This window comes from Heliconius melpomene, unplaced genomic scaffold, assembly GCF_056956725.1.
Source record: "Heliconius melpomene rosina isolate 202511_hmr_F unplaced genomic scaffold, ASM5695672v1 ptg000056l, whole genome shotgun sequence".
Taxonomy (NCBI): domain Eukaryota; kingdom Metazoa; phylum Arthropoda; class Insecta; order Lepidoptera; family Nymphalidae; genus Heliconius; species Heliconius melpomene.
In genome coordinates this window covers 194,327-266,415 of record NW_028181879.1, presented here as the reverse complement: position 1 = coordinate 266,415, position 72,089 = coordinate 194,327, and the positions used below count along the sequence as shown (strand labels likewise).

At 45.4% G+C, this 72,089-nt stretch overlaps 2 protein-coding genes across 2 annotated transcripts; one reads left to right on the top strand and one right to left on the bottom strand.

Moving 5' to 3' along the window:
* Positions 1–34,576: 34,576 nt before the first annotated feature.
* LOC146526387 (uncharacterized) lies at positions 34,577–36,427 on the bottom strand. Its single transcript, XM_085207187.1, has one exon. The coding sequence runs from the start codon at positions 36,425–36,427 to the stop codon at positions 34,577–34,579; it is 1,851 nt and encodes a 616-aa protein (XP_085063313.1).
* A 21,081-nt stretch (positions 36,428–57,508) lies between these two features.
* On the top strand, positions 57,509–59,022 carry LOC146526386 (uncharacterized). The gene is made up of 2 exons (XM_085207199.1): positions 57,509–58,228; positions 58,316–59,022. Exons 1-2 carry the CDS (start codon positions 57,573–57,575, stop codon positions 58,596–58,598), a joined length of 939 nt encoding a protein of 312 aa, XP_085063325.1. The 5' UTR covers positions 57,509–57,572; the 3' UTR covers positions 58,599–59,022.
* Positions 59,023–72,089: the final 13,067 nt, after the last annotated feature.

Genomic DNA, 72,089 nt, shown 5'->3' with positions numbered 1-72,089 from the left:
TGAATACTTCAGATCGTGATGTGATATCTCGTGTGCTTACATAACCTCTGCACACGTTGAAAAATATTTCCTTAAATTCTTGAAATCCTTTGATTTAATTGATTTTCGTTAATCCCAGACGGTGTCCTCAACATCCAGCTCGACATGGACCATGGATAAATAGGATTCAGAAGGATGGAAAAATAATTCACTCGCAAGGGTGATCAAAGGGCTGCGCAGCCTTTTAATAACAGATTCACAAGAGAATGACAAACATAAACGTCAATAGTGACAGATTATTAACAACTTACAAATAAAATGTTCCTACTTAAAATATGTTAATTATAATGTATAATAAAGTTAATTATTTAAATTAAGAAAAATAAAACTATTATTTTAAAACTATTATTTTGGTCTTGAACAATTATCAATTATTATAAATTCTGCAATATTAATAAAAATAGGTTCTGTTCCTTTTCATTTTTGATTTCCTAATATTATAGAAGGATTATCATGATTTAATAGATTTATTTTAATAACATGACAAAAAAATTCACCAATAATTTTATTATCTTATAATATTAATTTTATTTTTTTAATTTTTGAATTAAGGATTAGACGGAGAAGAGGACAAGGGATGAGGAAGAGAGGTAAATTTCAGGAAACTATTGAGCAAGTAGGGTAGGGGCCTGCCCGGAGGAATGAGGTCCGCTAAATCAGATAGCTTGGACCATAGAGGGTGGGATGACAGCTGTAACATTTTACCAACAAACCGATCAGACAGGAATTGGCGACGGATAGGATAAGGAGGATCAACACACTCAACCTGCAGTGCGTTGGTGGGAGAAGACTTCATTGCACCTATAATAATTCGTAGGCATTTGTATTGGATCCTATTGAGTTTTTCAGTAGCAACTTTGTTAAAGGGGTCTAAAACAAATAATCCGTAGTCAATGTGACTACGGATAATGGCATTGTACAGTAGTTTGAGAGTATAAGGGTGTGCACGCCACCACACACCAGACACAGCTCTTAAAGCGTTGATGCCGTTTTCACATTTTTTACTGACATGTTCAGCATGGGCAATTCCGTTCAGTCTTTTATCGAGAATCATGCCTAAGAATTTAACATTTTCTGCTAATTGGATAGTATTATCCCAATACCCACTAAAACCTCACGGTGCTCCTCCTCGACCGCCACTGGCCGCGAGACACGGGGACGTGAGTCTTCCGCGAAACGCGGCGGCGGGAGCCTGCAAGGCACGTCGCGGAGTCAAGGGTGTGTGGGCACCCTCGACGGCCTACTCGGAGTAGCGCGCGGGAGCAACCTGTGCGTGCCTACTCGGGCCAGGTTGGTAGGCGGTCAGCTTCCCCAAGCTGACCGCCCTCTAGCACATTAGGGCGGAAGGCGGCGATCGTGTGCCGCCCTCCGGCGACCCGGTCTCTTACGGCGGATGGCGACTTCGGCAAAAGCCTCCCTCGCCCGTTCCGCCGACTCCTTCACGAGCACCACTGCCTCGCAGAAGGATGAGACCGCATCCCACGACGTCTCGCTGCCGGCCATAGCCTTGACCACGGCCGGCAGGGAAAGGTCGTCCCCTATGACGTCGCGCAAAGCGCGACGTTGAGACGCCCAGGCTGAGCACACCTCCAACGTGTGCTGGGCCGTCTCATCGAGGCAGTCGTCGCAGTGGTGGCAGCGAGCGTCGGGCTCCCTCCCGGCGATCCGACACAAGTAACCCCCGAAGCAGCCATGCCCCGTGAGCACCTGTGTCATGCGGAAGGTTAGGACGCCGTGACGCCGCGCTAACCACTGGCGGAACACTGGACGAACAGCCTCGATCGTCCTCAGGCCGGCAGTTGGTGTTGCCAGCCGAGTTTCCCACAACTCCATTGCGGCTACCCGCACCTCCTCAGTGCGTGCCTGGCTTGCCGGTTCCCCGGACACTAGGCCTATTATTTCTTCATTTGGTTCATATATTTCATTATTTTCCATAATTTTAATTATTATTATTATTTGAGAATCAATAATTAATCAACGAATAATCCTATTTTCATTAAATATACCATCCTCTATTGAATGATATCAAAATTTACCTCCTTCTGAACATTCTTATAATGAATAATAATCCTTTTTTAACCGACTTCTGTAAGAAAAGGAGGTTATCAATTCGACTGTATTTTTTTTTTTTTTTATGTTTGTTACCTCATAACTTTTAACTGGGTGGACCGATTTTAATATTTTTTTTTTTTATTTAAAAGGTATAGCTTCCCGAATGGTTCCATTTTTTTTTTGTCCATGTCTGACAATGGTATCCATGAGAAAATCACATAAGTCTTAAATTTGCATTATGCATGTGCGCGACTAATAGCCGAATAACTCAATGTCGCGCCAACCGATTTTGATGATTCTTTTTTTATTTGAAAGGATACACTTCAAGGATAATTTGGTGAAAGTTTGGTTAGGTTTCGATTATGGAATCCGGAGAAAATTGAGAAAGTTTGTTTTTGTTGGTCAAAAATTAATTATACTGTAATAGTTACAAGCAAAAACTTTTTAAATTGATGTCAGAAGTGAGATTCCTGATCGTTGCATTTCTTTTCAACCAATCTCAAAAAAGAGGATGTTCTCATTTTCAACCAACTTCAAAAAAGGGAGATTCCGAATTCACCCGAATACTTTTTATGTTTGTTCTTGTCAATATACCAAAATGTAACTTTGCACAAAAATAATAGCTAATTAAATGAAGTTTTACATAGAACAATCATAACCACTCGTTGACAACCACTACCACCACCATCACCACTCACACCACATTCCTCAAATAATACCTATCAATTGAATAATTTCATTATTATTTTTTATTTCTATTTTTATTAGTTTAATAATTATAAATTATTTTATTTTAAATTATAAAAATAATTTTAATTTTAAAAAAAATAAGAAAAATAATTTCAAAAAATTTTTTTGAAAATGATAAATAATCTTTTTTCAATTTTTGATCCTTCAACAAATTTATTTAATTTCTCATTTAATTGAATTAGAACATTTATTGGATTATTATTTATTCCTTTATCTTTCTGATTTTTTCCTAATCGTCATTATTTATTATGAAATTTTATTTCTAATAAACTTCATAATGAATTTAAAACTTTATTAGGACCAAATAGAATTAATGGATCAACTTTTATTTTTATTTCATTATTCTTTTTTATTTTATTTAATATTTTTTTAGGTTTATTCCCATATATTTTTACTAGAACAAGTCATTTTAATATATCCCTTTCATTATCTTTAACATTATGATTAAGATTTATAATGATTAAATAATACACAACATATATTTATTCATATAATTCCTCAGAGAACACCAACTATTTTAATACCTTTTATAGTACTAATTGAAACTATTAGTAATATTATTCGACCTAGAACTTTAGCAGTTCGATTAACAGCTAATATAATTGCAGGTCATTTACTTTTAACTTTATTAAGTAAGGTAAATGTACGGGAGTTCGGCAGTTTAAGGCTCTCATAACTTTAAACTATTGTAAATACATTATTAAAGGTTATATGAATTTGCAAATTTTAGTGTGATCAAAGTGGGTCTTTTGGCAGTAATTTAATGTGTGAATTATGCGGTTTAACTTAACCTTAATTTTTATATTAATTTATTTGTGGACCTCTAATTTGAACCCTACTTCGTGATAAAATTTAGCTCTGTTTCTAACTTCGTGAGTTTGTGTCCCCTATTTCGGGTCACAAGTTTTTACCTCGCGAGTGAGGTTTTATAATAAAAAAAATTAACACCTTTATTGGTTTGGATTGTAAAGAATTTGTAAATAAAAAAAAATAGGTAGATCAGCTTAACGACATTAAAACTTTCATAAAAAAAATCAAATCAAATTAAATCATCTTCACGCTGTATCCCGCACACAGCAGGATAGGCCTAGGTAGGTAGGTAGGTAGATAGATAGGTAGGTAGATAGGTAGGTAGGTAGATAGGTAAGGACCTAGTGTTTTTAAAACACTCCGTTCCCCACTCCGGAGTCACAGCATGTTAAGTGGCACAACTCAACGCCGTGCTTTGCCTGAAATATAAATTTAAATAAATATTTTCTATTTTCTATACTATTCCTATTTTCATCTCCTGGAGTGGGGATCGAACCCACAACCAGTCGGTTTTACAGTCACACTTTGTACTCCTGCGCCACGAGTAGCCCCAACTTTTATAATTTACAAATTATATAAGCTCAGTTTTAAAAAAACTACATTTTTGAACGTTTATATATTTTTTTTATAAAAAATATATAAAAAAACTCAAAATTCAAGTTAAATTTTTTGAAGCTAGGTATGCCAGTTTATAGAACTATATATTTTCGCAACCAGTTTGTACGGCGTTTTGTGTTTAGTAGGTATATATTATATTCCTGAAAAATTCTTGAAAAAATAAAAAGATCTTTATTTAGACTTATAACAAGACTAAGATAAACACTATTAATAAAGACAAAGAAGTCAATGTGCTGATTTTACGTAGATTTATTTGTCACGAAGTTAGAGAAAATAATGAAATGTAGGGGATCTTATTTCGTGTTACTGATTTTAGTAACTTCCGCAGTTCTGTTTATTCAGTATTTTTTACATTATGTAAAGTAATCATTAACAACCACGTATATTCGATAAAATACACAAAAATAAATTATAAAGGTTGATTAAAAAATAAAATTACATTGGCAGTACCTATACGAATTTAGCTTAAAATTACCAATTCAGGTTACCTTTAAAATAGTAATATAGAAATTTAAGTGGACAAAACATATACCGAATTTCGATCACGAGAAACTTTAATAAATACAGTAACTGATTTTAAGCTTTAAATTTAAATTATCTTAGTTATAACATAAATATAAATTTATTAAAAAGTATCTAAGATTTCCCTAATTCGGTAGTAACACGAAATAGCGGACACTTGATAAATAAAATGTCTGCTATTTCGTGAATCGATTTATTGCAATTTTAAAAGAATTTTATGCTTCCATCTATTTTTTTTTTTCAATAAAATGTTTAATTATAGAATACAAAAAAGCATATATTCAATGTTTTATTCGAATAACTTACCTTTGTCTTTCTACAACCTTAAGAAATTCTTACCCTAGTCTTACGGTCGCAAGCATCGCAGACACGTTACAATGCAGTTTGTAGCCAACTCTGCGTTTAAAATGTCGCTATACGCTCAATTTTATCATTAAAATATTGTTACTTAGTTTTTAGACAGTTGAAAGTATAAAGATTATATACCAATATATAGTTTCCGTAAATAATATTTAAATTGCTTATTATTTTTGCCAGAAGCAAAACTCACGAAACCACGTACTATCACGAAGTTACCGTCACTTACCTTAATACAGGTATTAAAATACTTAATTATTTATTAATTATTTTAATTATTGTTCAAATTTTATTATTAATTCTTGAATCTGCCGTAGCAATTATTCAATCTTATGTAATTTCTATTTTAAGAACTCTTTATTCTAGAGAAGTAAATTAATGTCTAATCATAATCATCCCTATCACTTAGTTGACTATAGACCTTGACCCTTAACAGGAGCTATTGGAGTAATAACCTTAGTAACTGGTTTAGTAAAATGATTTCATAATTTTAATATAAACTTATTATTTATTGGATATATTATCGTATTATTAACTATATTTCAATGATGACGAGATATTTGTCGAGAAAGAACATTCCAAGGAAAACATACTATTATAGTATCAAAAGGTTTACGGTGAGGAATAATTTTATTTATTATTTCTGAAATCTTTTTTTTCAAATAATTTGTTCTATTAATGGAGAAGCTCTATTTTGGTAATTTAAATTAGATCAGGTTGCCATTTCTAAAAAAAGGATATTCCTTTATAAATGGGGTTTAAATCCATTACATATAATCTGCCATATTAGAAATTTCTTAAAATAGGAAGTTCATTATAAGAATGTTCAGAAGGAGGTAAATTTTGATATCATTCAATAGAGGATGGTATATTTAATGAAAATAGGATTATTCGTTGATTAATTATTGATTCTCAAATAATAATAATAATTAAAATTATGGAAAATAATGAAATATATGAACCAAATGAAGAAATAATAGGCCTAGTGTCCGGGGAACCGGCAAGCCAGGCACGCACTGAGGAGGTGCGGGTAGCCGCAATGGAGTTGTGGGAAACTCGGCTGGCAACACCAACTGCCGGCCTGAGGACGATCGAGGCTGTTCGTCCAGTGTTCCGCCAGTGGTTAGCGCGGCGTCACGGCGTCCTAACCTTCCGCATGACACAGGTGCTCTCGGGGCATGGCTGCTTCGGGGGTTACTTGTGTCGGATCGCCGGGAGGGAGCCCGACGCTCGCTGCCACCACTGCGACGACTGCCTCGATGAGACGGCCCAGCACACGTTGGAGGTGTGCTCAGCCTGGGCGTCTCAACGTCGCGCTTTGCGCGACGTCATAGGGGACGACCTTTCCCTGCCGGCCGTGGTCAAGGCTATGGCCGGCAGCGAGACGTCGTGGGATGCGGTCTCATCCTTCTGCGAGGCAGTGGTGCTCGAGAAGGAGTCGGCGGAACGGGCGAGGGAAGCTTTTGCCGAAGTCGCCATCCGCCGTAAGAGACCGGGTCGCCGGAGGGCGGCACACGATCGCCGCCTTCCGCCCTAATGTGCTAGAGGGCGGTCAGCTTGGGGAAGCTGACCGCCTACCAACCTGGCCCGAGTAGGCACGCACAGGTTGCTCCCGCGCGCTACTCCGAGCAGGCCGTCGAGGGTGCCCACACACCCTTGACTCCGCGACGTGCCTAGCAGGCTCCCGCCGCCGCGTTTCGTGGACGATTCTAGTCCCCGCGTCTCGCGGTCAGTGGCGGTCGAGGAGGAGCACCGTGAGGTTTTAGTGGGTATTGGGATTGGCCTTAGCCGGTCCATGAGTCCCACATAACGCGCTCGAGTCCCCACTCGGGCCGGTATCCGTAAAAGGATTTCCTCACGTTAAAAAAAAAAAAAAAATGTCAGGTTAGGTTGGGGTGCTTGGTCGGATGACCTCCTCGTGTGTTCACCCGCTGTTGGCCCTTTCTCGAATGCTTGTCGTTCGGGGGGGACGAACAGTGTTGCGGACAGGTGCACCCTGGGCGGCGAGTAATTGGTGCCTACAGGATTTGTCCTTGGGTAATGATTGCTCGCTGGCTAATAATCCGGCGTGGTTCTTCGCGTGTCCTCTGTCATGCAGAGGTCACAGTGTGAGGAACCGGAGGGCGTGCGTGGTGTGTACTCACCCTACCGCCACGCAGGTGCAGTGATGTGCCAGCGCCGAAAATATCGGAACTCCACTCTTGGTTGCGGTCATGTCTCGTAATCAGGAATGGAACTGAGGGCCTTGCCTTTACCGGCCGGGCTGCGAGGAAGAAAACCTCTATAAAAAATTACCCCAACCCAAGCGGCGAAGCAGCACGAGGGGTTCATGGCTGATGGGGAGATCAGTCGCTACTGCTGGTCCCGCCAGGGTACCGGCCGACACCCTGGCGTAATAGGCTTATCCGAGTACAGGGGGCACTGCTCGGATGGACCGTTTTTCCCCCACACTCGTGGGAACAAAATGGAAAATGTTAACTTAAAAACCCAAAATGATGACGTAGGGAGGCCCGAGGAGGGCGGTGATCTGTTGTTGCCCGAGATGGGCGGAGTAGTAGTTGTGCCCGAGAAAGGCGTAGGGAGTACTTTGCTCGAAAGGGGCAAAAGTCCGGCACTTGTGCCAATAGGAGGGGGGTTGAAGGATGCGCGAGTCGTGTTAGAGCGTCTGGACCATGAGGAGGTTGCCTCTATTATAAGAGGTAGGTCCAGGTCGTCACTTTCGTCGCGAGGCCGTTTCTGGGCGGCTTCCGAGTCAGACGCCGATAGCGTGATGTCTGTTGGGTCGAACGGCTCCAATGCTATCGAGGGGGCTAAAGCGCAGTTCCGAAAGGACAGAAAGAGGCGCCATCACAGGAAGAGTAACTCTGAATCCTCGGATGCGGATGGGGAGACAGAGACAAGCCGAAAGCGAAGGTTGCTTCGGCCAGAGGGAATCGTGGTCGTACCAAATATTCCTGATGAGAATATAGGGCTAGCTGCTGGAAAGAAGGCGCTAAACGATGCCAAGCGCGAGGAGCGCCGGCTGAGGGCGGAGGAGGAAGTTGCTGAAATCTCCGCGGCGATACAAACTAGAGCAAGTTCTAGGCTCTCGGATGTGCCCCTGGAACTTTGCGGTGAGGAGCACATGGTCTCCGACTTGCGTAGCCAAGTATCTGATAGCTTGGCTATAATCAACAGAGTCGCCTGCAAGTCGGGGAATCTGAAGGCCACATTTACTAGGGCCCTTAAAGACGCTGCCGGAGTTATCTCTTCTGCCGTTAATACTCTGGCAAAGAGGACGGCATCAGAGGAAGTGGATATCCTCAAGGCAACAAACTCGCGACTGCAGTCGGAGTTGGTGGAGTTGCGGAAGGAGTTTGCCCTTTTGAGAGCGGAGTTGGAGCGGTCTAGAGCATCGGACTTGCGACCCACTCCCACGGAGTCTATTGCTGTGGAGGACATAGTGGGCACTATGGTCTCCACCAGGCTGGAAGCCTTTAAAGATCGGCTACCACCGGAGAGAAATCTGCGACCTCCGCTAGCGGCGGACAAGCGCAAGGTGGATAGCCCAAAGCAGGCGCAAGTGGACCCTGTCGCATCCACTTTGATGGCGCCGGCTAATCCGGCACCAAAGGAGCAAAGGTCTAAAAAGGCCAAGAAGAAGAAAGGCCCGGTGAAGACCGCATCTACTGAGCCTCGACCTCTGCCACCCGCTCCGGCTGATATGTCTGAGGGCTGGACTGTAGTAGCCCGGAAGGGGGCCAAGAAGAGAAAGCCAGCTCCTAAGCCGAAAGCGCAAAAGGCTAAAGCGCAAAAGGAGCCAAAGTTGCGTCGTCCTAGATCGCAAGTTGTGACGATTAAGTTGCAGCCAGCCGTCGCACTATGGGACGCTTTCTATAAAAGCGTGCCAAAAATGGTCGAAACAAAAGTCATAATTTCAAAGTTCTGTCGATTGTTCTATATACTAGAATAGACTATCTTATCAATACAACAAGATTTTTATTTTTGATAGCAGTTTAAAGTATCCAAAATGACCTTCAAACAATACACTTCGATATTTCCCTATTTTCTATACTGCATATAGCGATATTTAAGCGTTAGTTTCTTAATAAATTTCTATAGTAACTATATTTATGTTATACATTTTTATAAAGCTCATTGTTTTTTCTTTAGGAAAATATAATTAGTGTATAATAAACACCTATATTTAAAAAGATATCTTAAAATTTTTAGAAGTGTTATATTTTAACATTTTCATATTTTCAATTGGAGTTTTCATTGTTGCCGCTGGCTGCCGCTGCCGAGAAAACTATATTTATGTATACAAGAACTATTCAAGAATTAGGGGAAAGAATAAAATTTTGCGCATATTTGCGCCATTTTGATTTAGAGCAAAAAAACCAAAATGTAGCAAATTGTCAATTTTTGATATTTCATGAATACTGCTTTTATTTTAAATAATTGACGTCCTATTTAGTTCTTTTTTGTTCTATAAGTAGAAAAAATCTATCAGAATGTTTATTTTAACATTGTTTATTAATATGTCTATTTTTGAAAGAGCACATTTGTTTTAAAATATAACATTTTTTGTGGTCATTCCAACTACGAACATGACAAAATTATCATTTTTTATGTGAATAAACAATATTATGTGAATACAAAATGTGGTTTTGCACAAAACACTTTTCTGGACAAGTATAAAAAGACCAATTATAACTAGTTGCTTTCATTAGAGTAAGCGGACTTTTTGGCATTGTTTCTAATACTGTTAACTTATTAAAAGATATACATATATTTTGTGCAACATGAGTGAATTCGTTTGCAGTAGACGTATGCACTTTTATAATGCACTTATGCACTTTTATAATTGAAGGGAGAAATACTTCTGAAATAGAAAACTTTTTAAAGGAGAACTTCAATTTGTCGTCATCAGACGTACAAACTATAATGAACAACATTCAAAAAATTTTTTAATATAATTCTTCACACTATGTCATCAGGACTTGCCATAAATGTCGAAAAATTCGAACAATATACACTTAATACAGCGCAATTGTATGTTAACAAATGTAACAAGTATTACATGCCTCCTTCGGTGCATAAAATTCTTACACATGGAGCTCAAATTATACAGTACTATGCAATTCTTCCTATTGGACAACTTTCTGAAGACGCTTAGGAAGCAAGAAATAAGGATTACAAAAGTATCTAACGAACTGTTTGACGAAGATGAAGAACTTCTGCAAATCACAGAATAAATTCCTTGTTTACGTCACTATTTTTATAAAAAATATTTTTATATTACATATGATACATCAATTTTTTGTTTAACAGCCTAGATTCAATATACTTAAGTTACTTTTAATGATTTAAAAATAATAATAATTTTTAAACATCTTAATAAGCCCTTATTTATGACAATTTCTAACTTTGAAATTTTTTTATTAAATAACTCATGACTTTTATTAATATCTATTTTATGTCATTGATAGCAAATATATTCAAGTATATATATGCAAAATTTCAACACTTTGCGATAAAAACTGAATGAGTTACGGATTTATGACACGAAGCGGGTCATTCCGCCCCACTGTGCGTCGCCGACAAGATGTCGTATAGCGATGTCCTTACCCGGGTCAAGGAAAGTATAAAGTTGGAAGACCTGGGTATAGAGGACCTGAGATTCCGTGTTGCGTCTACTGGCGCTAGAATGCTAGGCGCTAGAATGCCTGGCGCCAACACTGCTGAGAACGTGCGCAACGTTGTTTCCATTGCCACGAAGTGGGCCACATGGCTGCGAAGTGCAGTAGCCAGGTGGACCGCAGCAAACAGTGTTTCCAGTGTGGCCAGACCGGGCATCAGCAGAGATCGTGTTCGGCAGAGCCTCATTGTCCGGTGTGTGAGGCGGCGCAAAGGCCCGCTAATCACATGTTGGGGAATGCTGCCTGTGGAAAGGCTAGCACCAATAACGGTGGAAAGCGCAGACGAGTGCCGGCAACATCGGCCAGGTCTAATATCCCAGCTGGGCCTGAGGAGGTGCAACACATGGAAGACCAATAATGGCTCTCCGTGTGTTGCATGCGAACATTAACCACTGTGCTAGGGCCCAGGACTTATTGGTCCAAAGCCTGGCGCAGTGGTCTATCCAGGTGGCGGTTGTTTCGGAGCCCTACAGCGTTCCCGACAGAGACAACTGGGTAGCCGACAACACCGGGGTGGTGACTATTATCACCCAGGTCGCCGCGGGCTCCCCGCCTTTCTCACGTGTAGAGAGAGGTGTGGGATGCGTCGCCGCACTTGTCGGCAACCGAGTTGTCGTAGGGGTCTACTTTTCCCCCAATCGAACTCTCGCGGAGTTTGAAGAGTTCCTTATACGATTGGGGGAAATGGTAGAGCGATTTCGTCCGGCGGAGATGTTGGTGGCCGGCGATCTCAACGCGAAGTCCAGCGTGTGGGGCTTCGCAACGACGGATGTGCGTGGTGTGACGCTGTCGGAGTGGGTTGTTGCCACCGGTTTGTCTGTGCTCAACCGAGCGACCAAGAACACGTGTGTGCGAAGGCTGGGCGGATCCGTCGTGGACGTTTCGGTCGCGAGTGCTGGATGATGTGGAGACTCTCTCGGATCACCTCTACATCTTGTACGAGATCTCCATACATCCTGCGGTGCCACCAGCCCCCAGTCCAAACTCGCGAGAGTACGGACCGCGGTGGCAACTGGGTCGTCTCGACAGGGAGTTGTTGGAGGAGGCTGCGATAGTGGGGCGCTGACGCGTATCTGTGACGCGTCAATGCCCCGTTCCGGGCGCCGCCCTCAACGGCGGCAAGTGTACTGGTGGTCGTGGGAGATCGCGCAACTGCGTAACACCTGCGTTGCGGCGAGACGCCAGTACAGCCACTATCGCAGACGGGTACAGAAGGTGCAGGAGGAGGAAGACCGACTGTACCGCGTCTATGTCGAGGCGAGAACGCAGCTGCAGGAGGAGATCGGTCGTGTGAAAGGCGAGTCGCACGACCGGTTGATCGCGGGGATAGACTTAGACCCGTACGGCACACCTTACCGAATGGTGCTCGGTATGTTACGGGCTTGGGCACCACCACTGACGCAGACACTCCAACCGGACGTACTCCGAGGGGTTCTGTCGTCGCTATTCCCGCAGCGGGCCAGTTTTGCACCACCCAGTATGGCCCGCCCTGCAGCGCGTGAGGAGGAAGAGGAGGACGACGAGGACAGCGTCACACCACCGGTGGAGGAGGAGGAGCTCGAAGAAGCTGTACGCCGATCTCGGCTCAAGAGCACCGCCCCGGGCTTGGATGGCATTCCCGGCCGGGCGCTAACTCTGGCCCTCAACACCTTAGGGCCCAGAGTGCGAGGACTATTCACTGCCTGTCTGGCTCAAGCCATAATTCCACAGCGGTGGAAGACAGGCAGGTTAGTCCTCATCAAGAAGGAGGGTCGCCCGGCGGATTCAGCCTCCGCCTACAGGCCCATCGTGCTCTTGAGCGAGATCGCCAAGCTCCTTGAGCGTGTTGTAGCCAGGAGGCTACAACACCATTTGGAGGGGACAGGTCCGGACCTCTCGGACCACCAGTATGGCTTCCGTAGGGGGCGATCGACGGTGGATGCCATGCTGGAGGTAAAGTCCTATGCGCAGGATGCGGTGGCCCGAGGCAATAGAGTCTTGGCGGTGTCTTTAGACATCGCCAACGCCTTCAACTCCCTGCCATGGCCCTGCATAAAGGAGGCACTGTTATACTATCGTGTGCCTCCATACCTGCGCCGCGTCATCGGGGCTTACCTGTCCGGTAGGTCTGTGACCTTTCCAGCTCCTGGAGGAGGTTGGAAGGAGTTCGTTGTGTCGGCCGGTGCTCCACAAGGATCGGTGCTGGGTCCGATCCTCTGGAACATCGGATACGACTGGGTGCTGCGGGGCGGCACCCTGAGGGGGATAAAGGTCCTCTGTTACGCCGATGACACGCTGGTCTTGGCGCAGCAGTGGACCTATCGAGAGGCGACAGTCCTCGCGACTGCTGGAGTTGCGGAGGTAGTCGGCCGCATAAAGCGGCTGGGCTTGGAAGTCTCCCTCAACAAGTCCGAGGCAATCTACTTCCATGCTCCTCGAAAGGGCCCACCGGCAGATGCCCACATCGTCGTCGGTGGCGTCAAAATTGACGTTGCCCGGAGCATGAAGTACCTCGGACTTGTTCTGGATGGTCGGTGGAGTTTTCGGGGCCGCTTTACATCTTTGGCCCCGAAACTGTTGAAGACAGCGGCGGCACTGGCGCGCCTTTTGCCCAATGTGGATGGGCCGAGCGCCTCTAGCCGTCGGCTGTACACCGGAGTGGTCCGATCCGACCGGCACAACATCACTCTGCTGCGACGTGCGCAGAGGGTGATGGCCATCCGGGCGATACGGGGGTACCGGACCATCTCCGGTGAAGTGGCGTGCGTGCTGGCTGGAGTCATACCGTGGGACCTGGATGCTCTTTCTCTGGCGTCGGTCTATTGCCGGCGTCGAGGCCTAGCGTCCGGGGAACCGGCAAGCCAAGCACGCACTGAGGAGGCGCGGGTAGCCGCGGTTGAAATGTGGGAAACTCGGCTGGCAAATCCATCTGCCGGCCTGAGGAAGATCGAGGCTGTTCGTCCAGTGTTCCGCCAGTGGTTAGCGCGGCGTCACGGCGTCCTAACCTTCCGCACGACACAGGTGCTCACGGGGCATGGCTGCTTCGGGGGTTACCTGTGTCGGATCGCCGGGAGGGAGCCCGACGCTCGCTGCCACCACTGCGACGACTGCCTCGACGAGACGGCCCAGCACACGTTGGAGGTGTGCTCAGCCTGGGCGTCTCAACGTCGCGCTTTGCGCGACGTCATAGGGGACGACCTTTCCCTGCCGGCCGTGGTCAAGGCTATGGCCGGCAGCGAGACGTCGTGGGATGCGGTCTCATCCTTCTGCGAGGCAGTGGTGCTCGAGAAGGAGTGGGCGGAACGGACGAGGGAGGCTTTTGCCGAAGTCGCCATCCGCCGTAAGAGACCGGGTCGCCGGAGGGCGGCACACGATCGCCGCCTTCCGCCCTAATATGCCAGAGGGCGGTCAGCTTGGGGAAGCTGGCCGCCTACCAACCTGGCCCGAGTAGGCGCGCGCAGGTTGCTCCCGCGCGCTACTCCGAGCAGGCCGTCGAGGGTGCCCACACACCCTTGACTTCGCGACGTGCCTAGCAGGCTCCCGCCGCCGCGTTTCGTGGACGATTATAGTCCCCGCGTCTCGCGGCCAGTGGTGGTTGAGGAGGAGCATCGTGAATTTTTTAGTGGGTATTGGGATTGGCCTTCAGCCGGTCCACGAGTCCCACATAACCCGCTCGAGTCCCCACTCGGGCCGGTATCCGTCAAAAGGCCTTGGTGAAAGTTCCTTTAACCCTTTGTATGATCGTGTGACATTACTGTAACAAACCGATCAACTCCTTATAAAATCTCAAATTGATGTTTTATTTACTTTTAATTCAATATGTCTTATCCGTTACGAACCTATCATTACATTTTAGTATAATATTTGACAACTAAATGTTGTTACAAGTAGTGAAATAAAATCGAACTTCAGTTGCCGCCGATTTGGAACACACGTTAACAACCAAATATTTAAAAATTAAAAAAAAATACAAAAACATGTCTAAATACAAAAGATTTTTGTGAATAAACAGGTAAGTATATATTGATTTCTATATTACATTTGTGTATCATAATATTTGATAATTGATGGTAAAATTTTAAATTTTCTGTATGTACCATTTCTGTCACATTGTGTTATTATGTTCATATAGTGCAGTATATTGATCTTTTGTCTTTTCGACAGGATGGCTTCCCGAAATCTCATAGATGACAAAATTACGGAGATTCTCTTCAACTATGAGGATAGTGAAGATGGCTTCGAAGATGATGATAGAATTGTAGATCCAGATTTCGTTTCGAATCTAGAAATCTCATTTGAAGAAACTCTGGAGTTGGATATCGACAATATTATTGAAAATATAGAGTACGATGCTATTGTTTCCCAGCAACTAGCCATTATTACAACACCTTCGCAGCCAGAAAATTCTTCACGTCGTCAAAATAGAGAAAAACTGAATATTACATGGAGAAAGAGGAACTTAAACTAAATGAGCAACTACTCCAATTTACGGGCGCTGATGTTGCTTCCGTAAGAATTTTTAGAGCTTAATACTCTTTTTCAGTTCTAAAACGAACTATTTCCTTAATCTCTATAAGTTCTATAGCCAAGATTACTAATAAAACACATCTTTATATTGTTCAGAAAGATCTAAATATTTCTTTTCGTGCCACGGAGACGGTTATTCAACAAGACATTGGGCTGCTGTATATAATGTCGTTAGTACATCTTCCTAGAGTTTCGAAGCGCTGACCAGGATTGACTCTTCAAGATTAGACCTGTCGTTGAAATACTGAATAATACAAGTCAAAAAGTGCCTTTAGAGAAATATTAGAACGGTACGTCGTCGCATATATCGCATACCTAATTGCAAACTGCCCGCTGACAATGACATCTCAAAAAAAGATCATGGGTATTCTGTAGAATATGTTGGCAGCATCAGCGTTGCCTGGAAAGATAACAAAGTAGTCACGCGTTCATTAACCTTCATGGATGAACTGCCGAAGACCCAAGTTTCCAGATACGATAAAATGAAAAAAAAGAAATGTGAGACCATTGTGAGACCAAGCAAAAATTAAGAATGCCCAAGATTTCTGATGTTCTGATGTTCTGGAGTTCACAACAGTTTGTGAAACATATGGCGTAGCATTATGTTATTATGCGTAGAAAAAGCGCGGCGCTGAGTTCTGCCACTCAACACGCAATGCCTCTCTCAATTCGGCAGAAAGTCATCGCATTTGGCGGAAGATATTGGGGAACGGAATGACTTAACACTAGGTTCTCTCTGCCTACCCTTCTCTGTACAGGATACAGCATGAAGCTGGTTTTATTTTGTTACAATAAGCAAAATAACTGTTTTAAAACTTTTCACAAATCTTATTTTTATTATGCCTTCATAAGACAGTGTGACATATCTGTAACACTCCCTTTATTTTAATTTCCTAGGTATATAAATCAAATTTCGCAAAAATTAAAAAATATGGGTTTTTTTATTTATTAAAACACATCTGAAAAACATCATTTAAGTAAAAAAAACGTCATTGACATACAAAGGGTTAAGGTTGCCCGATCTGCTGGCAACCTTCCTTATCACCGCTACGCTGTCCACCACCTGATCCGTCCGCTAGCCCTGGCCAGTACGGCCGCAGCGCTGTCAGACACCTCCTGTTCTGACCTCAGCGGCTACTCCTTCCTTTCTGCCTCACCGAGACCTTTCCGTCTCCTCATGGCAACCACTTTTGGCGCCGGTCTATCTGGCTCTTCTTCACCAGAAGACCCCGACCCCGAAGGTGCGGGCGGTAAGTGGCGAAAACCGATTTTTTCAGTTTTCCCCGCTCGGATTCAGTTGAAACTGGTGTCGATCGTTCGGGCTCCGAGGGGCCTTCAAGGTGGTATACAACCCGCGGGAATGCGTGGGAAGGTGCCGGCGGTAAGTGACGACAGAGTTAGTGTTATGCATTGGTATGGAAGGGGCGAGTCGAAGCGTGGCCGACGGACATCGACTCACTTTGTGTTTGGCAGTCAGCCGGTGCAGACGACACTGAAACTGTCCCGCGTTCCGTGTTGTGTATCTACCTACTGGGATAGCGGTAGCTGCTTTCTTGTGTATTGATTACGGTGTTGTAATTAATTCGTAATATCACAAATTGTGTTTACTCATGCCAACATTATCCACTAAAGCACACAGTAGACCGGGCACTCAAAACTATGTGCGAGGGAAATCCACCCAACTCCGACGTATATATATATATAATAATAAATTTAATTAATGTATATATATATTAATATTAATTATTAAATTTTTAATATTTTTCTTTCTCTTATTTTTATAATATTCATATTAAAAATTAAAATATATAATAAACGATTAATAATTATTTAAAAAATTATATTATAAATATAATATTAATTAAATAATAATTAATTAATTAAAAAAAATAATAATAATAATAATACTTTATTGCATTGAAAAAATATATATATATATATATATAAAATTTACACAGAAAAAAAAAAATAGAAAAGAAAAGAAAAGGAAGGATACATAGGTACTTAAATTAACATGTGCAATGGCGGCCTTATCACTGCAAGTGATCTCTTACAGGCAACCATTAAAAGTGCAGGACTTATGCAAGAAATTATCGTAAGGCGCAAAAAGTATTACTTAACAAATAAAAAAAAGCTAAAATAAGCTTTTGGGTTCATACCCCAAATATAAAGGAAATCCCTTTTTTTTAAAAATAAAGTGCCTGATAAAAGGATTATTCTGATAGGATAAATAAAAAAGTAAAAAAAAAATTTTTAGTTAAACGGTTTTATATTGCAGATAAATGTACTAAAAGCTAAAAAATGATTTCATAGAAATTATGATTACTAAAATTTAATCGTGGGGCACGTCCAATATCTACAATTGAAAGACATAGCGTGAGTCTTCACCCACCTAGTGGTAAGTAGCAAGTGTCCCCACGATTTTATTTTAGTAATCATAATTTCTATGAAATTATTTTTTAGCTTTTAGTACATTTATCTGCAATATAAAACCGTTTAACTAAAAAATTTTTTTTTACTTTTTTATTTTTAAGTTTTTAGTTTTTATTTCTCATGCTATTCAATTCGTTGAAATGAGGCTCGATGTCTCATTATTGCAAGGTTAATGGAGAATGTTACGAACGACCCCCCCAGAGGTCCAATAGAGGGACAAGGCTATGTACAACAAGATGTGCCTGAATCTTGAGGGGAAAACGCTAACGACATATCATTTTTATCCACCTAGTGCCATACAGTTCTCGGCGCGCTTTTACCTTTTACCTTGGGTGGTACCCCTAGCGACGTATCATTTTTAGGCACCCTATAGCCACAGTCCTCGACAGGATACCAGATCTTGACTTAGGTGGGAGATTCATATTGTAATTATGTATAGTATACTGTATTATACTTACCAAGCCCTTTATTTTGATACCCATATTGATGGGATTGAAAACTACATTATCCGCCATTTTGTAGCAGTGGCCATCTTTGATTTTGATTTTGTATAGTGCACTGAATTCTACTTGACAAGCCCTTTCATTTGATACCCATATTGATGGGATCGAAAAAACTAACTTGTCCGCCATCTTGTAGCGGCGGCCATCTTGGATTTTGATTTTGTATAGTCCACTGAATTCTGCTTGACAAGCCCTTTCATTTGATACCCGTATTGATAGGATTGAAAAAAACTAACTTGTCCGCCATCTTATAGTGGCGGCCATCTTGGATTTTGATTTTGTATAGTCCACTGAATTCTACTTGACAAGCCCTTTCATTTGATATCCATATTGATGGGATTGAAAAAAACTAAGTTGTCCGCCATCTTGTAGCGGCGGCCATCTTGGATTCACAATAATATTGAATATGGATAATTGTATTGTCACCAGAATCAAAGGCGTATACCAAATTTCAGATTAATCGGTTAACGGGAAGAGGGTTAAATTTCAATTACTAAATTTGACCCAAACAAACAAACAAACGGGGTGAGCTAAATAAAACCGTTTAATAATGTAATTTTTTACCTTTATTATATTTTATAGAATTAAACTATATCTAATAATTTCAAAAATTATTGTGCATTTTACACTAAAATATAATTCTTTTATCATGAATTTAAATTCATCTTTAGAATATTTTATTCTGATTTTTTATTTTATTAATTAATAATTCCAATAAAATATTTTTCTTATTTATTTTATTTTTCAGAACTATAATTTCTATTTCATCAAATTCATGATTAGGATGCTGAATTGGCTTAGAAATTAATTTACTTAGATTTATCCCCTTAATCTCTTCCCCCAATAATCTATTAAATTCAGAAGCTTCCTTAAAATATTTTTTAACTCAATCTATTGCATCAATTATTTTTTTATTTTCTATCCTATTGAATTTATTTCTTATAAAAATATTTATTAATGATTTATTATCAATTATTATAAATTCTGCAATATTAATAAAAATAGGTTCTGTTCCTTTTCATTTTTGATTTCCTAATATTATAGAAGGATTATCATGATTTAATAGATTTATTTTAATAATATGACAAAAAAATTCACCAATAATTTTATTATCTTATAATATAAATTTTATTTTTTTAATTTTTAAATTAAGGATTAGACGGAGAAGAGCACAAGGGATGAGGAAGAGAGGTAAATTTCAGGAAACTATTGAGCAAGTAGTGTAGGGGCCTGCCCGGAGGAATGAGGTCCGCTAAATCAGATAGCTTGGACCATAGAGGGTGGGATGACAGCTGTAACATTTTACCAACAAACCGATCAGACAGGAATTGGCGACGGATAGGATAAGGAGGATCAACACACTCAACCTGCAGTGCGTTGGTGGGAGAAGACTTCATTGCACCTATAATAATTCGTAGGCATTTGTATTGGATCCTATTGAGTTTTTCAGTAGCAACTTTGTTAAAGGGGTCTAAAACAAATAATCCGTAGTCAATGTGACTACGGATAATGGCATTGTACAGTAGTTTGAGAGTATAAGAGTGTGCACGCCACCACACACCAGACACAGCTCTTAAAGCGTTGATGCCGTTTTCACATTTTTTACTGACATGTTCAGCATGGGCAATTCCGTTCAGTCTTTTATCGAGAATCATGCCTAAGAATTTAACATTTTCTGCTAATTGGATAGTATTATCCCAATACCCACTAAAACCTCACGGTGCTCCTCCTCGACCGCCACTGGCCGCGAGACACGGGGACGTGAGTCTTCCGCGAAACGCGGCGGCGGGAGCCTGCAAGGCACGTCGCGGAGTCAAGGGTGTGTGGGCACCCTCGACGGCCTGCTCGGAGTAGCGCGCGGGAGCAACCTGTGCGTGCCTACTCGGGCCAGGTTGGTAGGCGGTCAGCTTCCCCAAGCTGACCGCCCTCTAGCACATTAGGGCGGAAGGCGGCGATCGTGTGTCGCCCTTCGGCGACCCGGTCTCTTACGGCGGATGGCGACTTCGGCAAAAGCCTCCCTCGCCCGTTCCGCCGACTCCTTCTCGAGCACCACTGCCTCGCAGAAGGATGAGACCGCATCCCACGACGTCTCGCTGCCGGCCATAGCCTTGACCACGGCCGGCAGGGAAAGGTCGTCCCCTATGACGTCGCGCAAAGCGCGACGTTGAGACGCCCAGGCTGAGCACACCTCCAACGTGTGCTGGGCCGTCTCATCGAGACAGTCGTCGCAGCGGTGGCAGCGAGCGTCGGGCTCCCTCCCGGCGATCCGACGCAAGTAACCCCCGAAGCAGCCATGCCCCGTGAGCACCTGTGTCATGCGGAAGGTTAGGACGCCGTGACGCCGCGCTAACCACTGGCGGAACACTGGACGAACAGCCTCGATCGTCCTCAGGCCGGCAGTTGGTGTTGCCAGCCGAGTTTCCCACAACTCCATTGCGGCTACCCGCACCTCCTCAGTGCGTGCCTGGCTTGCCGGTTCCCCGGACACTAGGCCTATTATTTCTTCATTTGGTTCATATATTTCATTATTTTCCATAATTTTAATTATTATTATTATTTGAGAATCAATAATTAATCAACGAATAATCCTATTTTCATTAAATATACCATCCTCTATTGAATGATATCAAAATTTACCTCCTTCTGAACATTCTTATAATGAATAATAATCCTTTTTTAACCGACTTCTGTAAGAAAAGGAGGTTATCAATTCGACTGTATTTTTTTTTTTTTTTATGTTTGTTACCTCATAACTTTTAACTGGGTGAACCAATTTTAATATTTTTTTTTTATTTAAAAGGTATAGCTTCCCGAATGGTCATATTTTTTTTTTGTCCATGTCTGACAATGGTATCCATGAGAAAATCACATAAGTCTTAAATTTGCATTATGCATGTGCGCGACTAATAGCCGAATAACTCAATGTCGCGCCAACCGATTTTGATGATTCTTTTTTTATTTGAAAGGATACACTTCAAGGATAATTTGGTGAAAGTTTGGTTAGGTTTCGATTATGGAATCCGGAGAAAATTGAGAAAGTTTGTTTTTGTTGGTCAAAAATTAATTATACTGTAATAGTTACAAGCAAAAACTTTTTAAATTGATGTCAGAAGTGAGATTCCTGATCGTTGCATTTCTTTTCAACCAATCTCAAAAAAGAGGATGTTCTCATTTTCAACCAACTTCAAAAAAGGGAGATTCCGAATTCACCCGAATACTTTTTATGTTTGTTCTTGTCAATATACCAAAATGTAACTTTGCACAAAAATAATAGCTAATTAAATGAAGTTTTACATAGAACAATCATAACCACTCGTTGACAACCACTACCACCACCATCACCACTCACACCACATTCCTCAAATAATACCTATCAATTGAATAATTTCATTATTATTTTTTATTTCTATTTTTATTAGTTTAATAATTATAAATTATTTTATTTTAAATTATAAAAATAATTTTAATTTAAAAAAAAATAAGAAAAATAATTTCAAAAAATTTTTTTGAAAATGATAAATAATCTTTTTTCAATTTTTGATCCTTCAACAAATTTATTTAATTTCTCATTTAATTGAATTAGAACATTTATTGGATTATTATTTATTCCTTTATCTTTCTGATTTTTTCCTAATCGTCATTATTTATTATGAAATTTTATTTCTAATAAACTTCATAATGAATTTAAAACTTTATTAGGACCAAATAGAATTAATGGATCAACTTTTATTTTTATTTCATTATTCTTTTTTATTTTATTTAATATTTTTTTAGGTTTATTCCCATATATTTTTACTAGAACAAGTCATCTTAATGTATCCCTTTCATTATCTTTAACATTATGATTAAGATTTATAATTTATGGATGATTAAATAATACACAACATATATTTATTCATATAATTCCTCAGGGAACACCAACTATTTTAATACCTTTTATAGTACTAATTGAAACTATTAGTAATATTATTCGACCTGGAACTTTAGCAGTTCGATTAACAGCTAATATAATTGCAGGTCATTTACTTTTAACTTTATTAAGTAATACAGGTATTAAAATACTTAATTATTTATTAATTATTTTAATTATTGTTCAAATTTTATTATTAATTCTTGAATCTGCCGTAGCAATTATTCAATCTTATGTAATTTCTATTTTAGGAACTCTTTATTCTAGAGAAGTAAATTAATGTCTAATCATAATCATCCCTATCACTTAGTTGACTATAGACCTTGACCCTTAACAGGAGCTATTGGAGTAATAACCTTAGTAACTGGTTTAGTAAAATAATTTCATAATTTTAATATAAACTTATTATTTATTGGATATATTATCGTATTATTAAACGGTTTTATTTAGCTCACCCCGTTTGTTTGTTTGTTTGGGTCAAATTTAGTAATTGAAATTTAACCCTCTTCCCGTTAACCGATTAATCTGAAATTTGGTATACGCCTTTGATTCTGGTGACAATATAATTATCCATATACAATATTATTGTGAATCCAAGATGGCCGCCGCTACAAGATGGCGGACAACTTAGTTTTTTTCAATCCCATCAATATGGATATCAAATGAAAGGGCTTGTCAAGTAGAATTCAGTGGACTATACAAAATCAAAATCCAAGATGGCCGCCACTATAAGATGGCGGACAAGTTAGTTTTTTTCAATCCTATCAATACGGGTATCAAATGAAAGGGCTTGTCAAGCAGAATTCAGTGGACTATACAAAATCAAAATCCAAGATGGCCGCCGCTACAAGATGGCGGACAAGTTAGTTTTTTCGATCCCATCAATATGGGTATCAAATGAAAGGGCTTGTCAAGTAGAATTCAGTGCACTATACAAAATCAAAATCAAAGATGGCCACTGCTACAAAATGGCGGATAATGTAGTTTTCAATCCCATCAATATGGGTATCAAAATAAAGGGCTTGGTAAGTATAATACAGTATACTATACACAATTACAATATGAATCTCCCACCTAAGTCAAGATCTGGTATCCTGTCGAGGACTGTGGCTATGGGGTGCCTAAAAATGATACGTCGCTAGGGGTACCACCCAAGGTAAAAGGTAAAAGCGCGCCGAGAACTGTATGGCACTAGGTGGATAAAAATGATATGTCGTTAGCGTTTTCCCCTCAAGATTCAGGCACATCTTGTTGTACATAGCCTTGTCCCTCTATTGGACCTCTGGGGGGGTCGTTCGTAACATTCTCCATTAACCTTGCAATAATGAGACATCGAGCCTCATTTCAACGAATTGAATAGCATGAGAAATAAAAACTAAAAACTTAAAAATAAAAAAGTAAAAAAAAAATTTTTAGTTAAACGGTTTTATATTGCAGATAAATGTACTAAAAGCTAAAAAATAATTTCATAGAAATTATGATTACTAAAATAAAATCGTGGGGACACTTGCTACTTACCACTAGGTGGGTGAAGTCTCACGCTATGTCTTTCAATTGTAGATATTGGACGTGCCCCAGGATTAAATTTTAGTAATCATAATTTCTATGAAATTATTTTTTAGCTTTTAGTACATTTATCTGCAATATAAAACCGTTTAACTAAAAATTTTTTTTTTACTTTTTTATTAACTATATTTCAATGATGACGAGATATTTGTCGAGAAAGAACATTCCAAGGAAAACATACTATTATAGTATCAAAAGGTTTACGGTGAGGAATAATTTTATTTATTATTTCTGAAATCTTTTTTTTCAAATAATTTGTTCTATTAATGGAGAAGCTCTATTTTGGTAATTTAAATTAGATCAGGTTGCCATTTCTAAAAAAAGGATATTCCTTTATAAATGGGGTTTAAATCCATTCAATATAATCTGCCATATTAGAAATTTCTTAAAATAGGAAGTTCATTATAAGAATGTTCAGAAGGAGGTAAATTTTGATATCATTCAATAGAGGATGGTATATTTAATGAAAATAGGATTATTCGTTGATTAATTATTGATTCTCAAATAATAATAATAATTAAAATTATGGAAAATAATGAAATATATGAACCAAATGAAGAAATAATAGGCCTAGTGTCCGGGGAACCGGCAAGCCAGGCACGCACTGAGGAGGTGCGGGTAGCCGCAATGGAGTTGTGGGAAACTCGGCTGGCAACACCAACTGCCGGCCTGAGGACGATCGAGGCTGTTCGTCCAGTGTTCCGCCAGTGGTTAGCGCGGCGTCACGGCGTCCTAACCTTCCGCATGACACAGGTGCTCTCGGGGCATGGCTGCTTCGGGGGTTACTTGTGTCGGATCGCCGGGAGGGAGCCCGACGCTCGCTGCCACCACTGCGACGACTGCCTCGATGAGACGGCCCAGCACACGTTGGAGGTGTGCTCAGCCTGGTCGTCCCCTATGACGTCGCGCAAAGCGCGACGTCATAGGGGACGACCTTTCCCTGCCGGCCGTGGTCAAGGCTATGGCCGGCAGCGAGACGTCGTGGGATGCGGTCTCATCCTTCTGCGAGGCAGTGGTGCTCGAGAAGGAGTCGGCGGAACGGGCGAGGGAGGCTTTTGCCGAAGTCGCCATCCGCCGTAAGAGACCGGGTCGCCGGAGGGCGGCACACGATCGCCGCTTTCCGCCCTAATGTGCTAGAGGGCGGTCAGCTTGGGGAAGCTGACCGCCTACCAACCTGGCCCGAGTAGGCACGCACAGGTTGCTCCCGCGCGCTACTCCGAGCAGGCCGTCGAGGGTGCCCACACACCCTTGACTCCGCGACGTGCCTTGCAGGCTCCCGCCGCCGCGTCTCGCGGCCAGTGGCGGTCGAGGAGGAGCACCGTGAGGTTTTAGTGGGTATTGGGATAATACTATCCAATTAGCAGAAAATGTTAAATTCTGAGGCATGATTCTCGATAAAAGACTGAACGGAATTGCCCATGCTGAACATGTCAGTAAAAAATGTGAAAACGGCATCAACGCTTTAAGAGCTGTGTCTGGTGTGTGGTGGCGTGCACACCCTTATACTCTCAAACTACTGTACAATGCCATTATCCGTAGTCACATTGACTACGGATTATTTGTTTTAGACCCCTTTAACAAAGTTGCTACTGAAAAACTCAATAGGATCCAATACAAATGCCTACGAATTATTATAGGTGCAATGAAGTCTTCTCCCACCAACGCACTGCAGGTTGAGTGTGTTGATCCTCCTTATCCTATCCGTTGCCAATTCCTGTCTGATCGGTTTGTTGGTAAAATGTTACAGCTGTCATCCCACCCCCTATGGTCCAAGCTATCTGATTTAGCGGACCTCATTCCTCCGGGCAGGACCCTACCCTACTTGCTCAATAGAAATTTTTTGTCATGTTATTAAAATAAATCTATTAAATCATGATAATCCTTCTATAATATTAGGAAATCAAAAATGAAAAGGAACAGAACCTATTTTTATTAATATTGCAGAATTTATAATAATTGATAATAAATATAACGCGGGCAATGCGCCACAAACTGGGAAAAGTGTTATGGGAAATAGAAAAATTTTAAATATGGGTAATGACTGGAACTAAGACTTCCAAGGGCAAAATAATCATTTTGCGGTTGATGCCATCATAACCAGAAGCATCAGATTTGATGGCTAGGATACTGTTTCTTACCTGGGATGAGGTTATAGAAGCAAAGTTAAAAGGAACGATTGTGGGAGACGGCAAGGAGTTGATATAATTCAATGTATTTGCTTTAATTGTGTTGTCCATAGATGTTATCGAGGCAAAGTGTTTATTCAAGGCATCAACGTCTAGATTGCAATTCAAATCCTTACGTTGCCGGCCAATGCCTAGCCATTCCAGAAATTTCCACAACTTACGTGGGCTTAAGTTTTTCATTCATTCATTTTATTTATTATTTCTGAAATCTTTTTCTTCATTTCTTTTTTCTGAGCATTTTTTCATAGTTTTATGATATAAAATTATCTGGGTAATCAGAATAACGACGGGGTATACCAGCTAATCCTAAAAAATGTTGAGGAAAAAATGTTAAATTAACACCAATAAATATGGAAATAAATTGAATTTTTAATAAATAAGGATTTAATAATAATCCAGTAAATTTTTTTTTTTTTTTATTTATTTCTATCAAATATCCATACAACTATATATTTACATTGATGAAGGCACTACAAAAAACCACGAAGGTTTGTCTCGAGTACCAAAACTCGTCTAAATTATAGATTTAAATAATATTTTTTTAATAATTGATTTAAGCTCCTCTCAGTAATTATACTTCTTATTCTAGGGTCTAAATTATTTATTAAGTTAGGAACCATGTATGCCCGGGTGCGCTGTCCGTATTTGTTACTAGCTGATAGTGAAACTAATCTGTTTTGTGTGATATTACGTGTTGCAATTTTATGAGAGATTTTATTTTGAAACTGCAAGTCGAAATAATTTTCTTTTAATATTGTAAAATTAATTTTATCATAAAGGGGAATAACTTGGCAGTATTTAAAGAGAAGGTTTTCATCAGTTGCCGCTTGCAATTTAATTTTTAAAGGGACGATGTTCTTCAATATTCTAACCTGCAGCCGGTATATGTAACTCAAGTATGTTTTGTCCGTTCTGCCGTAACTACTAAGTCCATATGACATAATTGAGTCAGCTAATGCGTTATAAAGCATCATCTTAGTCTTATACGTTAATCTATTCTTGACAATAAAAATATTTGCCAAAAATGATCTTAGCTTATCACATACATAATTAATATGCTTATGCCAGTTGAAGTTGTGATCAATAGTTAATCCTAAATATTTATGGGATAGTGCTACTTCAATTGAAGGACAGCCACAGTGGCTACTGGGGTTGTGCAAGCAGCAGTGAGTGTGAGCTATAAGACTACAATTCATATCGCTACCTGCTTTGAGGTTTGGAGAATGAATATGTATCAATTTAGTTTTTTGCGGATTTAATACTAAATGACTATCATGACACCATTTGTTTAACATATCGAAATCTTCCTGTAATAATGTTATTCCTTCATTCACGTCTTTAGCAGCTACAAGCAAACAAGTATCGTCAGCATATTGATAAGTTATACAATTGTTAAAAAAATTACTCATATTATTTATATAAGCTATAAAGTGTAAAGGCCCCAATACAGAGCCTTGAGCCGTGCCCTCCGAGACTTTTATGCTAGTGCTGAAACTGTCGCCTATTTTTACGCAATAATTCCTATCTCTAAGGTAATTTTCACACCATTTAAACAATGGACTCCGTATTCCGGTGTTTTCTAATCTTCGTGCAAGTATTTTGTGATTTAATGTGTCAAAAGCACGGGAAAAGTCAATAAACAGCGCCAAAACATGTAGTTTCTGATCCAACCACGTATTTACTTGGTCCGTAAATGTTGACAATAACATTGTCGTATTTTTACCTGGTCGAAAACCATACTGTGTATTGTTCAGTATATCATTTTTTCCGTAAAAAGAATGAATTTGATTACTTATAAATTTTTCAGTAATTTTATTTAACACAGAAGTTACCGAGATCGGTCTATAATTGCTGACATCATCTTGTTTTCCTTTTTTATAGACAGGTCTCACACAACCAGCTTTTAATTCATCCGGGTAGGTGCCCATTTCAACGCTAGTATTAATAAGTTTGGCCAAAGGTTTACAGATTTTTTTCATCAATGCTTTAACTTCAAACCCTCTTATACTATCAATACCTGGGGCTTTATTAGCATTTAAATTTTTAATTAATTTTAACACGTCATTTTCAGATGCTTTTTTAAATTTTATGCTACAAATGGATGAATAATTATTATCTATTGTACTATCTAGTAATTTTAATTTACAATTTGGGATAATTTTTTTAACGGCATCTGAAAAACCTACTGCGAAGATTTGCGCAATCTTTTTCGGTGACAAATTAGTACAATTAAATGCCGACAACACTACTTCGTCAATTGACTTGCATATTCTGCCCGAGATTTTATTTAGTATATTCCACAGTTTTTTAGTATTCCCATAATTCATATTTATTTTGTTTTTATAATATAAATTTCTATAGTATTCAATAACTTTATGAACTTTATTCCTCGTCTTATTATATTGTAGTCTTAGGTAAGCATTATACGGATTACGTCTCCACCTGTTAAATAACTTATCTCTTTTTTTAGACAGATTAATAATGTTTTTATTAATCCAGGGTGCAACGCGTAAGTTATTTTTAGTTTTACAAATAGTTTTTCTAGCTTTCGAGTATGCGGATTGAAATAAATCTTTAATATATGTATATATTTCCAGTGGTGTGCCTAAATCATCAACGCGCTCCCAGTTTGCATTACATAGTTCCTTTCTTAATATTACAGAGTCGTAAACATTCATTTGTTTGTTAAATTGACAATTATTAACCGGTGATTCATAGACGTTGCAAAGTGCAACGACGGTAAGCCTATGGTCCGCTAGTACAGTGTCGACTGCAGCGGTGAACGGACTGATCCCGCGCGACCTTACAAATATGTGATCTATACACGATTTCGTAATTGTTTCTAATCTCTTTTCAATACGCGTATATTCTGTAATACCACAAAACAGTCCGTTCTCCGCCATCAGATCAAGATAATTATCTCTTATACTTGATGATATTTTTAAGTCAAGGTTCATATCCCCTGCTATTACAATATTTAATGACGTAGGTACATTTTTTAAAAGTAGTGAAAGTTCAGATACAAAAAGTTGCTTATTATATGAGGGAGGTCTATAAATAGCACATATTGTGACAGCTTGGTTACAAGGAGTTTTAATCGTGCCTACTAGTGACTCGAACAAATATGTATTATAGTTATAAACTGTGAACTTTAAATAATCTTTTATATAAGTAATTATACCGCCACCTTTTTTATTTTTGCGTAATTTTGTGTACATTTTATATCCCGGAATGTTAAATAAATTACTAGTTTCATCTGACACTCCTACCTCCGTTAAAATTATAATATCAATAGGATATAATGTTACGTCTAGAATTTGTAATAATTTTGAATAATTTTTAACTATTGATCGAATATTTATATGTATACATAAAAGATTTATATGACTGCTAGGTATTTTTTTAATAAAGCTATTGCAATTTATACAATTATTTAGTTTTATTATTCCTGATGAGTTATTTGTGTTATCCATCTTATTAATATTTATTATGAGAAAAAGCAAAATTTACACAAGGAAAAATTATTTTTCAATTTTTGAAATTGCTTCAATATCTAGTAAACATCTTATAATATGGACTTTACTCACTTTTGTTTTCCTTGCATAAATTTTGCCATTCCTGCACCATACGAATTCAAAATTATTACTCAGCTGTTTTTTACTGTTATATAATAACATTTTATTATAGGGCGTTAGTGCTTCACGAATAAATATCGGAGTGTTTGTAAGTTCACGCGGCGCACTTTGCACAATGTCACCGAGTGTAGACCGTGTCTGCTTATTTGCCGCTAACCATTGATCCCTGATGTGCTGGTTCTTCATTTCCACCATAAGCGATCCGGGTCGTTCTTTATGCGGTTGCACGACACGTGTGCATTTAACGTCACCGTCGTCCATTTTTAAATTTACAGCAATGGATTTTATGACTTCTTTGGATTTTTGTAGTGCAGATTCTGGTAATCCCGATATTTCCAAGGAACTCCCGAGGGACTTTTGTTCTATTTCATGTAGTTTGAATTCCGCGGACGCAACGCGGAGTTCAAGATGTTTGTTACTGTTTTGAAGTTCAATATTTTTATTCTCTAGCATTTTTATTTTGTTTTCATGTTTTTTAAAAGACTCCTCGATACTTGAAATTTGATCACTTAGAAAATTAAGCGAAACTTCAAATTCTTTTTTTAATGTTTCAAACTCATTTTTTATTATTCTTTTCATTTCTGCGGAAATTTCGCGAATCAATTTCGATCCAGCTTTGTTACTGGACACAAGTTCCTCTTCTTCTTCATCATCGGAATCATCGCCTTGTATTGAGATAGATGATCTATGCGAGGCATTACACAAGCATTCTTCACAGCTCCATTCCAGTCCGGGGGCGTTACGAAGAGTTGCTAATTGCTTTGCAGAGAGTTTAGCACAAGTAGTAGTACCATGAACACACTTCTCACAACGGCTACATGTTATACCGAGTCTTTTTTTCGTAATATTTTTGTTACACGTATTACACTTTGATATTGGCATCTTGAGGGTAGTTAGCGCACAAATAGGGGCAACGTGTGTATAGTTCGGAACTAGAAAGATAACTAGAGAATATCAATGAACAAAACCCCCTAAAATAGCAAATACAGCTTCTATCACATCACTGCACCTGCGTGGCGGTAGGGTGAGTACACACCACGCCCTCCGGTTCCTCACACTGTGACCTCTGCATGACAGAGAACACACACGACAGTGAGACACACACGAGACAAAAATTATTGTGCATTTTACACTAAAATATAATTTTTTTATCATGAATTTAAATTCATCTTTAGAATATTTTATTCTTATTTTTTATTTTATTAATTAATAATTCCAATAAAATATTTTTCTTATTTATTTTATTTTTCAGAACTATAATTTCTATTTCATCAAATTCATGATTAGGATGCTGAATTGGCTTAGAAATTAATTTACTTAGATTTATCCCCTTAATCTCTTCCCCCAATAATCTATTAAATTCAGAAGCTTCCTTAAAATATTTTTTAACTCAATCTATTGCATCAATTAATTTTTTATTTTCTATCCTATTGAATTTATTTCTTATAAAAATATTTATTAATGATTTATTATCAATTATTATAAATTCTGCAATATTAATAAAAATAGGTTCTGTTCCTTTTCATTTTTGATTTCCTAATATTATAGAAGGATTATCATGATTTAATAGATTTATTTTAATAACATGACAAAAAATTTCACCAATAATTTTATTATCTTATAATATAAATTTTATTTTTTTAATTTTTGAATTAAGGATTAGACGGAGAAGAGGACAAGGGATGAGGAAGAGAGGTAAATTTCAGGAAACTATTGAGCAAGTAGGGTAGGGGCCTGCCCGGAGGAATGAGGTCCGCTAAATCAGATAGCTTGGACCATAGAGGGTGGGATGACAGCTGTAACATTTTACCAACAAACCGATCAGACAGGAATTGGCGACGGACGTCGCGGAGTCAAGGGTGTGTGGGCATCCTCGACGGCCTGCTCGGAGTAGCGCGCGGGAGCAACCTGTGCGTGCCTACTCGGGCCAGGTTGGTAGGCGGTCAGCTTCCCCAAGCTGACCGCCCTCTAGCACATTAGGGCGGAAGGCGGCGATCGTGTGCCGCCCTCCGGCGACCCGGTCTCTTACGGCGGATGGCGACTTCGGCAAAAGCCTCCCTCGCCCGTTCCGCCGACTCCTTCTCGAGCACCACTGCCTCGCAGAAGGATGAGACCGCATCCCACGACGTCTCGCTGCCGGCCATAGCCTTGACCACGGCCGGCAGGGAAAGGTCGTCCCCTATGACGTCGCGCAAAGCGCGACGTTGAGACGCCCAGGCTGAGCACACCTCCAACGTGTGCTGGGCCGTCTCATCGAGGCAGTCGTCGCAGTGGTGGCAGCGAGCGTCGGGCTCCCTCCCGGCGATCCGACACAAGTAACCCCCGAAGCAGCCATGCCCCGTGAGCACCTGTGTCATGCGAAAGGTTAGGACGCCGTGACGCCGCGCTAACCACTGGCGGAACACTGGACGAACAGCCTCGATCTTCCTCAGGCCGGCAGATGGATTTGCCAGCCGAGTTTCCCACATTTCAACCGCGGCTACCCGCGCCTCCTCAGTGCGTGCTTGGCTTGCCGGTTCCCCGGACGCTAGGCCTCGACGCCAGAGAAAGAGCATCCAGGTCCCACGGCATGACTCCAGCCAGCACGCACGCCACTTCACCGGAGATGGTCCGGTACCCCCGTATCGCCCGGATGGCCATCACCCTCTGCGCACGTCGCAGCAGAGTGATGTTGTGCCGGTCGGATCGGACCACTACGGTGTACAGCCGACGGCTAGAGGCGCTCGGCCCATCCACATTGGGGAAAAGGCGCGCCAGTGCCGCCGCTGTCTTCAACAGTTTCGGGGCCAAAGATGTAAAGCGGCCCCGAAAACTCCACCGACCATCCAGAACAAGTCCGAGGTACTTCATGCTCCGGGCAACGTCAATTTTGACGCCACCGACGACGATGTGGGCATCTGCCGGTGGGCCCTTTCGAGGAGCATGGAAGTAGATTGCCTCGGACTTGTTGAGGGAGACTTCCAAGCCCAGCCGCTTTATGCGGCCGACTACCTCCGCAACTCCAGCAGTCGCGAGGACCGCCGCCTCTCGATAGGTCCACTGCTGCGCCAAGACCAGCGTGTCATCGGCGTAACAGAGGATCTTTATCCCCCTCAGGGTGCCGCCCCGCAGCACCCAGTCGTATCCGATGTTCCAGAGGATCGGACCTAGCACCGATCCTTGTGGAACACCGGCCGACACAACGAACTCCTTCCAACCTCCTCCAGGAGCTGGAAAGGTCACAGACCTACCGGACAGGTAAGCCCCAATGACGCGGCGCAGGTATGGAGGCACACGATAGTATAACAGTGCCTCCTTTATGCAGGGCCATGGCAGGGAGTTGAAGGCGTTGGCGATGTCTAAAGACACCGCCAAGACTCCATTGCCTCGGGCCACCGCATCCTGCGCATAGGACTTTACCTCCAGTATGGCATCCGCCGTCGATCGCCCCCTACGGAAGCCATACTGGTGGTCCGAGAGGTCCGGACCTGTCCCCTCCAAATGGTGTTGTAGCCTCCTGGCTACAACACGCTCAAGGAGCTTGGCGATCTCGCTCAAGAGCACGATGGGCCTGTAGGCGGAGGCTGAATCCGCCGGGCGACCCTCCTTCTTGATGAGGACTAACCTGCCTGTCTTCCACCGCTGTGGAATTATGGCTTGAGCCAGACAGGCAGTGAATAGTCCTCGCACTCTGGGCCCTAAGGTGTTGAGGGCCAGAGTTAGCGCCCGGCCGGGAATGCCATCCAAGCCCGGGGCGGTGCTCTTGAGCCGAGATCGGCGTACAGCTTCTTCGAGCTCCTCCTCCTCCACCGGTGGTGTGACGCTGTCCTCGTCGTCCTCCTCTTCCTCCTCACGCGCTGCAGGGCGGGCCATACTGGGTGGTGCAAAACTGGCCCGCTGCGGGAATAGCGACGACAGAACCCCTCGGAGTACGTCCGGTTGGAGTGTCTGCGTCAGTGGTGGTGCCCAAGCCCGTAACCTACCGAGCACCATTCGGTAAGGTGTGCCGTACGGGTCTAAGTCTATCCCCGCGATCAACCGGTCGTGCGACTCGCCTTTCACACGACCGATCTCCTCCTGCAGCTGCGTTCTCGCCTCGACATAGACGCGGTACAGTCGGTCTTCCTCCTCCTGCACCTTCTGTACCCGTCTGCGATAGTGGCTGTACTGGCGTCTCGCCGCAACGCAGGTGTTACGCAGTTGCGCGATCTCCCACGACCACCAGTACACTTGCCGCCGTTGAGGGCGGCGCCCGGAACGGGGCATTGACGCGTCACAGATACGCGTCAGCGCCCCACTATCGCGGCCTCCTCCAACAACTCCCTGTCGAGACGACCCAGTTGCCACCGCGGTCCGTACTCTCGTGAGTTTGGACTGGGGGCTGGTGGCACCGCAGGATGTATGGAGATCTCGTACAAGATGTAGAGGTGATCCGAGAGAGTCTCCACATTATCCAGCACTCGCCAGCCCCGAACACGACATGCTAGGGCCGGGCTCGCGACCGAAACGTCCACGACGGATCCGCCCAGCCTTCGCACACACGTGTTCTTGGTCGCTCGGTTGAGCACAGACAAACCGGTGGCAACAACCCACTCCGACAGCGTCACACCACGCACATCCGTCGTTGCGAAGCCCCACACGCTGGACTTCGCGTTGAGATCGCCGGCCACCAACATCTCCGCCGGACGAAATCGCTCTACCATTTCCCCCAATCGTATAAGGAACTCTTCAAACTCCGCGAGAGTTCGATTGGGGGAAAAGTAGACCCCTACGACAACTAGGTTGCCGACAAGTGCGGCGACGCATCCCACACCTCTCTCTACACGTGAGAAAGGCGGGGAGCCCGCGGCGACCTGGGTGATAATAGTCACCACCCCGGTGTTGTCGGCTACACAGTTGTCTCTGTCGGGAACGCTGTAGGGCTCCGAAACAACCGCCACCTGGATAGACCACTGCGCCAGGCTTTGGACCAATAAGTCCTGGGCCCTAGCACAGTGGTTAATGTTCGCATGTAACACACGGAGAGCCATTATTGGTCTTCCATGTGTTGCACCTCCTCAGGCCCAGCTGGGATATTAGACCTGGCCGATGTTGCCGGCACTCGTCTGCGCTTTCCACCGTTATTGGTGCTAGCCTTTCCACAGGCAGCATTCCCCAACATGTGATTAGCGGGCCTTTGCGCCGCCTCACACACCGGACAATGAGGCTCTGCCGAACACGATCTCTGCTGATGCCCGGTCTGGCCACACTGGAAACACTGTTTGCTGCGGTCCACCTGGCTACTGCACTTCGCAGCCATGTGGCCCACTTCGTGGCAACGGAAACAACGTTGCGCACGGGGCATCAACAGCCTCACTCCAGCAGAGACGAAGCCAACAAGTAGTCTCGCCCCGCTAATCTTCTGCGCTGCGCCGACAGGACATCGGACCCATACTGTTCCTAGACCGGCCCGGTCCTGTCGGATCTCTCCGACTTTTATATTACCCGCAGCACAGCCGGAAACTCGGCTTATTGCCGCCGTCATGTCCTCAGCAGTGGCGGAGTCATCGAGGCCAAACACCCTCAATTCCGCACATTTCACTGGCCTCGACACCTGGACCTCTTCGGGGCTGAGAACCCCACGCAACTTCTCAGCTAGCGCATCCGCCTTCTCAGCAGTGTTGGCGCCAGGCAACTCTAGCATTCTAGCGCCAGTAGACGCAACACGGAATCTCAGGTCCTCTATACCCAGGTCTTCCAACTTTATACTTTCCTTGACCCGGGTAAGGACATCGCTATACGACATCTTGTCGGCGACGGCTGGCTGCAACTTAATCGTCACAACTTGCGATCTAGGACGACGCAACTTTGGCTCCTTTTGCGCTTTAGCCTTTTGCGCTTTCGGCTTAGGAGCTGGCTTTCTCTTCTTGGCCCCCTTCCGGGCTACTACAGTCCAGCCCTCAGACATATCAGCCGGAGCGGGTGGCAGAGGTCGAGGCTCAGTAGATGCGGTCATCACCGGGCCTTTCTTCTTCTTGGCCTTTTTAGACCTTTGCTCCTTTGGTGCCGGATTAGCCGGCGCCATCAAAGTGGATGCGACAGGGTCCACTTGCGCCTGCTTTGGGCTATCCACCTTGCGCTTGTCCGCCGCTAGCGGAGGTCGCAGATTTCTCTCCGGTGGTAGCCGATCTTTAAAGGCTTCCAGCCTGGTGGAGACCATAGTGCCCACTATGTCCTCCACAGCAATAGACTCCGTGGGAGTGGGTCGCAAGTCCGATGCTCTAGACCGCTCCAACTCCGCTCTCAAAAGGGCAAACTCCTTCCGCAACTCCACCAACTCCGACTGCAGTCGCGAGTTTGTTGCCTTGAGGATATCCACTTCCTCTGATGCCGTCCTCTTTGCCAGAGTATTAACGGCAGAAGAGATAACTCCGGCAGCGTCTTTAAGGGCCCTAGTAAATGTGCCCTTCAGATTCCCCGACTTACAGGCGACTCTATTGATTATAGCCAAGCTATCAGATACTTGGCTACGCAAGTCGGAGACCATGTGCTCCTCACCGCAAAGTTCCAGGGGCACATCCGAGAGCCTAGAACTTGTTCTAGTTTGTATCGCCGCGGAGATTTCAGCAACTTCCTCCTCCGCCCTCAGCCGGCGCTCCTCGCGCTTGGCATCGTTTAGCGCCTTCTTTCCAGCAGCTAGCCCTATATTCTCATCAGGAATATTTGGTACGACCACGACTCCCTCTGGCCGAAGCAACCTTCGCTTTCGGCTTGTCTCTGTCTCCCCATCCGCATCCGAGGATTCAGAGTTACTCTTCCTGTGATGGCGCCTCTTTCTGTCCTTTCGGAACTGCGCTTTAGCCCCCTCGATAGCATTGGAGCTGTTCGACCCAACAGACATCACGCCATCGGCGTCTGACTCGGAAGCCGCCCAGAAACGGCCTCGCGACGAAAGTGACGACCTGGACCTACCTCTTATAATAGAGGCAACCTCCTCATGGTCCAGACGCTCTAACACGACTCGCGCATCCTTCAACCCCCCTCCTATTGGCACAAGTGCCGGACTTTTGCCCCTTTCGAGCAAAGTACTCCCTACGCCTTTCTCGGGCCTCCCTACGTCATCATTTTGGGTTTTTAAGTTAACATTTTCATTTTGTTCCCACGAGTGTGGGGGAAAAACGGTCCATCCGAGCAGTGCCCCCTGTACTCGGATAAGCCTATTACGCCAGGGTGTCGGCCGGTACCCTGGCGGGACCAGCAGTAGCGACTGATCTCCCCATCAGCCATGAACCCCTCGCGCTGCTTCGCCGCTTGGGTTGGGGTAATTTTTTATAGAGGTTTTCTTCCTCGCAGCCCGGCCGGTAAAGGCAAGGCCCTCAGTTCCATTCCTGATTACGAGACATGACCGCAACCAAGAGTGGAGTTCCGATATTTTCGGCGCTGGCACATCACTGCACCTGCGTGGCGGTAGGGTGAGTACACACCACGCACGCCCTCCGGTTCCTCACACTGTGACCTCTGCATGACAGAGGACACGCGAAGAACCACGCCGGATTATTAGCCAGCGAGCAATCATTACCCAAGGACGAATCCTGTAGGCACCAATTACTCGCCGCCCAGGGTGCACCGGTCCGCAACACTGTTCGTCCCCCCCGAACGACAAGCATTCGAGAAAGGGCCAACAGCGGGTGAACACACGAGGAGGTCATCCGACCAAGCACCCCAACCTAACCTGACATTTTTTTTTTTTTTTAAACGGTTTTATTTAGCTCACCCCGTTTGTTTATTTGTTTGTTTGGGTCAAATTTAGTAATTGAAATTTAACCCTCTTCCCGTTAACCGATTGATCTGAAATTTGGTACACGCCTTTGATTCTGGTGACAATACAATTATCCATATTCAATATTATTGTGAATCCAAGATGGCCGCCGCTACAAGATGGCGGACAACTTCGTTTTTTTCAATCCCATCAATATGGGTATCAAATGAAAGGGCTTGTCAATTAGAATTCAGTGGACTATACAAAATTAAAATCCAAGATGGCCGCCGCTACAAGATGGCGGACAAGTTAGTTTTTTTCGATCCCATCAATATGGGTATCAAATGAAAGGGCTTGTCAAGTAGAATTCAGGGCACTATACAAAATCAAAATCAAAGATGGCCACTGCTACAATATGGCGGATAATGTAGTTTTCAATCCCATCAATATGGGTATCAAAATAAAGGGCTTGGTAAGTATAATACAGTATACTATACACAATTACAATATGAATCTCCCACCTAAGTCAAGATCTGGTATCCTGTCGAGGACTGTGTGGCTATAGGGTGCCTAAAAATGAGACGTCGCTAGGGGTACACCACCCAAGGTAAAAGGTAAAAGCGCGCCGAGAACTGTATGGCACTAGGTGGATAAAAATGATATGTCGTTAGCGTTTTCCCCTCAAGATTCAGGCACATCTTTTTGTACATAGCCTTGCTCCTCTATTGGACCTCTGGGGGGTCGATCGTAACATTCTCCATTAACCTTGCAATAATGAGGCACTCAACGAATTGAATAGTAGGAGAAATAAAAACTAAAAACTTAAAAATAAAAAAGTAAAAAAAAAATTTTAAGTTAAACGGTTTTATATTGCAGATAAATGTACTAAAAAATAAAAAATAATTTCATGGAAATTATGATTACTAAAATAAAATCGTGGGGCACGTCCAATATCTACAATCGAAAGACATGGCATGAGACTTCACCCACCTAGTGGTAAGTAGAAAGTGTCCCCACGATTTTATTTTAGTAATCATAATTTCCATGAAATTATTTTTTATTTTTTAGTACATTTATCTGCAATATAAAACCGTTTAACTTAAATTTTTTTTTTTACTTTTTTATTTAACATGAGGAAATCCTTTTACGGATACCGGCCCGAGTGGGGACTCGAGCGGGTTATGTGGGACTCATGGACCGGCTGAAGGCCAATCCCAATACCCAGTAAAACCTCACGGTGCTCCTCCTCGACCGCCACTGACCGCGAGACGCGGGGACTAGAATCGTCCACGAAACGCGGCGGCGGGAGCCTGCTAGGCACGTCGCGGAGTCAAGGGTGTGTGGGCACCCTCGACGGCCTGCTGGGAGTAGCGCGCGGGAGCAACCTGCGCGCGCCTACTCGGGCCAGGTTGGTAGGCGGCCAGCTTCCCCAAGCTGACCGCCCTCTGGCACATTAGGGCGGAAGGTGGCGGTCGTGTGCCGCCCTCCGGCGACCCGGTCTCTTACGGTGGATGGCGACTTCGGCAAAAGCCTCCCTCGCCCGTTCCGCTGACTCCTTCTCGGGCACCACTGCCTCGCAGAAGGATGGTTTTCGCCACTTACCGCCGGCACCTTCCCGCGCATTCCCGCGGGTTGTATACCACCTTGAAGGCCCCTCGGAGCCCGAACGATCGACACCAGTTTCAACTGAATCCGAGCGGGGAAAACTGAAAAAATCGGTTTTCGCCACTTACCGCCCGCACCTTCCCGCGCATTCCCGCGGGTTGTATACCACCTTGAAGGCCCCTCGAAGCCCGAACGATCGACACCAGTTTCAACTGAATCCGAGCGGGGAAAACTGAAAAAATCGGTTTTTGTCACTTACCGCCCGCACCTTCCCGCGCATTCCCGCGGGTTGGAAAAAATCGTTTTTCGCCACTTAGCGCCCGTACCTTTCCGCGCATTCCCGCTTGTTGTATACCACCTTGAAAGCCCCTCGGAGACCGAACGATCGACACCAGTTTCAACTGAATCCGAGCGGGGAAAACTGAAAAAATCGGTTTTCGCCACTTACCGCCGGCACCTTCCCGCGCATTGTTTACCACCTTGAAGGCCCCTCTTTCAGTTTTCCCCGCTCGGATTCAGTTGAAACTGGTGTCGATCGTTCGGGCTCCGAGGGGCCTTCAAGGAGGTATACAACCCATGGGAATGCGCGGGAAGGTGCCGGCGGTAAGTGGCGAAAACCGATTTTTTCCAACCCGCGGGAATGCGCGGGAAGGTGCGGGCGGTAAGTGGCGAAAACCGATTTTTTCAGTTTTCCCCGCTCGGATTCAGTTGAAACTGGTGTCGATCGTTCGGGCTTCGAGGGGCCTTCAAGGTGGTATACAACCCGCGGGAATGCGCGGGAAGGTGCCGGCGGTAAGTGGCGAAAACCGATTTTTTCAGTTTTCCCCGCTCGGATTCAGTTGAAACTGGTGTCGATGGCGGTAAGTGGCGAAAACCGATTTTTTCAGTTTTCCCCGCTCGGATTCAGTTGAAACTGGTGTCGATCGTTCAGACTCCGAGGGGCCTTCAAGGTGGTATACAACCCGCGGGAATGCGCGGGAAGGTGCGGGCGGTAAGTGGCGAAAACCGATTTTTTCAGTTTTCCCCGCTTGGATTCAGTTGAAACTGGTGTCGATCGTTCGGGCTCCGAGGGGCCTTCAAGGTGGTATACAACCCGCGGGAATGCGCGGGAAGATGCGGGCGGTAAGTGGCGAAAACCGATTTTTTCAGTTTTCCCCGCTTGGATTCAGTTGAAACTGGTGTCGATCGTTCGGGCTCCGAGGGGCCTTCAAGTTGGTATACAATCCGCGGGAATGCGCGGGAAGATGCGGGCGGTAAGTGGCGAAAACCGATTTTTTCAGTTTTCCCCGCTCGGATTCAGTTGAAACTGGTGTCGATCGTTCGGGCTTCGAGAGGCCTTCAAGGTGGTATACAACCCGCAGGAATGCGCGGGAAGGTGCGGGCGGTAAGTGGCGAAAACCGATTTTTTCACTTTTCCCCGCTCGGATTCAGTTGAAACTGGTGTCGATCGTTCGGGCTCCGAGGGGCCTTCAAGGAGGTATACAACCCGCGGGAATGCGCGGGAAGGTGCCGGCGGTAAGTGGCGAAAACCGATTTTTTCCAACCCGCGGGAATGCGCGGGAAGGTGCGGGCGGTAAGTGACGCAAACCGATTTTTTCCAACCCGCGGGAATGCGCGGGAAGGTGCCAGCGGTAAGTGGCGAAAACCGATTTTTTCCAACCCGCGGGAATGCGCGGGAAGGTGCGGGCGGTAAGTGACGAAAACCGATTTTTTCCAACCCGCGGGAATGCGCGGGAAGGTGCCGGCGGTAAGTGGCGAAAACCGATTTTTTCCAACCCGCGGGAATGCGTGGGAAGGTGCGGGCGGTAAGTGACGAAAACCGATTTTTTCCAACCCGCGGGAATGCGCGGGAAGATGCGGGCGGTAAGTGGCGAAAACCGATTTTTTCAGTTTTCCCCGCTCGGATTCAGTTGAAACTGGTGTCGATCGTTCGGGCTTCGAGAGGCCTTCAAGGTGGTATACAACCCGCAGGAATGCGTGGGAAGGTGCGGGCGGTAAGTGGCGAAAACCGATTTTTTCACTTTTTCCCGCTCGGATTCAGTTGAAACTGGTGTCGATCGTTCGGGCTCCGAGGGGCCTTCAAGGAGGTATACAACCCGCGGGGATGCGCGGGAAGGTGCCGGCGGTAAGTGGCGAAAACCGATTTTTTCCAACCCGCGGGAATGCGCGGGAAGGTGCGGGCGGTAAGTGACGCAAACCAATTTTTTCCAACCCGCGGGAATGCGCGGGAAGGTGCCAGCGGTAAGTGGCGAAAACCGATTTTTTCCAACCCGCGGGAATGCGCGGGAAGGTGCGGGCGGTAAGTGACGAAAACCGATTTTTTCCAACCCGCGGGAATGCGCGGGAAGGTGCCGGCGGTAAGTGGCGAAAACCGATTTTTTCCAACCCGCGGGAATGCGTGGGAAGGTGCGGGCGGTAAGTGACGAAAACCGATTTTTTCCAACCCGCGGGAATGCGCGGTAAGGTGCCGGCGGTAAGTGGCGAAAACCGATTTTTTCCAACCCGCGGGAATGCGCGGGAAGGTGCGGGCGGTAAGTGACGAAAACCGATTTTTTCCAACCCGCGGGAATGCGCGGGAAGGTGCCAGCGGTAAGTGGCGAAAACCGATTTTTTCCAACCCGCGGGAATGCGCGGGAAGGTGCGGGCGGTAAGTGACGAAAACCGATTTTTTCCAATCCGCGGGAATGCGCGGTAAGGTGCCGGCGGTAAGTGGCGAAAACTGATTTTTTCCAACCCGCGGGAATGCGCGGGAAGGTGCGGGCGGTAAGTGACGAAAACCGATTTTTTCCAATCCGCGGGAATGCGCGGTAAGGTGCCGGCGGTAAGTGGCGAAAACTGATTTTTTCCAACCCGCGGGAATGCGCGGGAAGGTGCCGGCGGTAAGTGGCGTGACAAGCCGTGGTCAAGGCTATGGCCGGCAGCGAGACGTCGTGGGATGCGGTCTCATCCTTCTGCGAGGCAGTGGTGCTCGAGAAGGAGTCGGCGGAACGGGCGAGGGAGGCTTTTGCCGAAGTCGCCATCCACCGTAAGAGACCGGGTCGCCGGAGGGCAGCACACGATCGCCGCCTTTCGCCCTAATGTGCTAGAGGGCGTTCAGCTTGGGGAAGCTGACCGCCTACCAACCTGGCCCGAGTGGGCGCGCACAGGTTGCTCCCGCGTGCTACTCCGAGCAGGCCGTCGAGGGTGCCCACACACCCTTGACTCCGCGACGTGCCTTGCAGGCTCTCGCCGCCGCGTTTCGCGGAAGACTCACGTCCCCGTGTCTCGCGGCCAGTGGCGGTCGAGGAGGAGCACCGTGAGGTTTTAGTGGGTATTGGGATTGGCCTTCAGCCGGTCCACGAGTCCCACATAACCCGCTCGAGTCCCCACTCGGGCCGGTATCCGTAAAAGGATTTAAAAATAAAAAAAAAAAAAAAAAAGGTTAGGTTAGGTTGGGGTGCTTGGTCGGATAACCTCCTCGTGTGTTCGCTCGCTGTTGGCCCTTTCTCGAATGCTTGTCATTCGGGGGGGACGAACAGTGTGCGGGTCGGTGCACCCTGGGCGGCGAGTAATTGGTGTCCACAGGATTCGTCCTTGGGTAATGATTGCTCGCTGGCTAATAATCCGACGTGGTTCTCCGCGTGTCCTCTGTCATGCAGAGGTCACAGTGTGAGGAACGGGAGGGCGTGGTGTGTACTCACCCTACCGCCACGCAGGTGCAGTGATGTGCCTGCGCCGAATATATCGGAACTCCACTCTTGGTTGCGGTCATGTCTCGTAATCAGGAGTGGAACCGAGGGCCTTGCCTTTACCGGCCGGGCTGTGAGGAAGAAAACCTCTATAAAAATTACCCCAACCCAAGCGGCGAAGCAGCGCGAGGGGTTTATGGCTGATGGGGAGATCAGTTGTTACTGCTGGTCCCGTCAGGGTACCGGCCGACACCCTGGCGTAATAGGCTTATCCGAGTACAGGGGGCACTGCTCGGATGGACCGTTTTTCCCCCACACTCGTGGGAACAACATGTTCAACACAATTTCTAAAAACAAAAAACCAAAACGATGAAGTGGAGTGTGTTGTGCCCGAGAAGGGCGGCGATGTGATGTTGCCTGAGAAGGGAGGAGTAGATGTGCTTAAGGCGGAGGAAGTTGTTGGTGTTATTGCGGCGTCTCGAAGAGTGTCTGTTTCGAGTGTCGCTGCGGAGGGGTCAGTTGGTGATGGCCAGAACGTAGGAGTGTGGAAGGAGCCGAGAGTGGTTCTGACCAGATTGGACGTTGATGACGGAATGTCGACTGTCGGTAGTGTCAGGTCGAGACGAAGGTCCGGATCATCATATGGACGGTTGTGGGGAGTGTTGGAGTCAAAGGACTCAGATACTGAAAGTTTTGTGTCGATGGTGTCAGAGAAGTCAAGGACACGGGCACAATACCTGAAGGACAGGCGGAAGAGGCCTCGGAAGCCGATCGATCAGTCGGGGTCTTCTGGTGAAGGAGAGCCAGATAGACCGGCGCCAAAAGTGGTTGCCATGAGGAGACGGAAAGGTCTCGGTGAGGCAGAAAGGAAGGAGTTGCCGCTGAGGTCAGAACAGGAGGTGTCTGACAGCGCTGCGGCCGTACTGGCCAGGGCTAGCTCCAGGCTCTCGGACATGTCTCTACCATCCGAGAAAGAGCAGGACGAAGCCATACTTGCGTCTGACCTACAAAATCAGGTGGTGGACAGCCTAGCGGTGATAAGGAAGGTTGCCAGCAGATCGGGAAACCTTAAAGGAACTTTCACCAAGGCCTTTTGACGGATACCGGCCCGAGTGGGGACTCGAGCGGGTTATGTGGGACTCGTGGACCGGCTGAAGGCCAATCCCAATACCCACTAAAACCTCACGGTGCTCCTCCTCGACCGCCACTGGCCGCGAGACACGGGGACGTGAGTCTTCCGCGAAACGCGGCGGCGGGAGCCTGCAAGGCACGTCGCGGAGTCAAGGGTGTGTGGGCACCCTCGACGGCCTGCTCGGAGTAGCGCGCGGGAGCAACCTGTGCGCGCCTACTCGGGCCAGGTTGGTAGGCGGTCAGCTTCCCCAAGCTGACCGCCCTCTAGCACATTAGGGCGGAAGGCGGCGATCATGTGCCGCCCTCCGGCGACCCGGTCTCTTACGGCGGATGGCGACTTCGGCAAAAGCCTCCCTCGCCCGTTCCGGCGACTCCTTCTCGAGCACCACTGCCTCGCAGAAGGATGAGACCGCATCCCACGACGTCTCGCTGCCGGCCATAGCCTTGACCACGGCTTGTCACGCCACTTACCGCCAGCACCTTCCCGCGCATTCCCGCGCGTTGGAAAAAATCGGTTTTCGCCACTTACCGCCCGCACCTTCCCGCGCATTCCTGCGGGTTGTATACCACCTTGAAGGCCCCTCGGAGCCCGAACGATCGACACCAGTTTCAACTGAATCCGAGCGGGGAAAACTGAAAAAATCGGTTTTCGCCACTAACCGCCGGCACCTTCCCGCGCATTCCCGCGGGTTGTACACCACCTTGAAGGCCCCTCGGAGACCGAACGATCGACACCAGTTTCAACTGAATCCGAGCGGGGAAAACTGAAAAAATCGGTTTTCGTCACTTACCGCCCACACCTTCCCGCACATTCCTGCGGGTTGGAAAAAATCGGTTTTCGCCACTTACCGCCGGCACCTTCCCAAAACTTCATTTAATTAGGGTTTATTTTTGCGCAAAGTAACATTTTGGTATATTGACAAGAACATACATAAAAAGTATTCGGGCGAATTGGGAATCTCCCTTTTTTCAAGTTGGTTGAAAATGAGAACATTCTCTTTTTTGAGGTTGATTGAAAAGAAATGTAACGATCAGGAATCTCACTTCTGACATCGAGTTAAAAAGTTTTTGCTTGTAACTATTACAGTATAATCAATTTTTTACCAAAAAAAACAAACTTTCTCAAATTTCACCGGATTCCATAATCGGAATCTAGCCAAACTTTCACCAAATTATCCTTGAAGTGTATCCTTTCAAATAAAATAAGAATCATCAAAATCAGTTTGCGCGACATTAAGTTATGCGTCTATTTGTCGCGCACATACCTAATGCAAATTTAAGACTTATGTGATTTTGTCATGGATACCATTGTCAGACATGGACCAAAAAAAAATGGGACCATTCGGGAAGCTTCACCTTTTAAATAAAAAAAAAATATCAAAATCGGTTCACCCAGTCAAAAGTTATGAGGTAACAAACATAAAAAAAAAATAAAAAAAAAAAAATAAAAAAAAAAAAAATACAGTGGAATTGATAACCTCCTTTTCTTACAGAAGTCGGTTAAAAATATATAACAATCGTAATGATGGAAGTGCAATAAAAATTAAAGTAATAGCTGGTAAAATAGTTCAAATTAATTCAATTATTTGACCCTCTAATAAAAATCGATTAATATAATTATTGAAAAATAAATTTATTATTAAATATGCTACTAAAATTGTAATTATAATTAAAATAATTAATGTATGGTCATGAAAAAAAATAATTTGTTCTATTAATGGAGAAGCTCTATTTTGGTAATTTAAATTAGATCAGGTTGCCATTTCTAAAAAAAGGATATTCCTTTATAAATGGGGTTTAAATCCATTACATATAATCTGCCATTTTAGAAATTTCTTAAAATAGGAAGTTCATTATAAGAATGTTCAGAAGGAGGTAAATTTTGATATCATTCAATAGAGGATGGTATATTTAATGAAAATAGGATTATTCGTTGATTAATTATTGATTCTCAAATAATAATAATAATTAAAATTATGGAAAATAATGAAATATATGAACCAAATGAAGAAATAATAGGCCTAGTGTCCGGGGAACCGGCAAGCCAGGCACGCACTGAGGAGGTGCGGGTAGCCGCAATGGAGTTGTGGGAAACTCGGCTGGCAACACCAACTGCCGGCCTGAGGACGATCGAGGCTGTTCGTCCAGTGTTCCGCCAGTGGTTAGCGCGGCGTCACGGCGTCCTAACCTTCCGCATGACACAGGTGCTCACGGGGCATGGCTGCTTCGGGGGTTACTTGTGTCGGATCGCCGGGAGCTCCCTCCCGGCGATCCGACCCGACGCTCGCTGCCACCACTGCGACGACTGCCTCGATGAGACGGCCCAGCACACGTTGGAGGTGTGCTCAGCCTGGGCGTCTCAACGTCGCGCTTTGCGCGACGTCATAGGGGACGACCTTTCCCTGCCGGCCGTGATCAAGGCTATGGCCGGCAGCGAGACGTCGTGGGATGCGGTCTCATCCTTCTGCGAGGCAGTGGTGCTCGAGAAGGAGTCGGCGGAACGGGCGAGGGAGGCTTTTGCCGAAATCGCCATCCGCCGTAAGAGACCGGGTCGCCGGAGGGCGGCACACGATCGCCGCCTTCCGCCCTAATGTGCTAGAGGGCGGTCAGCTTGGGGAAGCTGACCGCCTACCAACCTGGCCCGAGTAGGCACGCACAGGTTGCTCCCGCGCGCTACTCTGAGCAGGCCGTCGAGGGTGCCCACACACCCTTGACTCCGCGACGTGCCTTGCAGGCTCCCGCCGCCGCGTTTCGCGGAAGACTCACGTCCCCGTGTCTCGCGGCCAGTGGCGGTCGAGGAGGAGCACCGTGAGGTTTTAGTGGGTATTGGGATAATACTATCCAATTAGCAGAAAATGTTAAATTCTTAGGCATGATTCTCGATAAAAGACTGAACGGAATTGCCCATGCTGAACATGTCAGTAAAAAATGTGAAAACGGCATCAACGCTTTAAGAGCTGTGTCTGGTGTGTGGTGGCGTGCACACCCTGAAGTAAGTAATACAGGTATTAATATACTTAATTATTTATTAATTATTTTAATTATTGTTCAAATTTTATTATTAATTCTTGAATCTGCCGTAGCAATTATTAAATGTTATGTAATTTCTATTTTAAGAACTCTTTATTCTAGAGAAGTAAATTAATGTCTAATCATAATCATCCATATCACTTAGTTGACTATAGACCTTGACCCTTAACAGGAGCTATTGGAGTAATAACCTTAGTAACTGGTTTAGTAAAATGATTTCATAATTTTAATATAAACTTATTTTTTATTGGATATATTATCGTGTTATTAACTATATTTCAATGATGACGAGATATTTGTCGTGAAAGAACATTCCAAGGAAAACATACTATTATAGTATCAAAAGGTTTACGGTGAGGAATAATTTTATTTATTATTTCTGAAATTTTTTTCTTCATTTCTTTTTTCTGAGCATTTTTACGCATTTCAGCGGTGAGGAATCATTTTAGAATAGAATAGAATAGAATATACTTTATTGCACACATAAAAGAAATATATAGAAAGAACAACACAAATAAAATTTAAAGAAAAACACGTATGCAAAGGCGGTCTTATTGCTTTAAGCAATCTCCACCAGACAACCTTTGAAACATTACGGATAAAATGTAACGAGGAGAAAGGGGATAACGTCTCAGTGCAAATTTTATGAAATATAATTAAATATTATATAATATATAATAAACTAAGTCAATAATATAAAATAAACTTACATAAAATGTGTTTAATGTTTATATACTTTACACATACATACATACAAATATTGAAAAAAACAATATATACTTACACATATATACATACATACATAAAACGTGTTCAAAAATATATACATAATATTAAAAAAAATAAATAAAGATAAACTATTATACTAAATTAAATAAGTACTCTTTCAGACGATTTTTAAAACTGTATAGAGATTTGGAATGACGAACTTCTGTAGGAAGTTCATTCCAAAGAATTGCAGATTTCATAGTAAAAGACTTAGAATAAAATAGGGTATGGGAAGTTGGTAATTTAAGGAGATTATCACAACGGGATCTAAGGTGGAGGTGAAGAAGTGAATCGGCACCTAGGAAACAAAATCTAAAGTTGTACAGGATAGAATAGAGGAGAGTCAGCATGCGGAAATTTCGGCGATGTCGGATAGGAAGCCATCCAAGCTGACGACGATGATCAGAAACATGATCAAATTTACGTAAACCGAAGATAATAGATTTTGTAACCGCTCTAGTTTATTTAGTTGTTCCTCAGATAAGTCTGGGTAACACGAATCAGCATAGTCTAAAATCGGTAACAGTAGTGAATGAGCTAGAGCAGTTTTGGTCTTTATAGGTAGGAAATATTTCCATCGTTTGAGCGATCCGATAGTGGCAAATAATTTACGGGTAACCTCAGCTATCTGTACTGACCAAGATAGGGAATTGTCTATAATAATACCAAGGTTCTTAAAAGATGGACTCAGGCTCAAATCGACGCCGCCAAACTGTATAGCAGGGAGGCTATTCTGGTCAAGTTTTTTTAGTTGCTTAGAGCCACCAATAATACTGACCTGTGACTTGGCAGGATTGACAGTTAAGCCACCTACTAACATTCCGCAAATCTTCGTTAAGCTTATGAATAGCCTCACTAACATCATCAAACGGGGCGGCTAAGTAAATTTGAAGGTCGTCAGCATATAGATGAAAGGAAGAGCGAGAGATTTTGGGAAACTGAATTAATAAAAATGGAGAAAAGGAGAGGATAGAGGACACCACCTTGGGGAACACCGGCAGAAAGAGAGCAAAGGGAAGATGACTTGTCATTGGCTTGAACGTACTGTTGCCGATCACATAAATAGCTTCTGAACCACTCAGTGGCTTCAGGAGAGACATTTATTGAACGCAGAACAGCAACCAAGAGATCAGTATCAACAGAATTAAAGGCGTTGCTAAAGTCCAGCAAAGCAATGACTGTAAGATTTTGTTTGTCCATGCTAAGTCTGATATCGTCACAAACTTTAATCAAAGTAGTGACTGTGCTATGCCCGTTACGGAATCCAGACTGGAACTCGGATAATATATGGTTGTCAAATAGATATTGATTTAGTTGCTGAAAAACAATACGTTCCAAGACCTTTGACAAGAAAGGAAGGATGGAGATAGGACGGTAGTGAGAGAAGGATTTTGGATCTTTGGTTTTGGGTATGGGGATAACGCAGGCAATGCGCCACAAACTGGGAAAAGTGTTATGGGAAATAGAAAAATTTAAAATATGGGTAATGACTGGAACTAAGACTTCCAAGGGCAAATGCGGTTGATGCCATCATAACCAGAAGCATCAGATTTGATGGCTAGGATACTGTTTCTTACCTGGGATGAGGTTATAGAAGCAAAGTTAAAAGGAACGATTGTGGGAGACGGCAAGGAGTTGATATAATTCAATGTATTTGCTTTAATTGTGTTGTCCATAGATGTTATCGAGGCAAAGTGTTTATTCAAGGCATCAACGTCTAGATTGCAATTCAAATCCTTACGTTGCCGGCCAATGCCTAGCGATTCCAGAAATTTCCACAACTTACGTGGGCTTAAGTTTTTCATTCATTCATTTTATTTATTATTTCTGAAATCTTTTTCTTCATTTCTTTTTTCTGAGCATTTTTTCATAGTTTCATGATATAAAATTATCTGGGTAATCAGAATAACGACGGGGTATACCAGCTAATCCTAAAAAATGTTGAGGAAAAAATGTTAAATTAACACCAATAAATATGGAAATAAATTGAATTTTTAATAAATAAGGATTTAATAATAATCCAGTAAATAGAGAATATCAATGAACAAAACCCCCTAAAATAGCAAATACAGCTCCTATCACATCACTGCACCTGCGTGGCGGTAGGGTGAGTACACACCACGCCCTCCGGTTCCTCACACTGTGACCTCTGCATGACAGAGAACACACACGACAGTGAGACACACACGAGACAAAAATTATTGTGCATTTTACACTAAAATATATTTTTTTTATAATGAATTTAAATTCATCTTTAGAATATTTTATTCTTATTTTTTATTTTATTAATTAATAATTCCAATAAAATGTTTTTCTTATTTATTTTATTTTTCAGAACTATAATTTCTATTTCATCAAATTCATGATTAGGATGCTGAATTGGCTTAGAAATTAATTTACTTAGATTTATCCCCTTAATCTCTTCCCCCAATAATCTATTAAGTTCAGAAGCTTCCTTAAAATATTTTTTAACTCAATCTATTGCATCAATTATTTTTTTATTTTCTATCCTATTGAATTTATTTCTTATAAAAATATTTATTAATGATTTATTATCAATTATTATAAATTCTGCAATATTAATAAAAATAGGTTCTGTTCCTTTTCATTTTTGATTTCCTAATATTATAGAAGGATTATCATGATTTAATAGATTTATTTTAATAACATGACAAAAAATTTCACCAATAATTTTATTATCTTATAATATAAATTTTATTTTTTTAATTTTTGAATTAAGGATTAGACGGAGAAGAGGACAAGGGATGAGGAAGAGAGGTAAATTTCAGGAAACTATTGAGCAAGTAGGGTAGGGGCCTGCCCGGAGGAATGAGGTCCGCTAAATCAGATAGCTTGGACCATAGAGGGTGGGATGACAGCTGTAACATTTTACCAACAAACCGATCAGACAGGAATTGGCGACGGATAGGATAAGGAGGATCAACACACTCAACCTGCAGTGCGTTGGTGGGAGAAGACTTCATTGCACCTATAATAATTCGTAGGCATTTGTATTGGATCCTATTGAGTTTTTCAGTAGCAACTTTGTTAAAGGGGTCTTAAACAAATAATCCGTAGTCAATGTGACTACGGATAATAGCATTGTACAGTAGTTTGAGAGTATAAGGGTGTGCACGCCACCACACACCAGACACAGCTCTTAAAGCGTTGATGCCGTTTTCACATTTTTTACTGACATGTTCAGCATGGGCAATTCCGTTCAGTCTTTTATCGAGAATCATGCCTAAGAATTTAACATTTTCTGCTAATTGGATAGTATTATCCCAATACCCACTAAAACCTCACGGTGCTCCTCCTCGACCGCCACTGGCCGCGAGACACGGGGACGTGAGTCTTCCGCGAAACGCGGCGGCGGGAGCCTGCAAGGCACGTCGCGGAGTCAAGGGTGTGTGGGCACCCTCGACGGCCTGCTCGGAGTAGCGCGCGGGAGCAACCTGTGCGTGCCTACTCGGGCCAGGTTGGTAGGCGGTCAGCTTCCCCAAGCTGACCGCCCTCTAGCACATTAGGGCGGAAGGCGGCGATCGTGTGCCGCCCTCCGGCGACCCGGTCTCTTACGGCGGATGGCGACTTCGGCAAAAGCCTCCCTCGCCCGTTCCGCCGACTCCTTCTCGAGCACCACTGCCTCGCAGAAGGATGAGACCGCATCCCACGACGTCTCGCTGCCGGCCATAGCCTTGACCACGGCCGGCAGGGAAAGGTCGTCCCCTATGACGTCGCGCAAAGCGCGACGTTGAGACGCCCAGGCTGAGCACACCTCCAACGTGTGCTGGGCCGTCTCATCGAGGCAGTCGTCGCAGTGGTGGCAGCGAGCGTCGGGCTCCCTCCCGGCGATCCGACACAAGTAACCCCCGAAGCAGCCATGCCCCGTGAGCACCTGTGTCATGCGGAAGGTTAGGACGCCGTGACGCCGCGCTAACCACTGGCGGAACACTGGACGAACAGCCTCGATCGTCCTCAGGCCGGCAGTTGGTGTTGCCAGCCGAGTTTCCCACAACTCCATTGCGGCTACCCGCACCTCCTCAGTGCGTGCCTGGCTTGCCGGTTCCCCGGACACTAGGCCTATTATTTCTTCATTTGGTTTATATATTTCATTATTTTCCATAATTTTAATTATTATTATTATTTGAGAATCAATAATTAATCAACGAATAATCCTATTTTCATTAAATATACCATCCTCTATTGAATGATATCAAAATTTACCTCCTTCTGAACATTCTTATAATGAACTTCCTATTTTAAGAAATTTCTAATATGGCAGATTATATGTAATGGATTTAAACCCCATTTATAAAGGAATATCCTTTTTTTAGAAATGGCAACCTGATCTAATTTAAATTACCAAAATAGAGCTTCTCCATTAATAGAACAAATTATTTTTTTTCATGACCATACATTAATTATTTTAATTATAATTACAATTTTAGTAGCATATTTAATAATAAATTTATTTTTCAATAATTATATTAATCGATTTTTATTAGAGGGTCAAATAATTGAATTAATTTGAACTATTTTACCAGCTATTACTTTAATTTTTATTGCACTTCCATCATTACGATTGTTATATATTTTTAACCGACTTCTGTAAGAAAAGGAGGTTATCAATTCGACTGTATTTTTTTTTTTTTATTTTTTTTTTTATTATTTTTTTTTTATGTTTGTTACCTCATAACTTTTGACTGGGTGAACCGATTTTGATATTTTTTTTTTATTTGAAAGGTGAAGCTTCCCGAATGGTCCCATTTTTTTTTGGTCCATGTCTGACAATGGTATCCATGAGAAAATCACATAAGTCTTAAATTTGCATTAGGTATGTGCGCGACAAATAGACGCATAACTTAATGTCGCGCAAACTGATTTTGATGATTCTTATTTTATTTGAAAGGATACACTTCAAGGATAATTTGGTGAAAGTTTAGCTAGATTCCGATTATGGAATCCGGTGAAATTTGAGAAAGTTTGTTTTTTTTGGTAAAAAATTGATTATACTGTAATAGTTACAAGCAAAAACTTTTTAACTCGATGTCAGAAGTGAGATTCCTGATCGTTACATTTCTTTTCAATCAACCTCAAAAAAGAGAATGTTCTCATTTTCAACCAACTTGAAAAAAGGGAGATTCCCAATTCGCCCGAATACTTTTTATGTATGTTCTTGTCAATATACCAAAATGTTACTTTGCGCAAAAATAAACCCTAATTAAATGAAGTTTTGGGAAGGTGCCGGCGGTAAGTGGGGAAAACCGATTTTTTCCAACCCGCAGGAATGTGCGGGAAGGTGTGGGCGGTAAGTGACGAAAACCGATTTTTTCAGTTTTCCCCGCTCGGATTCAGTTGAAACTGGTGTCGATCGTTCGGGCTCCGAGGGGCTTTCAAGGTGGTATACAACCCGCGGGAATGCGCGGGAAGGTGCGGGCGGTAAGTGGCGAAAACCGATTTTTTCAGTTTTCCCCGCTCGGATTCAGTTGAAACTGGTGTCGATCGTTCGGGCTCCGAGGGGCTTTCAAGGTGGTATACAACCCGCGGGAATGCGCGGGAAGGTGCGGGCGGTAAGTGGCGAAAACCGATTTTTTCAGTTTTCCCCGCTCGGATTCAGTTGAAACTGGTGTCGATCGTTCGGGCTCCGAGGGGCCTTCAAGGTGGTATACAACCCGCGGGAATGCGCGGGAAGGTGCGGGCGGTAAGTGGAAAAAACCGATTTTTTCAGTTTTCCCCGCTCGGATTCAGTTGAAACTGGTGTCGATCGTTCGGGCTTCGAGGGGCCTTCAAGGTGGTATACAACCCGCGGGAATGCGCGGGAAGGTGCCGGCGGTTAGTGGCGAAAACCGATTTTTTCAGTTTTCCCCGCTCGGATTCAGTTGAAACTGGTGTCGATCGTTCGGGCTCCGAGGGGCCTTCAAGGTGGTATACAACCCGAAGTTGGAAGGTGAAGGTGCGGGCGGTAAGTGGCGAAAACCGATTTTTTCACTTTTCCCCGCTCGGATTCAGTTGAAACTGGTGTCGATCGTTCGGGCTTCGAGGGGCCTTCAAGGTGGTATACAACCCGCGGGAATGCGCGGGAAGGTGCCGGCGGTTAGTGGCGAAAACCGATTTTTTCAGTTTTCCCCGCTCGGATTCAGTTGAAACTGGTATCGATCGTTCGGGCTCCGAGGGGCCTTCAAGGTGGTATACAACCCGAAGTTGTAAGGTGAAGGTGCGGGCGGTAAGTGGCGAAAACCGATTTTTTCACTTTTCCCCGCTCGGATTCAGTTGAAACTAGTGTCGATCGTTCGGGCTTCGAGGGGCCTTCAAGGTGGTATACAACCCGCGGGAATGCGCGGGAAGGTGCCGGCGGTTAGTGGCGAAAACCGATTTTTTCAGTTTTCCCCGCTCGGATTCAGTTGAAACTGGTATCGATCGTTCGGGCTCCGAGGGGCCTTCAAGGTGGTATACAACCCGTGGGAATGCGCGGGAAGGTGCCGGCGGTTAGTGGCGAAAACCGATTTTTTCAGTTTTCCCCGCTCGGATTCAGTTGAAACTGGTGTCGATCGTTCGGGCTCCGAGGGGCCTTCAAGGTGGTATACAACCCGCGGTAATGCGCGGGAAGGTGCGGGCTGTAAGTGGAAAAAACCGATTTTTTCAGTTTTCCCCGCTCGGATTCAGGTGAAACTGGTGTCGATCGTTCGGGCTCCGAGGGGCCTTCAAGGTGGTATACAACCCGCGGGAATGCGCGGGAAGGTGCGGGCGGTAAGTGGAAAAAACCGATTTTTTCAGTTTTCCCCGCTCGGATTCAGTTGAAACTGGTGTCGATCGTTCGGGCTTCGAGGGGCCTTCAAGGTGGTATACAACCCGCGGGAATGCGCGGGAAGGTGCCGGCGGTTAGTGGCGAAAACCGATTTTTTCAGTTTTCCCCGCTCGGATTCAGTTGAAACTGGTGTCGATCGTTCGGGCTCCGAGGGGCCTTCAAGGTGGTATACAACCCGAAGTTGGAAGGTGAAGGTGCGGGCGGTAAGTGGCGAAAACCGATTTTTTCACTTTTCCCCGCTCGGATTCAGTTGAAACTAGTGTCGACCGTTCGGGCTTCGAGGGGCCTTCAAGGTGGTATACAACCCGCGGTAATGCGCGGGAAGGTGCGGGCTGTAAGTGCAAAAAACCGATTTTTTCAGTTTTCCCCGCTCGGATTCAGTTGATACTGGTGTCGATCGTTCGGGCTTCGAGGGGCCTTCAAGGTGGTATACAACCCGCGGGAATGCGCGGGAAGGTGCCGGCGGTTAGTGGCGAAAACCGATTTTTTCAGTTTTCCCCGCTCGGATTCAGTTGAAACTGGTGTCGATCGTTCGGGCTCCGAGGGGCCTTCAAGGTGGTATACAACCCGCGGGAATGCGCGGGAAGGTGCGGGCGGTTAGTGGCGAAAACCGATTTTTTCAGTTTTCCCCGCTCGGATTCAGTTGAAACTGGTGTCGATCGTTCGGGCTCCGAGGGGCCTTCAAGGTGGTATACAACCCGCGGGAATGTGCGGGAAGGTGCCGGCGGTAAGTGACGAAAACCTATTTTTTCAGTTTTCCCCGCTCGGATTCAGTTGAAACTGGTGTCGATCGTTCGGGCTCCGAGGGGCCTTCAAAGTGGTATACAACCCGTAGTTGGAAGGTGAAGGTGCGGGCGGTAAGTGGCGAAAACCGATTTTTTCACTTTTCCCCGCTCGGATTCAGTTGAAACTGGTGTCGATCGTTCGGGCTCCGAGGGGCCTTCAAGGTGGTATACAACCCGCGGGAATGTGCGGGAAGGTGCCGGCGGTAAGTGACGAAAACCTATTTTTTCAGTTTTCCCCGCTCGGATTCAGTTGAAACTGGTGTCGATCGTTCGGGCTCCGAGGGGCCTTCAAGGTGGTATACAACCCGCGGGAATGCGCGGGAAGGTGCCGGCGGTTAGTGGCGAAAACCGATTTTTTCAGTTTTCCCCGCTCGTATTCAGTTGAAACTGGTGTCGATCGTTCGGGCTCCGAGGGGCCTTCAAGGTGGTATACAACCCGCGGGAATGCGCGGGAAGGTGCCGGCGGTTAGTGGCGAAAACCGATTTTTTCAGTTTTCCCCGCTCGGATTCAGTTGAAACTGGTGTCGATCGTTCGGGCTCCGAGGGGCCTTCAAGGTGGTATACAACCCGCGGGAATGCGCGGGAAGGTGCGGGCGGTTAGTGGCGAAAACCGATTTTTTCAGTTTTTCCCGCTCGGATTCAGTTGAAACTGGTGTCGATCGTTCGGGCTCCGAGGGGCCTTCAAGGTGGTATACAACCCGCGGGAATGTGCGGGAAGGTGCCGGCGGTAAGTGACGAAAACCTATTTTTTCAGTTTTCCCCGCTCGGATTCAGTTGAAACTGGTGTCGATCGTTCGGGCTCCGAGGGGCCTTCAAGGTGGTATACAACCCGCGGGAATGTGCGGGAAGGTGCCGGCGGTAAGTGACGAAAACCTATTTTTTCAGTTTTCCCCGCTCGGATTCAGTTGAAACTGGTGTCGATCGTTCGGGCTCCGAGGGGCCTTCAAGGTGGTATACAACCCGCGGGAATGCGCGGGAAGGTGCGGGCGGTAAGTGGAAAAAACCGATTTTTTCAGTTTTCCCCGCTCAGATTCAGTTGAAACTGGTGTCGATCGTTCGGGCTTCAAGGGGCCTTCAAGGTGGTATACAACCCGCGGGAATGCGCGGGAAGGTGCCGGCGGTTAGTGGCGAAAACCGATTTTTTCAGTTTTCCCCGCTCGGATTTAGTTGAAACTGGTGTCGATCGTTCGGGCTTCGAGGGGCCTTCAAGGTGGTATACAACCCGCGGGAATGCGCGGGAAGGTGCCGGCGGTTAGTGGCGAAAACCGATTTTTTCAGTTTTCCCCGCTCGGATTCAGTTGAAACTGGTGTCGATCGTTCGGGCTCCGAGGGGCCTTCAAGGTGGTATACAACCCGCGGGAATGCGCGGGAAGGTGCGGGCGGTAAGTGGAAAAAACCGATTTTTTCAGTTTTCCCCGCTCGGATTCAGTTGATACTGGTGTCGATCGTTCGGGCTTCGAGGGGCCTTCAAGGTGGTATACAACCCGCGGGAATGCGCGGGAAGGTGCCGGCGGTTAGTGGCGAAAACCGATTTTTTCAGTTTTCCCCGCTCGGATTCAGTTGAAACTGGTGTCGATCGTTCGGGCTCCGAGGGGCCTTCAAGGTGGTATACAACCCGAAGTTGGAAGGTGAAGGTGCGGGCGGTAAGTGGCGAAAACCGATTTTTTCACTTTTCCCCGCTCGGATTCAGTTGAAACTGGTGTCGATCGTTCGGGCTCCGAGGGGCCTTCAAGGTGGTATACAACCCGCGGGAATGTGCGGGAAGGTGCCGGCGGTAAGTGACGAAAACCTATTTTTTCAGTTTTCCCCGCTCGGATTCAGTTGAAACTGGTGTCGATCGTTCGGGCTCCGAGGGGCCTTCAAGGTGGTATACAACCCGCGGGAATGCGCGGGAAGGTGCGGGCGGTAAGTGGAAAAAACCGATTTTTTCAGTTTTCCCCGCTCAGATTCAGTTGAAACTGGTGTCGATCGTTCGGGCTTCAAGGGGCCTTCAAGGTGGTATACAACCCGCGGGAATGCGCGGGAAGGTGCCGGCGGTTAGTGGCGAAAACCGATTTTTTCAGTTTTCCCCGCTCGGATTCAGTTGAAACTGGTGTCGATCGTTCGGGCTCCGAGGGGCCTTCAAGGTGGTATACAACCCGCGGGAATGCGCGGGAAAGTGCGGGCGGTAAGTGGAAAAAACCGATTTTTTCAGTTTTCCCCGCTCGGATTCAGTTGAAACTGGTGTCGATCGTTCGGGCTCCGAGGGGCCTTCAAGTTGGTATACAACCCGCGGGTATGCGCGGGAAGGTGCGGGCGGTAAGTGGCGAAAACCGATTTTTTCAGTTTTCCCCGCTCGGATTCAGTTGAAACTGGTGTCGATCGTTCGGGCTCCGAGGGGCCTTCAAGGTGGTATACAACCCGAAGTTGGAAATCCACGCTAGCTCTCGGCGTGTGCAGTCGTGTCGTACGTAAAACAAGTTTGTTATTTAAAAGTTCATGTGCGTTTCACCAAAATGCCAGTTAAGTGCAAAAAATGTAATTTATTTATTTCTACCAAGAAAATTGAAGATTATTTTCAATGTAAAGGAAAGTGTGGAGATTATTATCACCGTACTAAAACCTGCTTAAAAGACTACATAAAAAGTATGAATACAGGAACATGTGCAGAATGCACGACACCTGAAAATAAAAAAAGTGAACCGAAGGGAAAATTGGCAACAGTTAGTACAATTGGGGAACAAAGAGTTAGAACAGCAGAAAAAAAATTTATTGATCTGGATCCAAACAATACCACAATTGAAAAACTTTTATTTGAACTGAATACAAAAATGGCTGTTGTGTTTGAAATTAAATCCAATACAGAATTTTATGCCGCTAAGTACGATGAATTATTACAAATGCATCAAGAAATGAATAAAATCATAAGAACTAATGAGAAGAAGATTGAAGACCTAAATAATAAATGTAAACATCTTGAAATTATAAACGCTGCTTTAGATATGAAAATACAAAGATTTGACCAAGAAGATAAGAATCAAAATTTAGAAGTAGTAGGTGTAGAAAGCGAGGAAAATGAAAATACCTTCGCAATAGTGAAAGCTATAGCCGAGAAAATAGAAGCAAATCCTAACGACGTAGAACGAGCTTGGCGTGTATCTAAAGTAAAAAAGTCAACAAAAGATATCACAAAGAATCAAAATTTAATAATCAGATTCCGCACACAATCTGCGAAGGAGGAATGGTATACAAAAAGAAGATGTATTAGGAAAAATTCTGATATCCGTAGAAACGGCTCAGATAATCCAATTTATATAAACGAACACTTGACAAACTATAATAAGGAACTAATTTGGTCCGCCAAACAAAAATTAAAACCAAACTTTAAATTTGTCTGGTCGAAACGTGGCCGGATTTTCTGCCGTGAAAATGATAGTAGTAAAATTATACCCCTATATCATATAACAGATATAGAAAATTTGTTATTGAAGAGAAATACAGCTCCTGATATCTTTACAACGCCTAATCATTCACCTATATAACTGTAAGTATTTAACATAATAATTAATTCCACATTAACAATAAAAATGGCGTCATTTGAAGATATAGTTGAAGACGAAACTAATTGTAGATATAATTCTTTAAAAAGCTGGTTCAGTAATAATAATACTGGCAATAAGTTGTCTGTGGTACATTTAAATATAAGGTCTATCAATAAATATTTTCCAGAATTGTTACTATTGGTGAATGACTGCAAAGTAGAAATTGATATCATAACTTTATCAGAAATTAATGTTTCGAGTGATCAGATGGCTTTATATACAATAGATGGTTACAATTTAATATACAAAACCAGAAAAACTAGAGAAGGTGGAGGTATAGCAATATACTTAAAAAAATATTTAATATTTAAGGAAGAAAATGAACACTTTATGGCTTCTGAATATTTAGTAGGAAATATAAAAATAGCTAAGGTAGAATTAAAAATACTTGTGCTGTACAGACCACCTAATTGTTCAATATCCTTATTTATAACGGAGTTAAAACACTTTTTGCAAAAACTAAAACCAAGTGACGAAGCTTTAATAATTGGAGATGTTAACATAAATCTATTACAACAATCAAACAATAATGTAACACTATACGAAAACATTTTAAGTGAATCAGGATTTTCTAAGCAAATACATGGAATTACAAGAGAGGAATTTAGAAATGAATGTCTGACACAATCGTGTTTAGATCATATATATATAAAAAGCAAAAAAAATTATAGCTCTGCTATAATAGACCACAAGCTAGCTGATCACTACCTCATTGGTACTTTTATTGAAATGGATTGCACCAAGGAAAGTTCCAAGATAACAAAAAAAATATACCAAAATAATAATATACAAAAACAATTAAAAGAAGAAAATTGGGATGACCTTTTAAAAGAAACATGTCCGCTTAACTTATATTCTAAATTGGTCATAAAATTTAACAAAATATATGAAAATAATACAATTATGATATCCACTAGTGAACATTCTAAAAGAGAAGCTTGTCCGTGGATAACGCAAAATCTAAGAGACATGATGGAGCACAATGACACATTGTTTAATAAATGGAAAAGTAACCCGAGTAACTATGTGTACCGCAAAGAGTATAATAGATGGAGAAATAGTACTAATAAAGCAATACATAAAGCAAAAAACAAATATGAAAAAAATAAATTATTAGATCTACGTCGTAATGCAGCAAAAATGTGGGAACATATGAATAAGTTACTGGGAAGAAACAAGAAATCCATAGATAGCGTCATTTTGAGTAACATGAAAGATATAGATGAGAGGACAATTTGCGAAAAATTTGCTAGAGCTTTTAGTGAAGAAGTAGATAATATAAAGCATTTGTGCAATAATAACTTCTTAGATAGAGATATGTATGTAAATTCACAAAATGTTTCTTTTAGATATAAAAAGGTGACTTCAAGCGATGTTAGTAAAGTCATAGGTAGCTTAAAAGTAAAAAAATCTCCTGGAGTAGATAATATAAGGCTAATTGATATCAAGTCCATACAAACTAAAATCAGTCCAATAATAGCTCATTTTATAAATCTCACAATTAAAAATCAAATATATCCCGATTTGTTAAAAACTTCTATTGTCAGACCACTGTTTAAGGGGGGTGAAAAAAAATCATTCAACAACTATAGACCAATTGCAATTTTGCCTTCAATAAATAAAATAGTAGAAAAAACTATAGTTAACCAAATATCTCACTTTTTAAAGACATTTAATGTTATTAATTCAGCACAGTACGGATTTCAAAGAGGGAAAAATACCACACAGTTATTATCAAAATTTGCGAACGATGTAAATAACTATTTGAATAAAAAAATGCTTGTAGCAGTTTTATTTATAGATTTTAAAAAGGTGTTTGACACTTTAGATCACGTTACTCTTCTAAAATCACTTGAAGAGAGTGGGATACGTGGATTTATGTTGGAATGGTTCAGGAATTATTTAACAAATAGAGCTTTTACTGTAAAAGTAAATAGTAATTATAGTAACCAAAAAAATATGAAATATGGAGTTGCTCAGGGATCTGTTACGGGTCCAATGTGCTACATTATCCACGTAAATAGCTTAGTGTCAGTCATAAAAAGATGTCATAAGTATATGTTCGCTGATGATACATGTATTCTATATGCAGCAAATGATCAACACACAATTCAAACAAATATACAAACAGATTTTGATAACATTACGAAATGGTCACACGATAATGGAATTATACTTAATACCGACAAAACAAAATTACTATGTATAAGTTCAAATTATAAGCGATATAATCGAAATATAAAAGTAAAAGGACACTCTTATGATTGTCTACATAAAAATCAAGTGTGTAATTGTAATTACGTAGAAATTGTGACAAAACAGAAATATTTGGGCATATTTTTGGATGATTGTTTTAATTGGAAAACTCAAGTATCTACTGTTTGTAATAAATTAAGAATTATATTGAGTAACTTTAAGAAATTACGTTATTCTACTCCTAAATACGTTCTTTATATATTATATCATAGTCTAGCAGAATCTGTGGTGTCATATGGACTTGTATGTTACGGTCTTACATTTAACACTTATATAAACAAAATAAAAGATCTACAAAGAAGATTTCTAAAAATTCTTATTAATAAAAAATTTGACAAAGAGAAAATAGATAATGACTTTCTGTTTGAAAAATGTAAACTTCTTCCAATAGAAAAGAAATTAATATTAGGCATATTCTTATCAGAATTTGGGAGTACAGAATTTAAAAACAAAATTAATTGTGAGTATATGACACGTAGAAATATAAACAATCCTCTATATAAAATACCTAAAGTAAATAATTTTTATGGCAAACGTACAAAAGAATGGACAGTTCCAAAAATACTTAACTCTTTGCCATCAGAAATAAAAGATACTGCAAAACCGTTAAATATTGTGAAATATAAACTAAAAAATATACTAATGCCAAAAGAGTTTAAATTACCGTTGTGAATATAAATATGTGTGTGTGTATGTGTATGTCGCAAAAATCTAACTTAATAAAAAAAAAAAAAAAAAAAAAAAAAAAAAAATGTTGTATAGAGTAGAATTATTAAAATACTTAATAAATACTTATACATAATAAAAAAAATAAAAAAAAATAAAAAATAAAAAAAAACTTAAAAATTAAATGTAATAAAACTTATAATAATAGCCTTGCTGCAATAACGCACATTATACTCGTAACTCGGCATCAACAACGAATATTATAACAAATATTTTTGCTTACCCACTTTTATCAAAATTAATCTAGAATGTTTGTTAAATAGAAAATGTTTTATATAAGTACTGTGTAATTTAGCTTATAAGTTTAAACCTTGTTTTTAACCATTATATTTAAGTTTAAATGTGTAAAAGAGAGCTTTGTCCGTCGGTAAACCATTTAAATGGTTTGGCGGAGTATATGTATGTATTTTATAATTGTTAATTTAAGAAAATAAATGAAAAAAAAAAAAAAAAAGGTGAAGGTGCGGGCGGTAAGTGGCGAAAACCGATTTTTTCAGTTTTCCCCGCTCGGATTCAGTTGAAACTGGTGTCGATCGTTCGGGCTCCGAGGGGCCTTCAAGGTGGTATACAACCCGCGGGAATGTGCGGGAAGGTGCCGGCGGTAAGTGACGAAAACCTATTTTTTCAGTTTTCCCCGCTTGGATTCAGTTGAAACTGGTGTCGATCGTTCGGGCTCCGAGGGGCTTTCAAGGTGGTATAAAACCCGCGGGAATGCGCGGGAAGGTGCCGGCAGTAAGTGGCGAAAACCGATTTTTTCAGTTTTCCCCGCTTGGATTCAGTTGAAACTGGTGTCGATCGTTCGGGCTCCGAGGGGCCTTCAAGGTGGTATACAACCCGAAGTTGGAAGGTGAAGGTGCGGGCGGTAAGTGGCGAAAACCGATTTTTTCACTTTTCCCCGCTCGGATTCAGTTGAAACTGGTGTCGATCGTTCGGGCTCCGAGGGGCCTTCAAGGTGGTATACAACCCGCGGGAATGTGCGGGAAGGTGCCGGCGGTAAGTGACGAAAACCTATTTTTTCAGTTTTCCCCGCTTGGATTCAGTTGAAACTGGTGTCGATCGTTCGGGCTCCGAGGGGCTTTCAAGGTGGTATAAAACCCGCGGGAATGCGCGGGAAGGTGCCGGCAGTAAGTGGCGAAAACCGATTTTTTCAGTTTTCCCCGCTCGGATTCAGTTGAAACTGGTGTCGATCGTTCGGGCTCCGAGGGGCCTTCAAGGTGGTATACAACCCGCGGGAATGCGCGGGAAGGTGCGGGCGGTAAGTGGCGAAAACCGATTTTTTCACTTTTCCCCGCTCGGATTCAGTTGAAACTGGTGTCGATCGTTCGGGCTCCGAGGGGCCTTCAAGGTGGTATACAACCCGCGGGAATGTGCGGGAAGGTGCCGGCGGTAAGTGACGAAAACCTATTTTTTCAGTTTTCCCCGCTCGGATTCAGTTGAAACTGGTGTCGATCGTTCGGGCTTCGAGAGGCCTTCAAGGTGGTATACAACCCGCGGGAATGCGCGGGAAGGTGCCGGCGGTTAGTGGCGAAAACCGATTTTTTCAGTTTTCCCCGCTCGGATTCAGTTGAAACTGGTGTCGATCGTTCGAGCTCCGAGGGGCCTTCAAGGTGGTATACAACCCGAAGTTGGAAGGTGAAGGTGCGGGCGGTAAGTGGCGAAAACCGATTTTTTCACTTTTCCCCGCTCGGATTCAGTTGAAACTGGTGTCGATCGTTCGGGCTCCGAGGGTCCTTCAAGGTGGTATAAAACCCGCGGGAATGTGCGGGAAGGTGCGGGCGGTAAGTGGCGAAAACCGATTTTTTCAGTTTTCCCCGCTCGGATTCAGTTGAAACTGGTGTCGATCGTTCGGGCTACGAGGGGCCTTCAAGGTGGTATACAACCCGCGGGAATGCGCGGGAAGGTGCGGGCGGTAAGTGGAAAAACCGATTTTTTCAGTTTTCCCCGCTCGGATTCAGTTGATACTGGTGTCGATCGTTCATGCTCCGAGGGGCTTTCAAGGTGGTATAAAACCCGCGGGAATGCGCGGGAAGGTGCCGGCAGTAAGTGGCGAAAACCGATTTTTTCAGTTTTCCCCGCTCGGATTCAGTTGATACTGGTGTCGATCGTTCGGGCTCCGAGGGGCCTTCAAGGTGGTATATAACCCGCGGGAATGCGCGGGAAGGTGCCGGCGGTTAGTGGCGAAAACCGATTTTTTCACTTTTCCCCGCTCGGATTCAGTTGAAACTGGTGTCGATCGTTCGGGCTCCGAGGGGCCTTCAAGGTGGTATACAACCCGAAGTTGGGAGGTGAAGGTGCGGGCGGTAAGTGGCGAAAACCGATTTTTTCACTTTTCCCCGCTCGGATTCAGTTGAAACTGGTGTCGATCGTTCGGGCTCCGAGGGGCCTTCAAGGTGGTATACAACCCGCGGGAATGCGCGGGAAGGTGCGGGCGGTAAGTGGCGAAAACCGATTTTTTCAGTTTTCCCCGCTCGGATTCAGTTGAAACTGGTGTCGATCGTTCGGGCTTCGAGGGGCCTTCAAGGTGGTATACAACCCGCGGGAATGCGCGGGAAGGTGCCGGCGGTTAGTGGCGAAAACCGATTTTTTCAGTTTTCCCCGCTCGGATTCAGTTGAAACTGGTATCGATCGTTCGGGCTCCGAGGGGCCTTCAAGGTGGTATACAACCCGAAGTTGGAAGGTGAAGGTGCGGGCGGTAAGTGGCGAAAACCGATTTTTTCACTTTTCCCCGCTCGGATTCAGTTGAAACTGGTGTCGATCGTTCGGGCTTCGAGGGGCCTTCAAGGTGGTATACAACCCGCGGGAATGCGCGGGAAGGTGCCGGCGGTTAGTGGCGAAAACCGATTTTTTCAGTTTTCCCCGCTCGGATTCAGTTGAAACTGGTGTCGATCGTTCGGGCTCCGAGGGGCCTTCAAGGTGGTATACAACCCGAAGTTGGAAGGTGAAGGTGCGGGCGGTAAGTGGCGAAAACCGATTTTTTCACTTTTCCCCGCTCGGATTCAGTTGAAACTGGTGTCGATCGTTCGGGCTTCGAGGGGCCTTCAAGGTGGTATACAACCCGCGGGAATGCGCGGGAAGGTGCCGGCGGTTAGTGGCGAAAACCGAATTTTTCAGTTTTCCCCGCTCGGATTCAGTTGAAACTGGTGTCAATCGTTCGGGCTCCGAGGGGCCTTCAAGGTGGTATACAACCCGCGGGAATGCGCGGGAAGGTGCGGGCGGTAAGTGGAAAAAACCGATTTTTTCAGTTTTCCCCGCTCGGATTCAGTTGATACTGGTGTCGATCGTTCGGGCTTCGAGGGGCCTTCAAGGTGGTATACAACCCGCGGGAATGCGCGGGAAGGTGCCGGCGGTTAGTGGCGAAAACCGATTTTTTCAGTTTTACCCGCTCGGATTCAGTTGAAACTGGTGTCGATGGCGGTAAGTGGCGAAAACCGATTTTTTCAGTTTTCCCCGCTCGGATTCAGTTGAAACTGGTGTCGATCGTTCGGGCTCCGAGGGGCCTTCAAGGTGGTATACAACCCGCGGGAATGCGTGGGAAGGTGCGGGCGGTAAGTGGCGAAAACCGATTTTTTCTGTTTTCTTCGCTCGGATTCAGTTGAAACTGGTGTCGATCGTTGGATCGTTGGTGTCGCTGCGGAGGGGTCAGTTGGTGATGGCCAGAACGTAGGAGTGTGGAAGGAGCCGAGAGTGGTTCTGACCAGATTGGACGTTGATGACGGAATGTCGACTGTCGGTAGTGTCAGGTCGAGACGAGGGTCCGGATCATCATATGGACGGTTGTGGGGAGCGTTGGAGTCAAAGGACTCAGATACTGAAAGTTTTGTGTCGATGGTGTCGGAGAAGTCAAGGACACGGGTACAATACCTGAAGGACAGGCGGAAGAGGCCTCGGAAGCCGATCGATCAGTCGGGGTCTTCTGGTGAAGGAGAGCCAGATAGACCGGCGCCAAAAGTGGTTGCCATGAGGAGACGGAAAGGTCTCGGTGAGGCAGAAAGGAAGGAGTTGCCGCTGAGTTCAGAACAGGAGGTGTCTGACAGCGCTGCGGCCGTACTGGCCAGGGCTAGCTCCAGGCTCTCGGACATGTCTCTACCATCCGAGAAAGAGCAGGACGAAGCCATACTTGCGTCTGACCTACAAAATCAGGTGGTGGACAGCCTAGCGGTGATAAGGAAGGTTGCCAGCAGATCGGGCAACCTTAAAGGAACTTTCACCAAGGCCTTTTGACGGATACCGGCCCGAGTGGGGACTCGAGCGGGTTATGTGGGACTCGTGGACCGGCTGAAGGCCAATCCCAATACCCACTAAAACCTCACGATGCTCCTCCTCGACCACCACTGGCCGCGAGACGCGGGGACTATAATCGTCCACGAAACGCGGCGGCGGGAGCCTGCTAGGCACGTCGCGGAGTCAAGGGTGTGTGGGCACCCTCGACGGCCTGCTCGGAGTAGCGCGCGGGAGCAACCTGCGCGCGCCTACTCGGGCCAGGTTGGTAGGCGGCCAGCTTCCCCAGGCTGACCGCCCTCTGGCACATTAGGGCGGAAGGCGGCGATCGTGTGCCGCCCTCCGGCGACCCGGTCTCTTACGGCGGATGACGACTTCGGCAAAAGCCTCCCTCGTCCGTTCCGCCGACTTCTTCTCGAGCACCACTGCCTCGCAGAAGGATGAGACCGCATCCCACGACGTCTCGCTGGGAAGGGAAAGGTCGTCCCCTATGACGTCGCGCAAAGCGCGACGTTGAGACGCCCAGGCTGAGCACACCTCCAACGTGTGCTGGGCCGTCTCGTCGAGGCAGTCGTCGCAGTGGTGGCAGCGAGCGTCGGGCTCCCTCCCGGCGATCCGACACAGGTAACCCCCGAAGCAGCCATGCCCCGTGAGCACCTGTGTCGTGCGGAAGGTTAGGACGCCGTGACGCCGCGCAACCACTGGCGGAACACTGGACGAACAGCCTCGATCTTCCTCAGGCCGGCAGATGGATTTGCCAGCCGAGTTTCCCACATTTCAACCGCGGCTACCCGCGCCTCCTCAGTGCGTGCTTGGCTTGCCGGTTCCCCGGACGCTAGGCCTCGACGCCGGCAATAGACCGACGCCAGAGAAAGAGCATCCAGGTCCCACGGTATGACTCCAGCCAGCACGCACGCCACTTCACCGGAGATGGTCCGGTACCCCCGTATCGCCCGGATGGCCATCACCCTCTGCGCACGTCGCAGCAGAGTGATGTTGTGCCGGTCGGATCGGACCACTCCGGTGTACAGCCGACGGCTAGAGGCGCTCGGCCCATCCACATTGGGCAAAAGGCGCGCCAGTGCCGCCGCTGTCTTCAACAGTTTCGGGGCCAAAGATGTAAAGCGGCCCCGAAAACTCCACCGACCATCCAGAACAAGTCCGAGGTACTTCATGCTCCGGGCAACGTCAATTTTGACGCCACCGACGACGATGTGGGCATCTGCCGGTGGGCCCTTTCGAGGAGCATGGAAGTAGATTGCCTCGGACTTGTTGAGGGAGACTTCCAAGCCCAGCCGCTTTATGCGGCCGACTACCTCCGCAACTCCAGCAGTCGCGAGGACTGCCGCCTCTCGATAGGTCCACTGCTGCGCCAAGACCAGCGTGTCATCGGCGTAACAGAGGACCTTTATCCCCCTCAGGGTGCCGCCCCGCAGCACCCAGTCGTATCCGATGTTCCAGAGGATCGGACCCAGCACCGATCCTTGTGGAGCACCGGCCGACACAACGAACTCCTTCCAACCTCCTCCAGGAGCTGGAAAGGTCACAGACCTACCGGACAGGTAAGCCCCGATGACGCGGCGCAGGTATGGAGGCACACGATAGTATAACAGTGCCTCCTTTATGCAGGGCCATGGCAGGGAGTTGAAGGCGTTGGCGATGTCTAAAGACACCGCCAAGACTCCATTGCCTCGGGCCACCGCATCCTGCGCATAGGACTTTACCTCCAGTATGGCATCCACCGTCGATCGCCCCCTACGGAAGCCATACTGGTGGTCCGAGAGGTCCGGACCTGTCCCCTCCAAATGGTGTTGTAGCCTCCTGGCTACAACACGCTCAAGGAGCTTGGCGATCTCGCTCAAGAGCACGATGGGCCTGTAGGCGGAGGCTGAATCCGCCGGGCGACCCTCCTTCTTGATGAGGACTAACCTGCCTGTCTTCCACCGCTGTGGAATTATGGCTTGAGCCAGACAGGCAGTGAATAGTCCTCGCACTCTGGGCCCTAAGGTGTTGAGGGCCAGAGTTAGCGCCCGGCCGGGAATGCCATCGAAGCCCGGGGCGGTGCTCTTGAGCCGAGATCAGCGAACAGCTTCTTCGAGCTCCTCCTCCTCCACCGGTGGTGTGACGCTGTCCTCGTCGTCCTCCTATTCCTCCTCACGCGCTGCAGGGCGGGCCATACTGGGTGGTGCAAAACTGGCCCGCTGCGGGAATAGCGACGACAGAACCCCTCAGAGTACGTCCGGTTGGAGTGTCTGCGTCAGTGGTGGTGCCCAAGCCCGTAACCTACCGAGCACCATTCGGTAAGGTGTGCCGTACGGGTCTAAGTCTATCCCCGCGATCAACCGGTCGTGCGACTCGCCTTTCACACGACCGATCTCCTCCTGCAGCTGCGTTCTCGCCTCGACATAGACGCGGTACAGTCGGTCTTCCTCCTCCTGCACCTTCTGTACCCGTCTGCGATAGTGGCTGTACTGGCGTCTCGCCGCAACGCAGGTGTTACGCAGTTGCGCGATCTCCCACGACCACCAGTACACTTGCCGCCGTTGAGGGCGGCGCCCGGAACGGGGCATTGACGCGTCACAGATACGCGTCAGCGCCCCCTGCGCCCAGGATGCGGCGTCTTCTGCAGACGCCAAGCTCTGGGGCCGCCAGGATTTCACTATCGCGGCCTCCTCCAACAACTCCCTGTCGAGACGACCCAGTTGCCACCGCGGTCCGTACTCTCGCGAGTTTGGACTGGGGGCTGGTGGCACCGCAGGATGTATGGAGATCTCGTACAAGATGTAGAGGTGATCCGAGAGAGTCTCCACATCATCCAGCACTCGCCAGCCCCGAACACGACATGCTAGGGCCGGGCTCGCGACCGAAACGTCCACGACGGATCCGCCCAGCCTTCGCACACACGTGTTCTTGGTCGCTCGGTTGAGCACAGACAAACCGGTGGCAACAACCCACTCCGACAGCGTCACACCACGCACATCCGTCGTTGCGAAGCCCCACACGCTGGACTTCGCGTTGAGATCGCCGGCCACCAACATCTCCGCCGGACGAAATCGCTCTACCATTTCCCCCAATCGTATAAGGAACTCTTCAAACTCCGCGAGAGTTCGATTGGGGGAAAAGTAGACCCCTACGACAACTAGGTTGCCGACAAGTGCGGCGACGCATCCCACACCTCTCTCTACACGTGAGAAAGGCGGGGAGCCCGCGGCGACCTGGGTGATAATAGTCACCACCCCGGTGTTGTCGGCTACCCAGTTGTCTCTGTCGGGAACGCTGTAGGGCTCCGAAACAACCGCCACCTGGATAGACCACTGCGCCAGGCTTTGGACCAATAAGTCCTGGGCCCTAGCACAGTGGTTAATGTTCGCATGCAACACGCGGAGAGCCATTATTGGTCTTCCATGTGTTGCACCTCCTCAGGCCCAGCTGGGATATTAGACCTGGCCGATGTTGCCGGCACTCGTCTGCGCTTTCCACCGTTATTGGTGCTAGCCTTTCCACAGGCAGCATTCCCCAACATGTGATTAGCGGGCCTTTGCGCCGCCTCACACACCGGACAATGAGGCTCTGCCGAACACGATCTCTGCTGATGCCCGGTCTGGCCACACTGGAAACACTGTTTGCTGCGGTCCACCTGGCTACTGCAGCTCGCAGCCATGTGGCCCACTTCGTGGCAACGGAAACAACGTTGCGCACGGGGCATCAACAGCCTCACTCCAGCAGAGACGAAGCCAACAAGTAGTCTCGCCCCGCTAATCTTCTGCGCTGCGCCGACAGGACATCGGACCCATACTGTTCCTAGACCGGCCCGGTCCTGTCGGATCTCTCCGACTTTTATATTACCCGCAGCACAGCCGGAAACTCGGCTTATTGCCGCCGTCATGTCCTCAGCAGTGGCGGAGTCATCGAGGCCAAACACCCTCAATTCCGCACATTTCACTGGCCTCGACACCTGGACCTCTTCGGGGCTGAGAACCCCACGCAACTTCTCAGCTAGCGCATCCGCCTTCTCAGCAGTGTTGGCGCCAGGCATTCTAGCGCCTAGCATTCTAGCGCCAGTAGACGCAACACGGAATCTCAGGTCCTCTATACCCAGGTCTTCCATCTTTATACTTTCCTTGACCCGGGGAAGGACATCGCTATACGACATCTTGTCGGCGACGGCTGGCTGCAACTTAATCGTCACAACTTGCGATCTAGGACGACGCAACTTTGGCTCCTTTTGCGCTTTAGCCTTTTGCGCTTTCGGCTTAGGAGCTGGCTTTCTCTTCTTGGCCCCCTTCCGGGCTACTACAGTCCAGCCCTCAGACATATCAGCCGGAGCGGGTGGCAGAGGTCGAGGCTCAGTAGATGCGGTCTTTACCGGGCCTTTCTTCTTCTTGGCCTTTTTAGACCTTTGCTCCTTTGGTGCCGGATTAGCCGGCGCCATCAAAGTGGATGCGACAGGGTCCACTTGCGCCTGCTTTGGGCTATCCACCTTGCGCTTGTCCGCCGCTAGCGGAGGTCGCAGATTTCTCTCCGGTGGTAGCCGATCTTTAAAGGCTTCCAGCCTGGTGGAAACCATAGTGCCCACTATGTCCTCCACAGCAATAGACTCCGTGGGAGTGGGTCGCAAGTCCGATGCTCTAGACCGCTCCAACTCCGCTCTCAAAAGGGCAAACTCCTTCCGCAACTCCACCAACTCCGACTGCAGTCGCGAGTTTGTTGCCTTGAGGATATCCACTTCCTCTGATGCCGTCCTCTTTGCCAGAGTATTAACGGCAGAAGAGATAACTCCGGCAGCGTCTTTAAGGGCCCTAGTAAATGTGCCCTTCAGATTCCCCGACTTGCAGGCGACTCTATTGATTATAGCCAAGCTATCAGATACTTGGCTACGCAAGTCGGAGACCATGTGCTCCTCACCGCAAAGTTCCAGGGGCACATCCGAGAGCCTAGAACTTGCTCTAGTTTGTATCGCCGCGGAGATTTCAGCAACTTCCTCCTCCGCCCTCAGCCGGCGCTCCTCGCGCTTGGCATCGTTTAGCGCCTTCTTTCCAGCAGCTAGCCCTATATTCTCATCAGGAATATTTGGTACGACCACGACTCCCTCTGGCCGAAGCAACCTTCGCTTTCGGCTTGTCTCTGTCTCCCCATCCGCATCCGAGCGATGGCGGATGGCGACTTCGGCAAAAGCCTCCCTCATCCGTTCCGCCGACTCCTTCTCGAGCACCACTGCCTCGCAGAAGGATGAGACCGCATCCCACGACGTCTCGCTGCCGGCCATAGCCTTGACCACGGCCGGCAGGGAAAGGTCGTCCCCTATGACGTCGCGCAAAGCGCGACGTTGAGACGCCCAGGCTGAGCACACCTCCAACGTGTGCTGGGCCGTCTCGTCGAGGCAGTCGTCGCAGTGGTGGCAGCGAGCGTCGGGCTCCCTCCCGGCGATCCGACACAGGTAACCCCCGAAGCAGCCATGCCCCGTGAGCACCTGTGTCGTGCGGAAGGTTAGGACGCCGTGACGCCGCGCAACCACTGGCGGAACACTGGACAAACAGCCTCGATCTTCCTCAGGCCGGCAGATGGATTTGCCAGCCGAGTTTCCCACATTTCAACCGCGGCTACCCGCGCCTCCTCAGTGCGTGCTTGGCTTGCCGGTTCCCCGGACGCTAGGCCTCGACGCCGGCAATAGACCGACGCCAGAGAAAGAGCATCCAGGTCCCACGGTATGACTCCAGCCAGCACGCACGCCACTTCACCGGAGATGGTCCGGTACCCCCGTATCGCCCGGATGGCCATCACCCTCTGCGCACGTCGCAGCAGAGTGATGTTGTGCCGGTCGGATCGGACCACTCCGGTGTACAGCCGACGGCTAGAGGCGCTCAGCCCATCCACATTGGGCAAAAGGCGCGCCAGTGCCGCCGCTGTCTTCAACAGTTTCGGGGCCAAAGATGTAAAGCGGCCCCGAAAACTCCACCGACCATCCAGAACAAGTCCGAGGTACTTCATGCTCCGGGCAACGTCAATTTTGACGCCACCGACGACGATGTGGGCATCTGCCGGTGGGCCCTTTCGAGGAGCATGGAAGTAGATTGCCTCGGACTTGTTGAGGGAGACTTCCAAGCCCAGCCACTTTAAGCGGCCGACTACCTCCGCAACTCCAGCAGTCGCGAGGACTGCCGCCTCTCGATAGGTCCACTGCTGCGCCAAGACCAGCGTGTCATCGGCGTAACAGAGGACCTTTATCCCCCT

Excerpts from the sequence above, each read along its gene's own strand:
- LOC146526387 (XM_085207187.1), bottom strand. The coding sequence starts at position 36,427 with ATGTCTGTTGGGTCGAACAGCTCCAATGCTATCGAGGGGGCTAAAGCG.
- LOC146526386 (XM_085207199.1), top strand. The coding sequence starts at position 57,573 with ATGCCAGTTAAGTGCAAAAAATGTAATTTATTTATTTCTACCAAGAAA. Across the intron at positions 58,229-58,315 it reads CGTGTATCTAAAGTAAAAAA|ATGTATTAGGAAAAATTCTG; the intron begins GTCAACAAAAGA and ends TACAAAAAGAAG.